This window comes from Narcine bancroftii, chromosome 13, assembly GCF_036971445.1.
Source record: "Narcine bancroftii isolate sNarBan1 chromosome 13, sNarBan1.hap1, whole genome shotgun sequence".
Lineage (NCBI taxonomy): Eukaryota > Metazoa > Chordata > Chondrichthyes > Torpediniformes > Narcinidae > Narcine > Narcine bancroftii.
The window spans coordinates 55,821,856-55,893,944 of record NC_091481.1 but is presented as its reverse complement, the minus strand read 5'-3'; positions in this window follow the sequence as shown (position 1 = coordinate 55,893,944).

The window sequence follows — 72,089 nt, the reverse complement described above, 5'->3', positions numbered from 1 at the left end:
CACTGCTCCACTCACCTACTCAGCCACTCCTTCACTGCTCTATTCACTCACTCACAGAGCTACTCCTTCACTGCTCCACTCACTCACTGAGGCAATCCTTCATTGCTCCACTCACTCACTGAGCCACTCCTTCACAGCTCCACTCACTCACTCACTGAGCCATTCCTTCACTGCTCCACTCACTCACTGACCCACTCCTTCACAGCTCCACTCACTCACTCACTGAGCCATTCCTTCACTGCTCCAGTCACTAACTGAGCAACTCCTTCACTGCTCACTCACTCACTCACGAGCCATACCTTCACTGCTCCACTCACTCACTGAGCCACTCCTTCACTTCTCCACTCACTAACTGATCCACACCTTCACTGCTCCACTCACTCACTCAGCCACTCCTTCATTGCTCCACTCACTCACTGAGCCACTCCTTCACAGCTCCACTCACTCACTCACTGAGCCACTCCTTCACTGCTCCTGTCACTAACTGAGCAACTCCTTCACTGCTCACTCACTCACTCACTAGCCACTCCTTCACAGCTCCACTCACTCACTAACTGAGCCATTCCTTCATGGCTCCACTCACTCAGTAAGCAACTCCTTCACTGCTCCACTGACTCACTGAGCCACTCTTCACTGCTCCAGTCACTAATTGAGCAACTCCTTCAATGCTCCACTCACTCACTCACTGAGCAACTCCTTCACTGCTCCACTCACTCATTAAGCCACTCCTTCACTGCTCCACTGACTCACTGAGCCACTACTTCACTGCTCCACTCACTCACTGATGAGCCACTCCTTCACTACTCTACTCACTGTCTCACTGAGCCACACCTTCACTGCTCCACTCACCTACTCAGCCACTCCTTCACTGCTCTATTCACTCACTCACTGAGCCATTCCTTCACTGCTCCACTCACTCACTGATCCACTCCTTCACTGCTCCACTCACTCACTAACTGAGCCACTCCTTCAGTGCTCCACTCACTCACTAACTGAGCCTCTTCTTCACTGCTCCACTCACTCACTGAGCCACTCCTTCACTCCTCCACTCACTCTGTCATGAGCCACTCCTTCACTGCTCCTCTCACTAACTAAGCCACTCCTTCACTGCTCAACTCACTGACTGACTGAGCCACTCCTACACTGCTCTACTCACTCACTCACTGAGCCACTCCTTCACTGCTCCACTCATGAACTAAGCCACTCTTTCACTGCTCCACTCACACACTCACTGAGGGACTCCTTCACTGCTCCACTCACTAACTAAGCCACTCCTTCACTGCTCCACTCACTCACTAAACACTCCTTACCTGCTCCACTCACTCACTAACTGAGCCACTCCTTCACTGCTCCACTCACTCACTGAGCCACTCCTTCACTGCAGTGCTCCACTCACTCACTAACTGAGCTCTCCTTAACTGCTCCACTCACTCACAGAGCCACTCCTTCACTGCTCCACTCAGTCACTCAATGAACACTCCTTCACTGCTCCACTCACTCACTAACTGAGCCACACCTTCACTGCTCCACTCACTCACTGAGCCACTCCTTCACTGCTCCACTCACTCACTAACTGAGCCACTCCTTCACTGCTGTACTCACTCACTGAGCCACTCCTTCACTGCTCCACTCACTAACTGAGCCACTCCTTCACTGCTCCACTCACTCACTGATGAGCCACTCCTTCACTACTCTACTCACTGTCTCACTGAGCCACACCTTCACTGCTCCACTCACCTACTCAGCCACTCCTTCACTGCTCTATTCACTCACTCACTGAGCTACTCCTTCACTGCTCCACTCACTCACTGAGGCACTCCTTCATTGCTCCACTCACTCACTGAGCCACTCCTTCACAGCTCCACTCACTCACTCACTGAGCCATTCCTTCACGGTTCCAGTCACTAACAAAGCAACTCCTTCACTGCTCCACTCACTCACTCACTGAGCAACTCCTTCACTGCTCCACTCCCTCACTCACTGAGCCATTCCTTCACTGCTCCACTCACTCACTGATCCACTCCTTCACTGCTCCACTCACTCACTAACTGAGCCATTCCATCACGGCTCCACTCACTCACAAAGCCACTCCTTCACTGCTCCACTGACTCACTGAGCCACTCCTTCACTGCTCCACTCACTCAATGAGCCACTCCTTCACAGCTCCACTCACTCACTCACTGAGCCATTCCTTCACTGCTCCACTCACTCACTGACCCACTCCTTCACAGCTCCACTCACTCACTCACTGAGCCATTCCTTCACTGCTCCAGTCACTAACTGAGCAACTCCTTCACTGCTCACTCACTCACTCACTAGCCATTCCTTCACTGCTCCACTCACTCACTCAGCCACTCCTTCATTGCTCCACTCACTCACTGAGCCACTCCTTCACAGCTCCACTCACTCACTCACTGAGCCACTCCTTCACTGCTCCTGTCACTAACTGAGCAACTCCTTCACTGCTCACTCACTCACTCACTAGCCATTCCTTCACAGCTCCACCCACTCACTAACTGAGCCATTCCTTCATGGCTCCACTCACTCACTAAGCAACTCCTTCACTGCTCCACTGACTCACTGAGCCACTCCTTCACTGCTCCAGTCACTAATTGAGCAACTCCTTCACTGCTCCACTCCCTCACTCACTGAGCCATTCCTTCACTGCTCCACTCACTCACTGATCCACTCCTTCACTGCTCCACTCACTCACTAACTGAGCCATTCCATCACGGATCCACTCACTCACTGAGCCACTCCTTCACAGCTCCACTCACTCACTCACTGAGCCACTCCTTCACTGCTCCTGTCACTAACTGAGCAACTCCTTCACTGCTCACTCACTCACTCACTAGCCACTCCTTCACAGCTCCACCCACTCACTAACTGAGCCATTCCTTCATGGCTCCACTCACTCACTAAGCAACTCCTTCACTGCTCCACTGACTCACTGAGCCACTCCTTCACTGCTCCAGTCACTAATTGAGCAACTCCTTCAATGCTCCACTCACTCACTCACTGAGCAACTCCTTCACTGCTCCACTCACTCATTAAGCCACTCCTTCACTGCTCCACTGACTCACTGAGCCACTACTTCACTGCTCCACTCACTCACTGATGAGCCACTCCTTCACTACTCTACTCACTGTCTCACTGAGCCACACCTTCACTGCTCCACTCACCTACTCAGCCACTCCTTCACTGCTCTATTCACTCACTCACTGAGCCATTCCTTCACTGCTCCACTCACTCACTGATCCACTCCTTCACTGCTCCACTCACTCACTAACTGAGCCACTCCTTCAGTGCTCCACTCACTCACTAACTGAGCCTCTTCTTCACTGCTCCACTCACTCACTGAGCCACTCCTTCACTCCTCCACTCACTCAGTCATGAGCCACTCCTTCACTGCTCCTCTCACTAACTAAGCCACTCCTTCACTGCTCAACTCACTGACTAACTGAGCCACTCCTACACTGCTCTACTCACTCACTCACTGAGCCACTCATTCACTGCTCCACTCATGAACTAAGCCACTCTTTCACTGCTCCACTCACTCACTCACTGAGGGACTCCTTCACTGCTCCACTCACTAACTAAGCCACTCCTTCACTGCTCCACTCACTCACTAAGCCACTCCTTCAGTGCTCCACTCACTCACTAACTGAGCCTCTTCTTCACTGCTCCACTCACTCACTGAGCCACTCCTTCACTGCAGTGCTCCACTCACTCACTAACTGAGCTCTCCTTAACTGCTCCACTCACTCACAGAGCCACTCCTTCACTGCTCCACTCAGTCACTCAATGAACACTCCTTCACTGCTCCACTCACTCACTAACTGAGCCACACCTTCACTACTCCACTCACTCACTGAGCCACTCCTTCACTGCTCCACTCACTCACTAACTGAGCCACTCCTTCACTGCTGTACTCACTCACTGAGCCACTCCTTCACTGCTCCACTCACTAACTGAGCCACTCCTTCACTGCTCCACTCACTCACTGATGAGCCACTCCTTCACTACTCTACTCACTGTCTCACTGAGCCACACCTTCACTGCTCCACTCACCTACTCAGCCACTCCTTCACCTCTCTATTCACTCACTCACTGAGCTACTCCTTCACTGCTCCACTCACTCACTGAGGCACTCCTTCATTGCTCCACTCACTCACTGAGCCACTCCTTCACAGCTCCACTCACTCACTCACTGAGCCATTCCTTCACGGTTCCAGTCACTAACAAAGCAACTCCTTCACTGCTCCACTCACTCACTCACTGAGCAACTCCTTCACTGCTCCACTCCCTCACTCACTGAGCCATTCCTTCACTGCTCCACTCACTCACTGATCCACTCCTTCACTGCTCCACTCACTCACTAACTGAGCCATTCCATCACGGCTCCACTCACTCACAAAACCACTCCTTCACTGCTCCACTGACTCACTGAGCCACTCCTTCACTGCTCCACTCACTCACTGAGCCACTCCTTCACAGCTCCACTCACTCACTCACTGAGCCATTCCTTCACTGCTCCACTCACTCACTGACCCACTCCTTCACAGCTCCACTCACTCACTCACTGAGCCATTCCTTCACTGCTCCAGTCACTAACTGAGCAACTCCTTCACTGCTCACTCACTCACTCACTAGCCATTCCTTCACTGCTCCACTCACTCACTGAGCCACTCCTTCACTTCTCCACTCACTAACTGATCCACACCTTCACTGCTCCACTCACTCACTCAGCCACTCCTTCATTGCTCCACTCACTCACTGAGCCACTCCTTCACAGCTCCACTCACTCACTCACTGAGCCACTCGTTCACTGCTCCTGTCACTAACTGAGCAACTCCTTCACTGCTCACTCACTCACTCACTAGCCATTCCTTCACAGCTCCACCCACTCACTAACTGAGCCATTCCTTCATGGCTCCACTCACTCACTGAGCCACTCCTTCACTGCTCCAGTCACTAATTGAGCAACTCCTTCACTGCTCCACTCCCTCACTCACTGAGCCATTCCTTCACTGCTCCACTCACTCACTGATCCACTCCTTCACTGCTCCACTCACTCACTAACTGAGCCATTCCATCACGGCTCCACTCACTCACAAAGCCACTCCTTCACTGCTCCACTGACTCACTGAGCCACTCCTTCACTGCTCCACTCACTCACTGAGCCACTCCTTCACAGCTCCACTCACTCACTCACTGAGCCACTCCTTCACTGCTCCTGTCACTAACTGAGCAACTCCTTCACTGCTCACTCACTCACTCACTAGCCACTCCTTCACAGCTCCACCCACTCACTAACTGAGCCATTCCTTCATGGCTCCACTCACTCACTAAGCAACTCCTTCACTGCTCCACTGACTCACTGAGCCACTCCTTCATTGCTCCAGTCACTAATTGAGCAACTCCTTCAATGCTCCACTCACTCACTCACTGAGCAACTCCTTCACTGCTCCACTCACTCATTAAGCCACTCCTTCACTGCTCCACTGACTCACTGAGCCACTACTTCACTGCTCCACTCACTCACTGATGAGCCACTCCTTCACTACTCTACTCACTGTCTCACTGAGCCACACCTTCACTGCTCCACTCACCTACTCAGCCACTCCTTCACTGCTCTATTCACTCACTCACTGAGCCATTCCTTCACTGCTCCACTCACTCACTGATCCACTCCTTCACTGCTCCACTCACTCACTAACTGAGCCACTCCTTCAGTGCTCCACTCACTCACTAACTGAGCCTCTTCTTCACTGCTCCACTCACTCACTGAGCCACTCCTTCACTCCTCCACTCACTCAGTCAAGAGCCACTCCTTCACTGCTCCTCTCACTAACTAAGCCACTCCTTCACTGCTCAACTCACTGACTAACTGAGCCACTCCTACACTGCACTACTCACTCACTCACTGAGCCACTCCTTCACTGCTCCACACATGAACTAAGCCACTCTTTCACTGCTCCACTCACTCACTCACTGAGGGACTCCTTCACTGCTCCACTCACTAACTAAGCCACTCCTTCACTGCTCCACTCACTCACTAAGCCACTCCTTACCTGCTCCACTCACTCACTAACTGAGCCATTCCTTCACTGCTCCACACACTCAATCACTCATCGGGCCACTCCTTCACTGCTCCACTCACTCACTGAGCAACTCCTTCAGTGCTCCACTCCGTCACTAACTTAGCCTCTCCTTCACTGCTCCACTCACTAACTAAGCCACTCCTTCACTGCTCAACTCACTGACTAACTGAGCCACTCCTACACTGCTCTACTCACTCACTCACTGAGACAATCCTTCACTGCTCCACTCACTAACTAAGCCACTCTTTCACTGCTCCACTCACTCACTCATTGAGCCACTCCTTCACTGATCCACTCACTCACTCACTGAGGGACTCCTTCACTGCTTCACTCACTAACTAAGCCACTCCTTCACTGCTCCACTCACTCACTAAGCCACTCCTTACCTGCTCCACTCACTCACTAACTGAGCCATTCCTTCACTGCTCCACACACTCAATCACTCATCGAGCCACTCCTTCACTGCTCCACTCACTCACTGAGCCACTCCTTCACTGCAGTGCTCCACTCACTCACTAACTGAGTTCTCCTTCACTGCTCTACTCACTCACTGAGCCACTCCTTCACTGCTCCACTCAGTCACTCAATGAACACTCCATCACTGCTCTACTCACTCACTGAGCCGCTCCTTCAGTGCTCCACTCAGTCACTAACATAGCCTCTCCTTCACTGCTCCACTCACTCACTGAGCCACTCCTTCACAGATCCACTCACTCACTCACTGAGCCATTCCTTCACTGCTCCAGTCTTTAAATGAGCAACTCCTTCACTGCTCCACTCACTCACTCAATGAGCAACTCCTTCACTGCTCCACTCACTCACTAACTGAGCCACTTCTTCACTGCTCTACTCACTCACTGAGACACTCCTTCACTGCTCCGCTCAGGCACTCACTGAGCCACTCCTTCACTGCTCCACTCACTCACTGATGAGCCACTCCTTCACCACTCTACTCACTGTCTCACTGAGCCACACCTTCACTGCTCCACTCACCTACTCAGCCACTCCTTCACTGCTCTATTCACTCACTCACAGAGCTACTCCTTCACAGCTCCACTCACTCACTCACTGAGCCATTCCTTCACTGCTCCACTCACTCACTGAGCCACTCCTTCACAGCTCCACTCACTCACTCACTGAGCCATTCCTTCACTGCTCCAGTCACTAACTGAGCAACTCCTTCACTGCTCACTCACTCACTCACTCACTTGCCATTCCTTCACTGCTCCACTCACTCACTGAGCCACTCCTTCACTTCTCCACTCACTAACTGATCCACACCTTCACTGCTCCACTCACTCACTCAGCCACTCCTTCATTGCTCCACTCACTCACTGAGCCACTCCTTCACAGCTCCACTCACTCACTCACTGAGCCACTCCTTCACTGCTCCAGTCACTAACTGAGCAACTCCTTCACTGCTCACTCACTCACTCACTAGCCACTCCTTCACAGCTCCACTCACTCACTAACTGAGCCATTCCTTCATGGCTCCACTCACTCACTAAGCCACTCATTCACTGCTCCACTGACTCACTGAGCCACTCCTTCAGTGCTCCACTCACTCACTAACTGAGCCTCTCCTTCACTGCTCCACTCACTCACTGAGCCACTCCTTCACTCCTCCACTCACTCAGTCATGAGCCACTCCTTCACTGCTCCAGTCACTAACTAAGCCACTCCTTCACTGCTCAACTCACTGACTAACTGAGCCACTCCTACACTGCTCTACTCACTCACTCACTGAGACAATCCTTCACTGCTCCACTCACTAACTAAGCCACTCTTTCACTGCTCCACTCACTCACTCATTGAGCCACTCCTTCACTGATCCACTCACTCACTCACTGAGGGACTCCTTCACTGCTTCACTCACTAACTAAGCCACTCCTTCACTGCTCCACTCACTCACTGAGGTAATCCTTCATTGCTCCACTCACTCACTGAGCCACTCCTTCACAGCTCCACTCACTCACTCACTGAGCCATTCCTTCACTGCTCCACTCACTCACTGACCCACTCCTTCACAGCTCCACTCACTCACTCACTGAGCCATTCCTTCACTGCTCCAGTCACTAACTGAGCAACTCCTTCACTGCTCACTCACTCACTCACTAGCCATTCCTTCACTGCTCCACTCACTCACTGAGCCACTCCTTCACTTCTCCACTCACTAACTGATCCACACCTTCACTGCTCCACTCACTCACTCAGCCACTCCTTCATTGCTCCACTCACTCACTGAGCCACTCCTTCACAGCTCCACTCTCTCACTCACTGAGCCACTCCTTCACTGCTCCAGTCACTAACTGAGCAACTCCTTCACTGCTCACTCACTCACTCACTAGCCACTCCTTCACAGCTCCACTCACTCACTAACTGAGCCATTCCTTCATGGCTCCACTCACTCACTAAGCAACTCCTTCACTGCTCCACTGACTCACTGAGCCACTCCTTCACTGCTCCAGTCACTAACTGAGCAACTCCTTCACTGCTCCACTCACTCACTCACTGAGCAACTCCTTCACTGCTCCACTCACTCATTAAGCCACTCCTTCACTGCTCCACTGACTCACTGAGCCACTACTTCACTGCTCCACTCACTCAATGATGAGCCACTCCTTCACTACTCTACTCACTGTCTCACTGAGCCACACCTTCACTGCTCCACTCACCTATTCAGCCACTCCTTCACTGCTCTATTCACTCACTCACTGAGCCATTCCTTCACTGCTCCACTCACTCACTGATCCACTCCTTCACTGCTCCACTCACTCACTAACTGAGCCACTCCTTCAGTGCTCCACTCACTCACTAACTGAGCCTCTTCTTCACTGCTCCACTCACTCACTGAGCCACTCCTTCACTCCTCCACTCACTCAGTCATGAGCCACTCCTTCACTGCTCCTCTCACTAACTAAGCCACTCCTTCACTGCTCAACTCACTGACTAACTGAGCCACTCCTACACTGCTCTACTCACTCACTCACTGAGCCACTCCTTCACTGCTCCACTAATGAACTAAGCCACTCTTTCACTGCTCCACTCACTCACTCACTGAGGGACTCCTTCACTGCTCCACTCACTAACTAAGCCACTCCTTCACTGCTCCACTCACTCACTAAACACTCCTTACCTGCTCCACTCACTCACTAACTGAGCCACTCCTTCACTGCTCCACTCACTCACTGAGCCACTCCTTCACTGCAGTGCTCCACTCACTCACTAACTGAGCTCTCCTTAACTGCTCCACTCACTCACAGAGCCACTCCTTCACTGCTCCACTCAGTCACTCAACGAACACTCCCTCACTGCTCCACTCACTCACTAACTGAGCCACTCCTTCACTGCTCCACTCACTCACTGAGCCACTCCTTCACTGCTCCATTCACTCACTAACTGAGCCACTCCTTCACTGCTGTACTCACTCACTGAGCCACTCCTTCACTGCTCTATTCACTCACTCACTGAGCTACTCCTTCACTGCTCCACTCACTCACTGAGGCACTCCTTCATTGCTCCACTCACTCACTGAGCCACTCCTTCACAGCTCCACTCACTCACTCAATGAGCCATTCCTTCACTGTTCCAGTCACTAACTAAGCAACTCCTTCACTGCTCCACTCACTCACTCACTGAGCAACTCCTTCACTGCTCCACTCCCTCACTCACTGAGCCATTCCTTCACTGCTCCACTCACTCACTGATCCACTCCTTCACTGCTCCACTCACTCACTAACTGAGCCATTCCATCACGGCTCCACTCACTCACAAAGCCACTCCTTCACTGCTCCACTGACTCACTGAGCCACTCCTTCACTGCTCCACTCACTCACTGAGCCACTCCTTCACAGCTCCACTCACTCACTCACTGAGCCATTCCTTCACTGCTCCAGTTACTAACTGAGCAACTCCTTCACTGCTCCACTCACTCACTCAATGAGCAACTCCTTCACTGCTCCACTCACTCACTAACTGAGCCACTTCTTCACTGCTCTACTCACTCACTGAGACACTCCTTCACTGCTCCGCTCAGGCACTCACTGAGCCACTCCTTCACTGCTCCACTCACTCACTGATGAGCCACTCCTTCACCAGTCTACTCACTGTCTCACTGAGCCACACCTTCACTGCTCCACTCACCTACTCAGCCACTCCTTCACTGCTCTATTCAGTCACTCACAGAGCTACTCCTTCACTGCTCCACTCACTCACTGAGGCAATCCTTCATTGCTCCACTCACTCACTGAGCCACTCCTTCACAGCTCCACTCACTCACTCACTGAGCCATTCCTTCACTGCTCCACTCACTCACTGACCCACTCCTTCACATCTCCACTCACTCACTCACTGAGCCATTCCTTCACTGCTCCAGTCACTAACTGAGCAACTCCTTCACTGCTCCACTCACTCACTGATGAGCCACTCCTTCACTACTCTACTCACTGTCTCACTGAGCCACACCTTCACTGCTCCACTCACCTACTCAGCCACTCCTTCACTGCTCTATTCACTCACTCACTGAGCTACTCCTTCACTGCTCCACTCACTCACTGAGGCACTCCTTCATTGCTCCACTCACTCACTGAGCCACTCCTTCACAGCTCCACTCACTCACTCACTGAGCCATTCATTCACTGTTCCAGTCACTAACTAAGCAACTCCTTCACTGCTCCACTCACTCACTCACTGAGCAACTCCTTCACTGCTCCACTCCCTCACTCACTGAGCCATTCCTTCACTGCTCCACTCACTCACTGATCCACTCCTTCACTGCTCCACTCACTCACTAACTGAGCCATTCCATCACGGCTCCACTCACTCACAAAGCCACTCCTTCACTGCTCCACTGACTCACTGAGCCACTCCTTCACTGCTCCACTCACTCACTGAGCCACTCCTTCACAGCTCCACTCACTCACTCACTGAGCCATTCCTTCACTGCTCCAGTTACTAACTGAGCAAATCCTTCACTGCTCCACTCACTCACTCAATGAGCAACTCCTTCACTGCTCCACTCACTCACTAACTGAGCCACTTCTTCACTGCTCTACTCACTCACTGAGACACTCCTTCACTGCTCCGCTCAGGCACTCACTGAGCCACTCCTTCACTGCTCCAGTCACTAACTAAGCCACTCCTTCACTGCTCAACTCACTGACTAACTGAGCCACTCCTACACTGCTCTACTCACTCACTCACTGAGACAATCCTTCACTGCTCCACTCACTAACTAAGCCACTCTTTCACTGCTCCACTCACTCACTCATTGAGCCACTCCTTCACTGATCCACTCACTCACTCACTGAGGGACTCCTTCACTGCTTCACTCACTAACTAAGCCACTCCTTCACTGCTCCACTCACTCACTGAGGTAATCCTTCATTGCTCCACTCACTCACTGAGCCACTCCTTCACAGCTCCACTCACTCACTCACTGAGCCATTCCTTCACTGCTCCACTCACTCACTGACCCACTCCTTCACAGCTCCACTCACTCACTCACTGAGCCATTCCTTCACTGCTCCAGGCACTAACTGAGCAACTCCTTCACTGCTCACTCACTCACTCACTAGCCATTCCTTCACTGCTCCACTCACTCACTGAGCCACTCCTTCACTTCTCCACTCACTAACTGATCCACACCTTCACTGCTCCACTCACTCACTCAGCCACTCCTTCATTGCTCCACTCACTCACTGAGCCACTCCTTCACAGCTCCACTCTCTCACTCACTGAGCCACTCCTTCACTGCTCCAGTCACTAACTGAGCAACTCCTTCACTGCTCACTCACTAGCCACTCCTTCACAGCTCCACTCACTCACTAACTGAGCCATTCCTTCATGGCTCCACTCACTCACTAAGCAACTCCTTCACTGCTCCACTGACTCACTGAGCCACTCCTTCACTGCTCCAGTCACTAACTGAGCAACTCCTTCACTGCTCCACTCACTCACTCACTGAGCAACTCCTTCACTGCTCCACTCACTCATTAAGCCACTCCTTCACTGCTCCACTGACTCACTGAGCCACTACTTCACTGCTCCACTCACTCAATGATGAGCCACTCCTTCACTACTCTACTCACAGTCTCACTGAGCCACACCTTCACTGCTCCACTCACCTACTCAGCCACTCCTTCACTGCTCTATTCACTCACTCACTGAGCCATTCCTTCACTGCTCCACTCACTCACTGATCCACTCCTTCACTGCTCCACTCACTCACTAACTGAGCCACTCCTTCAGTGCTCCACTCACTCACTAACTGAGCCTCTTCTTCACTGCTCCACTCACTCACTGAGCCACTCCTTCACTCCTCCACTCACTCAGTCATGAGCCACTCCTTCACTGCTCCTCTCACTAACTAAGCCACTCCTTCACTGCTCAACTCACTGACTAACTGAGCCACTCCTACACTGCTCTACTCACTCACTCACTGAGCCACTCCTTCACTGCTCCACTAATGAACTAAGCCACTCTTTCACTGCTCCACTCACTCACTCACTGAGGGACTCCTTCACTGCTCCACTCACTAACTAAGCCACTCCTTCACTGCTCCACTCACTCACTAAACACTCCTTACCTGCTCCACTCACTCACTAACTGAGCCACTCCTTCACTGCTCCACTCACTCACTGAGCCACTCCTTCACTGCAGTGCTCCACTCACTCACTAACTGAGCTCTCCTTAACTGCTCCACTCACTCACAGAGCCACTCCTTCACTGCTCCACTCAGTCACTCAACGAACACTCCCTCACTGCTCCACTCACTCACTAACTGAGCCACTCCTTCACTGCTCCACTCACTCACTGAGCCACTCCTTCACTGCTCCATTCACTCACTAACTGAGCCACTCCTTCACTGCTGTACTCACTCACTGAGCCACTCCTTCACTGCTCTATTCACTCACACACTGAGCTACTCCTTCACTGCTCCACTCACTCACTGAGGCACTCCTTCATTGCTCCACTCACTCACTAAGCCACTCCTTCACAGCTCCACTCACTCACTCACTAAGCCATTCCTTCACTGTTCCAGTCACTAACTAAGCAACTCCTTCACTGCTCCACTCACTCACTCACTGAGCAACTCCTTCACTGCTCCACTCCCTCACTCACTGAGCCATTCCTTCACTGCTCCACTCACTCACTGATCCACTCCTTCACTGCTCCACTCACTCACTGAGCCACTCCTTCACAGCTCCACTCACTCACTCACTGAGCCATTCCTTCACTGCTCCAGTTACTAACTGAGCAACTCCTTCACTGCTCCACTCACTCACTCAATGAGCAACTCCTTCACTGCTCCACTCACTCACTAACTGAGCCACTTCTTCACTGCTCTACTCACTCACTGAGACACTCCTTCACTGCTCCGCTCAGGCACTCACTGAGCCACTCCTTCACTGCTCCACTCACTCACTGATGAGCCACTCCTTCACCAGTCTACTCACTGTCTCACTGAGCCACACCTTCACTGCTCCACTCACCTACTCAGCCACTCCTTCACTGCTCTATTCAGTCACTCACAGAGCTACTCCTTCACTGCTCCACTCACTCACTGAGGCAATCCTTCATTGCTCCACTCACTCACTGAGCCACTCCTTCACAGCTCCACTCACTCACTCACTGAGCCATTCCTTCACTGCTCCACTCACTCACTGACCCACTCCTTCACATCTCCACTCACTCACTCACTGAGCCATTCCTTCACTGCTCCAGTCACTAACTGAGCAACTCCTTCACTGCTCCACTCACTCACTGATGAGCCACTCCTTCACTACTCTACTCACTGTCTCACTGAGCCACACCTTCACTGCTCCACTCACCTACTCAGCCACTCCTTCACTGCTCTATTCACTCACTCACTGAGCTACTCCTTCACTGCTCCACTCACTCACTGAGGCACTCCTTCATTGCTCCACTCACTCACTGAGCCACTCCTTCACAGCTCCACTCACTCACTCACTGAGCCATTCCTTCACTGTTCCAGTCACTAACTAAGCAACTCCTTCACTGCTCCACTCACTCACTCACTGAGCAACTCCTTCACTGCTCCACTCCCTCACTCACTGAGCCATTCCTTCACTGCTCCACTCACTCACTGATCCACTCCTTCACTGCTCCACTCACTCACTAACTGAGCCATTCCATCACGGCTCCACTCACTCACAAAGCCACTCCTTCACTGCTCCACTGACTCACTGAGCCAATCCTTCACTGCTCCACTCACTCACTGAGCCACTCCTTCACAGCTCCACTCACTCACTCACTGAGCCATTCCTTCACTGCTCCAGTTACTAACTGAGCAAATCCTTCACTGCTCCACTCACTCACTCAATGAGCAACTCCTTCACTGCTCCACTCACTCACTAACTGAGCCACTTCTTCACTGCTCTACTCACTCACTGAGACACTCCTTCACTGCTCCGCTCAGGCACTCACTGAGCCACTCCTTCACTGCTCCACTCACTCACTGATGAGCCACTCCTTCACCACTCTACTCACTGTCTCACTGAGCCACACCTTCACTGCTCCACTCACCTACTCAGCCACTCCTTCACTGCTCTATTCAGTCACTCACAGAGCTACTCCTTCACTGCTCCACTCACTCACTGAGGCAATCCTTCATTGCTCCACTCACTCACTGAGCCACTCCTTCACAGCTCCACTCACTCACTCACTGAGCCATTCCTTCACTGCTCCACTCACTCACTCAGCCACTCCTTCATTGCTCCACTCACTCACTGAGCCGCTCCTTCACAGCTCCACTCACTCACTCACTGAGCCACTCCTTCACTGCTCCAGTCACTAACTGAGCAACTCCTTCACTGCTCACTCACTCACTCACTAGCCACTCCTTCAAAGCTCCACTCACTCACTAACTGAGCCATTCCTTCATGGCTCCACTCACTCACTAAGCCACTCATTCACTGCTCCACTGACTCACTCACTGAGCCACTCCTTCAGTGCTCCACTCACTCACTAACTGAGCCTCTCCTTCACTGCTCCACTCACTCACTGAGCCACTCCTTCACTCCTCCACTCACTCAGTCATGAGCCACTCCTTCACTGCTCCACTCACTTACTAAGCCACTCCTTCACTGCTCAATTCACTGACTAACTGAGCCACTCCTACACTGCTCTACTCACTCACTCACTGAGACAATCCTTCACTGCTCCACTCACTAACTAAGCCACTCTTTCACTGCTCCACTCACTCACTCATTGAGCCACTCCTTCACTGATCCACTCACTCACTCACTGAGGGACTCCTTCACTGCTTCACTCACTAACTAAGCCACTCCTTCACTGCTCCACTCACTCACTAAGCCACTCCTTACCTGCTCCACTCACTCACTAACTGAGCCATTCCTTCACTGCTCCACACACTCAATCACTCATCGAGCCACTCCTTCACTGCTCCACTCACTCACTGAGCCACTCCTTCACTGCAGTGCTCCACTCACTCACTAACTGAGCTCTCCTTCACTGCTCTACTCACTCACTGAGCCACTCCTTCACTGCTCCACTCAGTCACTCAATGAACACTCCATCACTGCTCTACTCACTCACTGAGCCACTCCTTCAGTGCTCCACTCAGTCACTAAATTAGCCTCTCCTTCACTGCTCCACTCACTCACTGAGCCACTCCTTCACAGCTCCACTCACTCACTCACTGAGCCATTCCTTCACTGTTCCAGTCACTAACTGAGCAACTCCTTCACTGCTCCACTCACTCACTCAATGAGCAACTCCTTCACTGCTCCACTCACTCACTCAATGAGCCACTCCTTCACTGCTCCACTCACTCACTGATGAGCCACTCCTTCACTGCTCTACTCACTCACTGAGACACTCCTTCACTGCTCCGCTCAGGCACTCACTGAGCCACTCCTTCACTGCTCCACTCACTCACTGATGAGCCACTCCTTCACCACTCTACTCACTGTCTCACTGAGCCACACCTTCACTGCTCCACTCACCTACTCAGCCACTCCTTCACTGCTCTATTCACTCACTCACAGAGCTACTCCTTCACTGCTCCACACACTCACTGAGGCAATCCTTCATTGCTCCACTCACTCACTGAGCCACTCCTTCACAGCTCCACTCACTCACTCACTGAGCCATTCCTTCACTGCTCCACTCACTCACTGACCCACTCCTTCACAGCTCCACTCACTCACTCACTGAGCCATTCCTTCACTGCTCCAGTCACTAACTGTGCAACTCCTTCACTGCTCACTCACTCACTCACTAGCCATTCCTTCACTGCTCCACTCACTCACTGAGCCACTCCTTCACTTCTCCACTCACTAACTGATCCACACCTTCACTGCTCCACTCACTCACTCAGCCACTCCTTCATTGCTCCACTCACTCACTGAGCCACTCCTTCAAAGCTCCACTCACTCACTCACTGAGCCACTCCTTCACTGCTCCAGTCACTAACTGAGCAACTCCTTCACTGCTCACTCACTCACTCACTAGCCACTCCTTAACAGCTCCACTCACTCTCTAACTGAGCCATTCCTTCATGGCTCCACTCACTCACTAAGCCACTCATTCACTGCTCCACTGACTCACTGAGCCACTCCTTCAGTGCTCCACTCACTCACTAACTGAGCCTCTCCTTCACTGCTCCACTCACTCATTGAGCCACTCCTTCACTGATCCACTCACTCACTCACTGAGGGACTCCTTCACTGCTTCACTCACTAACTAAGCCACTCCTTCACTGCTCCACTCACTCACTAAGCCACTCCTTACCTGCTCCACTCACTCACTAACTGAGCCATTCCTTCACTGCTCCACACACTCAATCACTCATCGAGCCACTCCTTCACTGCTCCACTCACTCACTGAGCCACTCCTTCACTGCAGTGCTCCACTCACTCACTAACTGAGCTCTCCTTCACTGCTCTACTCACTCACTGAGCCACTCCTTCACTGCTCCACTCAGTCACTCAATGAACACACCATCAGTGCTCTACTCACTCACTGAGCCACTCCTTCAGTGCTCCACTCAGTCACTAACTTAGCCTCTCCTTCACTGCTCCACTCACTCACTGAGCCACTCCTTCACAGCTCCACTCACTCACTCACTGAGCCATTCCTTCACTGTTCCAGTCACTAACTGAGCAACTCCTTCACTGCTCCACTCACTCACTCAATGAGCAACTCCTTCACTGGTCCACTCACTCACTAACTGAGCCACTTCTTCACTGCTCTACTCACTCACTGAGACACTCCTTCACTGCTCCGCTCAGGCACTCACTGAGCCACTCCTTCACTGCTCCACTCACTCACTGATGAGCCACTCCTTCACCACTCTACTCACTGTCTCACTGAGCCACACTTTCACTGCTCCACTCACCTACTCAGCCACTCCTTCACTGCTCTATTCACTCACTCACAGAGCTACTCCTTCACTGCTCCACACACTCACTGAGGCAATCCTTCATTGCTCCACTCACTCACTGAGCCACTCCTTCACAGCTCCACTCACTCACTCACTGAGCCATTCCTTCACTGCTCCACTCACTCACTGACCCACTCCTTCACAGCTCCACTCACTCACTCACTGAGCCATTCCTTCACTGCTCCAGTCACTAACTGAGCAACTCCTTCACTGCTCACTCACTCACTCACTAGCCATTCCTTCACTGCTCCACTCACTCACTGAGCCACTCCTTCACTTCTCCACTCACTAACTGATCCACACCTTCACTGCTCCACTCACTCACTCAGCCACTCCTTCATTGCTCCACTCACTCACTGAGCCACTCCTTCAAAGCTCCACTCACTCACTCACTGAGCCACTCCCTCACTGCTCCAGTCACTAACTGAGCAACTCCTTCACTGCTCACTCACTCACTCACTAGCCACTCCTTCACAGCTCCACTCACTCACTAACTGAGCCATTCCTTCATGGCTCCACTCACTCACTAAGCCACTCATTCACTGCTCCACTGACTCACTGAGCCACTCCTTCACTCCTCCACTCACTCAGTCATGAGCCACTCCTTCACTGCTCCACTCACTCACTCACTAGCCACTCCTTCACAGCTCCACTCACTCACTAACTGAGCCTCTCCTTCACTGCTCCACTCACTCACTGAGCCACTCCTTCACTCCTCCACTCACTCAGTCATGAGCCACTCCTTCACTGCTCCACTCACTAACTAAGCCACTCCTTCACTGCTCAACTCACTGACTAACTGAGCCACTCCTACACTGCTCTACTCACTCACTCACTGAGACAATCCTTCACTGCTCCACTCACTAACTAAGCCACTCTTTCACTGCTCCACTCACTCACTCATTGAGCCACTCCTTCACTGATCCACTCACTCACTCACTGAGGGACTCCTTCACTGCTTCACTCACTAACTAAGCCTCTCCTTCACTGCTCCACTCACTCACTAAGCCACTCCTTACCTGCTCCACTCACTCACTAACTGAGCCATTCCTTCACTGTTCCACACACTCAATCACTCATCGAGCCACTCCTTCACTGCTCCACTCACTCACTGAGCCACTCCTTCACTGCAGTGCTCCACTCACTCACTAACTGAGCTCTCCTTCACTGCTCTACTCACTCACTGAGCCACTCCTTCACTGCTCCACTCAGTCACTCAATGAACACTCCATCACTGCTCTACTCACTCACTGAGCCACTCCTTCAGTGCTCCACTCAGTCACTAACTTAGCCTCTCCTTCACTGCTCCACTCACTCACTGAGACACTCCTTCACTGCTCTATTCACTCACTCACTGAGCCATTCCTTCACTGCTCCAGTCACTAACTGAGCAACTCCTTCACTGCTCCACTCACTCACTCACTGAGCAACTCCTTCACTGCTCCACTCACTCATTAAGCCACTCCTTCACTGCTCCACTGACTCACTGAGCCACTACTTCACTGCTCCACTCACTCACTGATGAGCCACTCCTTCACTACTCTACTCACTGTCTCACTGAGCCACACCTTCACTGCTCCACTCACCTACTCAGCCACTCCTTCACTGCTCGATTCACTCACTCACTGAGCCATTCCTTCACTGCTCCAGTCACTAACTGAGCAACTCCTTCACTGCTCCACACACTCACTCACTGAGCCATTCCTTCACTGCTCCACTCACTCACTGATCCACTCCTTCACTGCTCCACTCACTCACTAACTGAGCCACTCCTTCAGTGCTTCACTCACTCACTAACTGAGCCTCTTCTTCACTGCTCCACTCACTCACTGAGCCACTCCTTCACTCCTCCACTCACTCAGTCATGAGCCACTCCTTCACTGCTCCTCTCACTAACTAAGCCACTCCTTCACTGCTCAACTCACTGACTAACTGAGCCACTCCTACACTGCTCTACTCACTCACTCACTGAGCCACTCCTTCACTGCTCCACTCACTCACTCATTGAGCCTCTCCTTCACTGCTCCACTCACTCACTCACTGAGGGACTCCTTCACTGCTCCACTCACTAACTAAGCCACTCCTTCACTGCTCCACTCACTCACTAAGCCACTCCTTACCTGCTCCACTCACTCACTAACTGAGCCATTCCTTCACTGCTCCACACACTCAATCACTCATCGGGCCACTCCTTCACTGCTCCACTCACTCACTGAGCCACTCCTTCAGTGCTCCACTCAGTCACTAACTTAGCCTCTCCTTCACTGCTCCACTCACTCACAGAGCCACTCCTTCACTGCTCCACTTAGTCACTCAATGAACACTCCTTCACTGCTCCACTCACTCACTAACTGAGCCACTCCTTCACTGCTCCACTCACTCACTGAGCCACTCCTTCACTGCTCCACTCACTAACTGAGCCACTCCTTCACTGCTCCACTCACTCACTGATGAGCCACTCCTTCACTACTCTACTCACTGTCTCACTGAGCCACACCTTCACTGCTACACTCACCTACTCAGCCAATCCTTCACTGCTCTATTCACTCACTCACTGAGCTACTCCTTCACTGCTCCACTCACTCACTGAGGCACTCCTTCATTGCTCCACTCACTCACTGAGCCACTACTTCACTGCTCCACTCACTTACTCACTGAGCAACTCCTTCACTGCTCCACTCACTCACTGATCCACTCCTTCACTGCTCCACTCACTCACTAACTGAGCCATTCCATCACGGCTCCACTCACTCACAAAGCCACTCCTTCACTGCTCCACTGACTCACTGAGCCACTCCTTCACTGCTCCACTCACTCACTGAGCCACTCCTTCACAGCTCCACTCACTCACTCACTGAGCCATTCCTTCACTGCTCCAGTCACTAACTGAGCAACTCCTTCACTGCTCCACTCACTCACTCAATGAGCAACTACTTCACTGCTCCACTCACTCACTAACTGAGCCACTCCTTCACTGCTCTACTCACTCACTGAGACACTCCTTCACTGCTCCGCTCAGGCACGCACTGAGCCACTCCTTCACTGCTCCACTCACTCAATGATGAGCCACTACTTCACCACTCTACTCACTGTCTCACTGAGCCACACCTTCACTGCTCCACTCACCTACTCAGCCACTCCTTTACTGCTCTATTCACTCACTCACAGAGCTACTCCTTCACTGCTCCACTCACTCACTGAGGCAATCCTTCATTGCTCCACTCACTCACTGAGCCACTCCTTCACAGCTCCACTCACTCACTCACTGAGCCATTCCTTCACTGCTCCACTCACTCACTGACCCACTCCTTCACAGCTCCACTCACTCACTCACTGAGCCATTCCTTCACTGCTCCAGTCACTAACTGAGCAACTCCTTCACTGCTCACTCACTCACTCACTAGCCATTCCTTCACTGCTCCACTCACTCACTGAGCCACTCCTTCACCTCTCCACTCACTAACTGATCCATACCTTCACTGCTCCACTCACTCACTCAGCCACTCCTTCATTGCTCCACTCACTCACTGAGCCACTCCTTCACTGCTCACTCACTCACTCACTAGCCACTCCTTCACAGCTCCACTCACTCACTGAGCCACTCCTTCACAGTTCCACTCACTCACTCACTGAGCCACTCCTTCACTGCTCCTGTCACTAACTGAGCAACTCCTTCACTGCTCACTCACTCACTCACTAGCCACTCCTTCACAGCTCCACTCACTTACTAACTGAGCCATTCCTTCATGGCTCCACTCACTCACTAAGCAACTCCTTCACTGCTCCACTGACTCACTGAGCCACTCCTTCACTGCTCCAGTCACTAATTGAGCAACTCCTTCAATGCTCCACTCACTCACTCACTGAGCAACTCCTTCACTGCTCCACTCACTCATTAAGCCACTCCTTCACTGCTCCACTGACTCACTGAGCCACTACTTCACTGCTCCACTCACTCACTGATGAGCCACTCCTTCACTACTCTACTCACTGTCTCACTGAGCCACACCTTCACTGCTCCACTCACCTACTCAGCCACTCCTTCACTGCTCTATTCACTCACTCACTGAGCCATTCCTTCACTGCTCCACTCACTCACTGATCCACTCCTTCACTGCTCCACTCACTCACTAACTGAGCCACTCCTTCAGTGCTCCACTCACTCACTAACTGAGCCTCTTCTTCACTGCTCCACTCACTCACTGAGCCACTCCTTCACTCCTCCACTCACTCAGTCATGAGCCACTCCTTCACTGCTCCTCTCACTAACTAAGCCATTCCTTCACTGCTCAACTCACTGACTAACTGAGCCACTCCTAAACTGCTCTACTCACTCACTCACTGAGCCACTCCTTCACTGCTCCACTCATGAACTAAGCCACTCTTTCACTGCTCCACTCACTCACTCACTGAGGGACTCCTTCACTGCTCCACTCACTAACTAAGCCACTCCTTCACTGCTCCACTCACTCACTAAACACTCCTTACCTGCTCCACTCACTCACTAACTGAGCCACTCCTTCACTGCTCCACTCACTCACTGAGCCACTCCTTCACTGCAGTGCTCCACTCACTCACTAACTGAGCTCTCCTTAACTGCTCCACTCACTCACAGAGCTACTCATTCACTGCTCCACTCAGTCACTCAATGAACACTCCTTCACTGCTCCACTCACTCACTAACTGAGCCACCCCTTCACTGCTCCACTCACTCATTGAGCCTCTCCTTCACTGCTCCACTCACTCACTCACTGAGGGACTCCTTCACTGCTCCACTCACTAACTAAGCCACTCCTTCACTGCTCCACTCACTCACTAAGCCACTCCTTACCTGCTCCACTCACTCACTAACTGAGCCATTCCTTCACTGCTCCACACACTCAATCACTCATCGGGCCACTCCTTCACTGCTCCACTCACTCACTGAGCCACTCCTTCAGTGCTCCACTCAGTCACTAACTTAGCCTCTCCTTCACTGCTCCACTCAGTCACTCAATGAACAATCCATCAATGCTCTACTCACTCACTGAGCCACTCCTTCAGTGCTCCACTCAGTCACTAACTTAGCCTCTCCTTCACTGCTCCACTCACTCACAGAGCCACTCCTTCACTGCTCCACTTAGTCACTCAATGAACACTCCTTCACTGCTCCACTCACTCACTAACTGAGCCACTCCTTCACTGCTCCACTCACTCACTGAGCCACTCCTTCACTGCTCCACTCACTAACTGAGCCACTCCTTCACTGCTCCACTCACTCACTGATGAGCCACTCCTTCACTACTCTACTCACTGTCTCACTGAGCCACACCTTCACTGCTACACTCACCTACTCAGCCACTCCTTCACTGCTCTATTCACTCACTCACTGAGCTACTCCTTCACTGCTCCACTCACTCACTGAGGCACTCCTTCATTGCTCCACTCACTCACTGAGCCACTACTTCACTGCTCCACTCACTTACTCACTGAGCAACTCCTTCACTGCTCCACTCACTCACTGATCCACTCCTTCACTGCTCCACTCACTCACTAACTGAGCCATTCCATCACGGCTCCACTCACTCACAAAGCCACTCCTTCACTGCTCCACTGACTCACTGAGCCACTCCTTCACTGCTCCACTCACTCACTGAGCCACTCCTTCACAGCTCCACTCACTCACTCACTGAGCCATTCCTTCACTGCTCCAGTCACTAACTGAGCAACTCCTTCACTGCTCCACTCACTCACTCAATGAGCAACTCCTTCACTGCTCCACTCACTCACTAACTGAGCCACTCCTTCACTGCTCTACTCACTCACTGAGACACTCCTTCACTGCTCCGCTCAGGCACGCACTGAGCCACTCCTTCACTGCTCCACTCACTCAATGATGAGCCACTACTTCACCACTCTACTCACTGTCTCACTGAGCCACACCTTCACTGCTCCACTCACCTACTCAGCCACTCCTTTACTGCTCTATTCACTCACTCACAGAGCTACTCCTTCACTGCTCCACTCACTCACTGAGGCAATCCTTCATTGCTCCACTCACTCACTGAGCCACTCCTTCACAGCTCCACTCACTCACTCACTGAGCCATTCCTTCACTGCTCCACTCACTCACTGACCCACTCCTTCACAGCTCCACTCACTCACTCACTGAGCCATTCCTTCACTGCTCCAGTCACTAACTGAGCAACTCCTTCACTGCTCACTCACTCACTCACTAGCCATTCCTTCACTGCTCCACTCACTCACTGAGCCACTCCTTCACCTCTCCACTCACTAACTGATCCATACCTTCACTGCTCCACTCACTCACTCAGCCACTCCTTCATTGCTCCACTCACTCACTGAGCCACTCCTTCACTGCTCACTCACTCACTCACTAGCCACTCCTTCACAGCTCCACTCACTCACTGAGCCACTCCTTCATTTCTCCACTCACTAACTGATCCACACCTTCACTGCTCCACTCACTCACTCAGCCACTCCTTCATTGCTCCACTCACTCACTGAGCCACTCCTTCACAGTTCCACTCACTCACTCACTGAGCCACTCCTTCACTGCTCCTGTCACTAACTGAGCAACTCCTTCACTGCTCACTCACTCACTCACTAGCCACTCCTTCACAGCTCCACTCACTTACTAACTGAGCCATTCCGTCATGGCTCCACTCACTCACTAAGCAACTCCTTCACTGCTCCACTGACTCACTGAGCCACTCCTTCACTGCTCCAGTCACTAATTGAGCAACTCCTTCAATGCTCCACTCACTCACTCACTGAGCAACTCCTTCACTGCTCCACTCACTCATTAAGCCACTCCTTCACTGCTCCACTGACTCACTGAGCCACTACTTCACTGCTCCACTCACTCACTGATGAGCCACTCCTTCACTACTCTACTCACTGTCTCACTGAGCCACACCTTCACTGCTCCACTCACCTACTCAGCCACTCCTTCACTGCTCTATTCACTCACTCACTGAGCCATTCCTTCACTGCTCCACTCACTCACTGATCCACTCCTTCACTGCTCCACTCACTCACTAACTAAGCCATTCCTTCACTGCTCAACTCACAGACTAACTGAGCCACTCCTAAACTGCTCTACTCACTCACTCACTGAGCCACTCCTTCACTGCTCCACTCATGAACTAAGCCACTCTTTCACTGCTCCACTCACTCACTCACTGAGGGACTCCTTCACTGCTCCACTCACTAACTAAGCCACTCCTTCACTGCTCCACTCACTCACTAAACACTCCTTACCTGCTCCACTCACTCACTAACTGAGCCACTCCTTCACTGCTCCACTCACTCACTGAGCCACTCCTTCACTGCAGTGCTCCACTCACTCACTAACTGAGCTCTCCTTAACTGCTCCACTCACTCACAGAGCTACTCATTCACTGCTCCACTCAGTCACTCAATGAACACTCCTTCACTGCTCCACTCACTCACTAACTGAGCCACCCCTTCACTGCTCCACTCACTCACTGAGCCACTCCTTCACTGCTCCACTCACTCACTAACTGAGCCACTCCTTCACTGCTGTACTCACTCACTGAGCCACTCCTTCACTGCTCCACTCACTAACTGAGCCACTCCTTCACTGCTCCACTCACTCACTGATGAGCCACTCCTTCACTACTCTACTCACTGTCTCACTGAGCCACACCTTCACTGCTCCACTCACCTACTCAGCCACTCCTTCACTGCTCTATTCACTCACTCACTGAGCTACTCCTTCACTGCTCCACACACTCACTGAGGCACTCCTTCATTGCTCCACTCACTCACTGAGCCACTCCTTCACAGCTCCACTCACTCACTCACTGAGCCATTCCTTCACGGTTCCAGTCACTAACTAAGCAACTCCTTCACTGCTCCACTCACTCACTCACTGAGCAACTCCTTCACTGCTCCACTCCCTCACTCACTGAGCCATTCCTTCACTGCTCCACTCACTCACTGATCCAATCCTTCACTGCTCCACTCACTCACTAACTGAGCCATTCCATCACGGCTCCACTCACTCACAAAGCCACTCCTTCACTGCTCCACTGACTCACTGAGCCACTCCTTCACTGCTCCACTCACTCACTGAGCCACTCCTTCACAGCTCCACTCACTCACTCACTGAGCCATTCCTTCACTGCTCCACTCACTCACTGACCCACTCCTTCACAGCTCCACTCACTCACTCACTGAGCCATTCCTTCACTGCTCCAGTCACTAACTGAGCAACTCCTTCACTGCTCACTCACTCACTCACTAGCCATTCCTTCACTGCTCCACTCACTCACTGAGCCACTCCTTCACTTCTCCACTCACTAACTGATCCACACCTTCACTGCTCCACTCACTCACTCAGCCACTCCTTCATTGCTCCACTCACTCACTGAGCCACTCCTTCAAAGCTCCACTCACTCACTCACTGAGCCACTCCTTCACTGCTCCAGTCACTAACTGAGCAACTCCTTCACTGCTCACTCACTCACTCACTAGCCACTCCTTCACAGCTCCACTCACTCACTAACTGAGCCATTCCTTCATGGCTCCACTCACTCACTAAGCCACTCATTCACTGCTCCACTGACTCACTGAGCCACTCCTTCAGTGCTCCACTCACTCACTAACTGAGCCTCTCCTTCACTGCTCCACTCACTCACTGAGCCACTCCTTCACTCCTCCACTCACTCAGTCATGAGCCACTCCTTCACTGCTCCACTCACTAACTAAGCCACTCCTTCACTGCTCAACTCACTGACTAACTGAGCCACTCCTACACTGCTCTACTCACTCACTCACTGAGACAATCCTTCACTGCTCCACTCACTAACTAAGCCACTCTTTCACTGCTCCACTCACTCACTCATTGAGCCACTCCTTCACTGATCCACTCACTCACTCACTGAGGGACTCCTTCACTGCTTCACTCACTAACTAAGCCTCTCCTTCACTGCTCCACTCACTCACTAAGCCACTCCTTACCTGCTCCACTCACTCACTAACTGAGCCATTCCTTCACTGTTCCACACACTCAATCACTCATCGAGCCACTCCTTCACTGCTCCACTCACTCACTGAGCCACTCCTTCACTGCAGTGCTCCACTCACTCACTAACTGAGCTCTCCTTCACTGCTCTACTCACTCACTGAGCAACTCCTTCACAGCTCCACTCACTCACTCACTGAGCCATTCCTTCACTGCTCTAGTCACTAACTGAGCAACTCCTTCACTGCTCCACTCACTCACTCAATGAGCAACTCCTTCACTGCTCCACTCACTCACTAGCTGAGCCACTCCTTCACTGCTCCACTCAGTCACTCAATGAACACTCCTTCACTGGTCTACTCACTCACTGAGCCACTCCTTCAGTGCTCCACTCAGTCACTAACTGAGCCACTCCTTCACTGCTCCACTCACTCACTGAGCCACTCCTTCTCTGCTCCACTCACTCACTAACTGAGCCACTCCTTCACTGCTCCACTCACTCACTGAGCCACTCCTTCACTGCAGTGCTCCACTCACTCACTAACTGAGCTCTCCTTAACTGCTCCACTCACTCACAGATCCACTCCTTCACTGCTCCACTCAGTCACTCAATGAACACTCCATCACTGCTCTACTCACTCACTGAGCCACTCCTTCAGTGCTCCACTCAGTCACTAACTTAGCCTCTCCTTCACTGCTCCACTCACTCACTGAGACACTCCTTCACTGCTCTATTCACTCACTCACTGAGCCATTCCTTCACTGCTCCAGTCACTAACTGAGCAACTCCTTCACTGCTCCACTCACTCACTCACTGAGCAACTCCTTCACTGCTCCACTCACTCATTAAGCCACTCCTTCACTGCTCCACTGACTCACTGAGCCACTACTTCACTGCTCCACTCACTCACTGATGAGCCACTCCTTCACTACTCTACTCACTGTCTCACTGAGCCACACCTTCACTGCTCCACTCACCTACTCAGCCACTCCTTCACTGCTCGATTCACTCACTCACTGAGCCATTCCTTCACTGCTCCAGTCACTAACTGAGCAACTCCTTCACTGCTCCACGCACTCACTCACTGAGCCATTCCTTCACTGCTCCACTCACTCACTGATCCACTCCTTCACTGCTCCACTCACTCACTAACTGAGCCACTCCTTCACTGCTCCACTCACTCACTAACTGAGCCTCTTCTTCACTGCTCCACTCACTCACTGAGCCACTCCTTCACTCCTCCACTCACTCAGTCATGAGCCACTCCTTCACTGCTCCTCTCACTAACTAAGCCACTCCTTCACTGCTCAACTCACTGACTGACTGAGCCACTCCTACACTGCTCTACTCACTCACTCACTGAGCCACTCCTTCACTGCTCCACTCATGAACTAAGCCACTCTTTCACTGCTCCACTCACTCACTCACTGAGGGACTCCTTCACTGCTCCACTCACTAACTAAGCCACTCCTTCACTGCTCCACTCACTCACTAAACACTCCTTACCTGCTCCACTCACTCACTAACTGAGCCACTCCTTCACTGCTCCACTCACTCACTGAGCCACTCCTTCACTGCTGTGCTCCACTCACTCACTAACTGAGCTCTCCTTAACTGCTCCACTCACTCACAGAGCCACTCCTTCACTGCTCCACTCAGTCACTCAATGAACACTCCTTCACTGCTCCACTCACTCACTAACTGAGCCACTCCTTCACTGCTCCACTCACTCACTGAGCCACTCCTTCACTGCTCCACTCACTCACTAACTGAGCCACTCCTTCACTGCTGTACTCACTCACTGAGCCACTCCTTCACTGCTCCACTCACTAACTGAGCCACTCCTTCACTGCTCCACTCACTCACTGATGAGCCACTCCTTCACTACTCTACTCACTGTCTCACTGAGCCACACCTTCACTGCTCCACTCACCTACTCAGCCACTCCTTCACTGCTCTATTCACTCACTCACTGAGCTACTCCTTCACTGCTCCACTCACTCACTGAGGCACTCCTTCATTGCTCCACTCACTCACTGAGCCACTCCTTCACAGCTCCACTCACTCACTCACTGAGCCATTCCTTCACGGTTCCAGTCACTAACTAAGCAACTCCTTCACTGCTCCACTCACTCACTCACTGAGCAACTCCTTCACTGCTCCACTCCCTCACTCACTGAGCCATTCCTTCACTGCTCCACTCACTCACTGATCCACTCCTTCACTGCTCCACTCACTCACTAACTGAGCCATTCCATCACGGCTCCACTCACTCACAAAGCCACTCCTTCACTGCTCCACTGACTCACTGAGCCACTCCTTCACTGCTCCACTCACTCACTGAGCCACTCCTTCACAGCTCCACTCACTCACTCACTGAGCCATTCCTTCACTGCTCCACTCACTCACTGATCCACTCCTTCACTGCTCCACTCACTCACTAACTGAGCCATTCCATCACGGATCCACTCACTCACTGAGCCACTCCTTCACAGCTCCACTCACTCACTCACTGAGCCACTCCTTCACTGCTCCAGTCACTAACTGAGCAACTCCTTCACTGCTCACTCACTCACTCACTAGCCATTCCTTCACTGCTCCACTCACTCACTGAGCCACTCCTTCACTTCTCCACTCACTAACTGATCCACACCTTCACTGCTCCACTCACTCACTCAGCCACTCCTTCATTGCTCCACTCACTCACTGAGCCACTCCTTCACAGCTCCACTCACTCACTCACTGAGCCATTCCTTCATGGCTCCACTCACTCATTAAGCCACTCCTTCACTGCTCCACTGACTCACTGAGCCACTACTTCACTGCTCCACTCACTCACTGATGAGCCACTCCTTCACTACTCTACTCACTGTCTCACTGAGCCACACCTTCACTGCTCCACTCACCTACTCAGCCACTCCTTCACTGCTCTATTCACTCACTCACTGAGCCATTCCTTCACTGCTCCACTCACTCACTTATCCACTCCTTCACTGCTCCACTCACTCACTAACTGAGCCACTCCTTCAGTGCTCCACTCACTCACTAACTGAGCCTCTTCTTCACTGCTCCACTCACTCACTGAGCCACTCCTTCACTCCTCCACTCACTCAGTCATGAGCCACTCCTTCACTGCTCCTCTCACTAACTAAGCCACTCCTTCACTGCTCAACTCACTGACTAACTGAGCCACTCCTACACTGCTCTACTCACTCACTCACTGAGCCACTCCTTCACTGCTCCACTCATGAACTAAGCCACTCTTTCACTGCTCCACTCACTCACTCACTGAGGGACTCCTTCACTGCTCCACTCACTAACTAAGCCACTCCTTCACTGCTCCACTCACTCACTAAACACTCCTTACCTGCTCCACTCACTCACTAACTGAGCCACTCCTTTACTGCTCCACTCACTCACTGAGCCACTCCTTCACTGCAGTGCTCCACTCACTCACTAACTGAGCTCTCCTTAACTGCTCCACTCACTCACAGAGCCACTCCTTCACTGCTCCACTCAGTCACTCAATGAACACTCCTTCACTGCTCCACTCACTCACTAACTGAGCCACTCCTTCACTGCTCCACTCACTCACTGAGCCACTCCTTCACTGCTCCACTCACTCACTAACTGAGCCACTCCTTCACTGCTGTACTCACTCACTGAGCCACTCCTTCACTGCTCCACTCACTAACTGAGCCACTCCTTCACTGCTCCACTCACTCACTGATGAGCCACTCCTTCACTACTCTACTCACTGTCTCACTGAGCCACACCTTCACTGCTCCACTCACCTACTCAGCCACTCCTTCACTGCTCTATTCACTCACTCACTGAGCTACTCCTTCACTGCTCCACTCACTCACTGAGGCACTCCTTCATTGCTCCACTCACTCACTGAGCCACTCCTTCACAGCTCCACTCACTCACTCACTGAGCCATTCCTTCACGGTTCCAGTCACTAACTAAGCAACTCCTTCACTGCTCCACTCACTCACTCACTGAGCAACTCCTTCACTGCTCCACTCCCTCACTCACTGAGCCATTCCTTCACTGCTCCACTCACTCACTGATCCACTCCTTCACTGCTCCACTCACTCACTAACTGAGCCATTCCATCACGGCTCCACTCACTCACAAAGCCACTCCTTCACTGCTCCACTGACTCACTGAGCCACTCCTTCACTGCTCCACTCACTCACTGAGCCACTCCTTCACAGCTCCACTCACTCACTCACTGAGCCATTCCTTCACTGCTCCACTCACTCACTGACCCACTCCTTCACAGCTCCACTCACTCACTCACTGAGCCATTCCTTCACTGCTCCAGTCACTAACTGAGCAACTCCTTCACTGCTCACTCACTCACTCACTAACCATTCCTTCACTGCTCCACTCACTCACTGAGCCACTCCTTCACTTCTCCACTCACTAACTGATCCACACCTTCACTGCTCCACTCACTCACTCAGCCACTCCTTCATTGCTCCACTCACTCACTGAGCCACTCCTTCAAAGCTCCACTCACTCACTCACTGAGCCACTCCTTCACTGCTCCAGTCACTAACTGAGCAACTCCTTCACTGCTCACTCACTCACTCACTAGCCACTCCTTCACAGCTCCACTCACTCACTCACTGAGCCACTCCTTCACTCCTCCACTCACTCAGTCATGAGCCACTCCTTCACTGCTCCTCTCACTAACTAAGCCACTCCTTCACTGCTCAACTCACTGACTGACTGAGCCACTCCTACACTGCTCTACTCACTCACTCACTGAGCCACTCCTTCACTGCTCCACTCATGAACTAAGCCACTCTTTCACTGCTCCACTCACTCACTCACTGAGGGACTCCTTCACTGCTCCACTCACTAACTAAGCCACTCCTTCACTGCTCCACTCACTCACTAAACACTCCTTACCTGCTCCACTCACTCACTAACTGAGCCACTCCTTCACTGCTCCACTCACTCACTGAGCCACTCCTTCACTGCTGTGCTCCACTCACTCACTAACTGAGCTCTCCTTAACTGCTCCACTCACTCACAGAGCCACTCCTTCACTGCTCCACTCAGTCACTCAATGAACACTCCTTCACTGCTCCACTCACTCACTAACTGAGCCACTCCTTCACTGCTCCACTCACTCACTGAGCCACTCCTTCACTGCTCCACTCACTCACTAACTGAGCCACTCCTTCACTGCTGTACTCACTCACTGAGCCACTCCTTCACTGCTCCACTCACTAACTGAGCCACTCCTTCACTGCTCCACTCACTCACTGATGAGCCACTCCTTCACTACTCTACTCACTGTCTCACTGAGCCACACCTTCACTGCTCCACTCACCTACTCAGCCACTCCTTCACTGCTCTATTCACTCACTCACTGAGCTACCCCTTCACTGCTCCACTCACTCACTGAGGCACTCCTTCATTGCTCCACTCACTCACTGAGCCACTCCTTCACAGCTCCACTCACTCACTCACTGAGCCATTCCTTCACGGTTCCAGTCACTAACTAAGCAACTCCTTCACTGCTCCACTCACTCACTCACTGAGCAACTCCTTCACTGTTCCACTCCCTCACTCACTGAGCCATTCCTTCACTGCTCCACTCACTCACTGATCCACTCCTTCACTGCTCCACTCACTCACTAACTGAGCCATTCCATCACGGCTCCACTCACTCACAAAGCCACTCCTTCACTGCTCCACTGACTCACTGAGCCACTCCTTCACTGCTCCACTCACTCACTGAGCCACTCCTTCACAGCTCCACTCACTCACTCACTGAGCCATTCCTTCACTGCTCCACTCACTCACTGACCCACTCCTTCACAGCTCCACTCACTCACTCACTGAGCCATTCCTTCACTGCTCCAGTCACTAACTGAGCAACTCCTTCACTGCTCACTCACTCACTCACTAGCCATTCCTTCACTGCTCCACTCACTCACTGAGCCACTCCTTCACTTCTCCACTCACTAACTGATCCACACCTTCACTGCTCCACTCACTCACTCAGCCACTCCTTCATTGCTCCACTCACTCACTGAGCCACTCCTTCACAGCTCCACTCACTCACTCACTGAGCCACTCCTTCACTGCTCCTGTCACTAACTGAGCAACTCCTTCACTGCTCACTCACTCACTCACTAGCCACTCCTTCACAGCTCCACTCACTCACTAACTGAGCCATTCCTTCATGGCTCCACTCACTCACTAAGCAACTCCTTCACTGCTCCACTGACTCACTGAGCCACTCCTTCACTGCTCCAGTCACTAATTGAGCAACTCCTTCAATGCTCCACTCACTCACTCACTGAGCAACTCCTTCACTGCTCCACTCACTCATTAAGCCACTCCTTCACTGCTCCACTGACTCACTGAGCCACTACTTCACTGCTCCACTCACTCACTGATGAGCCACTCCTTCACTACTCTACTCACTGTCTCACTGAGCCACACCTTCACTGCTCCACTCACCTACTCAGCCACTCCTTCACTGCTCTATTCACTCACTCACTGAGCCATTCCTTCACTGCTCCACTCACTCACTTATCCACTCCTTCACTGCTCCACTCACTCACTAACTGAGCCACTCCTTCAGTGCTCCACTCACTCACTAACTGAGCCTCTTCTTCACTGCTCCACTCACTCACTGAGCCACTCCTTCACTCCTCCACTCACTCAGTCATGAGCCACTCCTTCACTGCTCCTCTCACTAACTAAGCCACTCCTTCACTGCTCAACTCACTGACTAACTGAGCCACTCCTACACTGCTCTACTCACTCACTCACTGAGCCACTCCTTCACTGCTCCACTCATGAACTAAGCCACTCTTTCACTGCTCCACTCACTCACTCACTGAGGGACTCCTTCACTGCTCCACTCACTAACTAAGCCACTCCTTCACTGCTCCACTCACTCACTAAACACTCCTTACCTGCTCCACTCACTCACTAACTGAGCCACTCCTTCACTGCTCCACTCACTCACTGAGCCACTCCTTCACTGCAGTGCTCCACTCACTCACTAACTGAGCTCTCCTTAACTGCTCCACTCACTCACAGAGCCACTCCTTCACTGCTCCACTCAGTCACTCAATGAACACTCCTTCACTGCTCCACTCACTCACTAACTGAGCCACTCCTTCACTGCTCCACTCACTCACTGAGCCACTCCTTCACTGCTCCACTCACTAACTGAGCCACTCCTTCACTGCTCCACTCACTCACTGATGAGCCACTCCTTCACTACTCTACTCACTGTCTCACTGAGCCACACCTTCACTGCTCCACTCACCTACTCAGCCACTCCTTCACTGCTCTATTCACTCACTCACTGAGCTACTCCTTCACTGCTCCACTCACTCACTGAGGCACTCCTTCATTGCTCCACTCACTCACTGAGCCACTCCTTCACAGCTCCACTCACTCACTCACTGAGCCATTCCTTCACGGTTCCAGTCACTAACTAAGCAACTCCTTCACTGCTCCACTCACTCACTCACTGAGCAACTCCTTCACTGCTCCACTCCCTCACTCACTGAGCCATTCCTTCACTGCTCCACTCACTCACTGATCCACTCCTTCACTGCTCCACTCACTCACTAACTGAGCCATTCCATCACGGCTCCATTCACTCACAAAGCCACTCCTTCACTGCTCCACTGACTCACTGAGCCACTCCTTCACTGCTCCACTCACTCATTGAGCCACTCCTTCACAGCTCCACTCACTCACTCACTGAGCCATTCCTTCACTGCTCCAGTCACTAACTGAGCAACTCCTTCACTGCTCATTCACTCACTCACTAACCATTCCTTCACTGCTCCACTCACTCACTGAGCCACTCCTTCACTTCTCCACTCACTAACTGATCCACACCTTCACTGCTCCACTCACTCACTCAGCCACTCCTTCATTGCTCCACTCACTCACTGAGCCACTCCTTCAAAGCTCCACTCACTCACTCACTGAGCCACTCCTTCACAGCTCCAGTCACTAACTGAGCAACTCCTTCACTGCTCACTCACTCACTCACTAGCCACTCCTTCACAGCTCCACTCACTCACTAACTGAGCCATTCCTTCATGGCTCCACTCACTCACTAAGCCACTCATTCACTGCTCCACTGACTCACTGAGCCACTCCTTCAGTGCTCCACTCACTCACTAACTGAGCCTCTCCTTCACTGCTCCACTCACTCACTGAGCCACTCCTTCACTCCTCCACTCACTCAGTCATGAGCCACTCCTTCACTGCTCCACTCACTAACTAAGCCACTCCTTCACTGCTCAACTCACTGACTAACTGAGCCACTCCTACACTGCTCTACTCACTCACTCACTGAGACAATCCTTCACTGCTCCACTCACTAACTAAGCCACTCTTTCACTGCTCCACTCACTCACTCATTGAGCCACTCATTCACTGATCCACTCACTCACTCACTGAGGGACTCCTTCACTGCTTCACTCACTAACTAAGCCTCTCCTTCACTGCTCCACTCACTCACTAAGCCACTCCTTACCTGCTCCACTCACTCACTAACTGAGCCATTCCTTCACTGTTCCACACACTCAATCACTCATCGAGCCACTCCTTCACTGCTCCACTCACTCACTGAGCCACTCCTTCACTGCAGTGCTCCACTCACTCACTAACTGAGCTCTCCTTCACTGCTCTACTCACTCACTGAGCAACTCCTTCACAGCTCCACTCACTCACTCACTGAGCCATTCCTTCACTGCTCTAGTCACTAACTGAGCAACTCCTTCACTGCTCCACTCACTCACTCAATGAGCAACTCCTTCACTGCTCCACTCACTCACTAGCTGAGCCACTCCTTCACTGCTCCACTCAGTCACTAACTGAGCCACTCCTTCACTGCTCCACTCACTCACTGAGCCACTCCTTCTCTGCTCCACTCACTCACTAACTGAGCCACTCCTTCACTGCTCCACTCACTCACTGAGCCACTCCTTCACTGCAGTGCTCCACTCACTCACTAACTGAGCTCTCCTTAACTGCTCCACTCACTCACAGAGCCACTCCTTCACTGCTCCACTCAGTCACTCAATGAACACTCCATCACTGCTCTACTCACTCACTGAGCCACTCCTTCAGTGCTCCACTCAGTCACTAACTTAGACTCTCCTTCACTGCTCCACTCACTCACTGAGACACTCCTTCACTGCTCTATTCACTCACTCACTGAGCCATTCCTTCACTGCTCCAGTCACTAACTGAGCAACTCCTTCACTGCTCCACTCACTCACTCACTGAGCAACTCCTTCACTGCTCCACTCACTCATTAAGCCACTCCTTCACTGCTCCACTGACTCACTGAGCCACTACTTCACTGCTCCACTCACTCACTGATGAGCCACTCCTTCACTACTCTACTCACTGTCTCACTGAGCCACACCTTCACTGCTCCACTCACCTACTCAGCCACTCCTTCACTGCTCGATTCACTCACTCACTGAGCCATTCCTTCACTGCTCCAGTCACTAACTGAGCAACTCCTTCACTGCTCCACGCACTCACTCACTGAGCCATTCCTTCACTGCTCCACTCACTCACTAACTGAGCCACTCCTTCAGTGCTCCACTCACTCACTAACTGAGCCTCTTTTTCACTGCTCCACTCACTCACTGAGCCACTCCTTCACTCCTCCACTCACTCAGTCATGAGCCACTCCTTCACTGCTCCTCTCACTAACTAAGCCACTCCTTCACTGCTCAACTCACTGACTAACTGAGCCACTCCTACACTGCTCTACTCACTCACTCACTGAGCCACTCCTTCACTCCTCCACTCACTCAGTCATGAGCCACTCCTTCACTGCTCCTCTCACTAACTGAGCCACTCCTTCACTGCTCTACTCACTCACTGAGACACTCCTTCACTGTTCCGCTCAGGCACTCACTGAGCCACTCCTTCACTGCTCCACTCACTCAATGATGAGCCACTCCTTCACCACTCTACTCACTGTCTCACTGAGCCACACCTTCACTGCTCCACTCACCTACTCAGCCACTCCTTCACTGCTCTATTCACTCACTCACAGAGCTACTCCTTCACTGCTCCACTCACTCACTGAGGCAATCCTTCATTGCTCCACTCACTCACTGAGCCACTCCTTCACAGCTCCATTCACTCACTCACTGAGCCATTCCTTCACTGCTCCACTCACTCACTGACCCACTCCTTCACAGCTCCACTCACTCACTCACTGAGCCATTCCTTCACTGCTCCAGTCACTAACTGAGCAACTCCTTCACTGCTCACTCACTCACTCACTAGTCATTCCTTCACTGCTCCACTCACTCACTGAGCCACTCCTTCACTTCTCCACTCACTAACTGATCCACACCTTCACAGCTCCACTCACTCACTCAGCCACTCCTTCATTGCTCCACTCACTCACTGAGCCACTCCTTCACAGCTCCACTCACTCACTCACTGAGCCACTCCTTCACTGCTCCTGTCACTAACTGAGCAACTCCTTCACTGCTCACTCACTCACTCACTATCCACTCCTTCACAGCTCCACTCACTCACTAACTGAGCCATTCCTTCATGGCTCCACTCACTCAGTAAGCAACTCCTTCACTGCTCCACTGACTCACTGAGCCACTCCTTCACTGCTCCAGTCACTAATTGAGCAACTCCTTCAATGCTCCACTCAGTCACTCACTGAGCAACTCCTTCACTCCTCCACTCACTCATTAAGCCACTCCTTCACTGCTCCACTGACTCACTGAGCCACTACTTCACTGCTCCACTCACTCACTGATGAGCCACTCCTTCACTACTCTACTCACTGTCTCACTGAGCCACACCTTCACTGCTCCACTCACCTACTCAGCCACTCCTTCACTGCTCTATTCACTCACTCACTGAGCCATTCCTTCACTGCTCCACTCACTCACTGATCCACTCCTTCACTGCTCCACTCACTCACTAACTGAGCCACTCCTTCAGTGCTCCACTCACTCACTAACTGAGCCTCTTCTTCACTGCTCCACTCACTCACTGAGCCACTCCTTCACTCCTCCACTCACTCAGTCATGAGCCACTCCTTCACTGCTCCTCTCACTAACTAAGCCACTCCTTCACTGCTCAACTCACTGACTAACTGAGCCACTCCTACACTGCTCTACTCACTCACTCACTGAGCCACTCCTTCACTCCTCCACTTACTCAGTCATGAGCCACTCCTTCACTGCTCCTCTCACTAACTGAGCCACTCCTTCACTGCTCTACTCACTCACTGAGACACTCCTTCACTGTTCCGCTCAGGCACTCACTGAGCCACTCCTTCACTGCTCCACTCACTCAATGATGAGCCACTCCTTCACCACTCTACTCACTGTCTCACTGAGCCACACCTTCACTGCTCCACTCACCTACTCAGCCACTCCTTCACTGCTCTATTCACTCACTCACAGAGCTACTCCTTCACTGCTCCACTCACTCACTGAGGCAATCCTTCATTGCTCCACTCACTCACTGAGCCACTCCTTCACAGCTCCATTCACTCACTCACTGAGCCATTCCTTCACTGCTCCACTCACTCACTGACCCACTCCTTCACAGCTCCACTCACTCACTCACTGAGCCATTCCTTCACTGCTCCAGTCACTAACTGAGCAACTCCTTCACTGCTCACTCACTCACTCACTAGCCATTCCTTCACTGCTCCACTCACTCACTGAGCCACTCCTTCACTTCTCCACTCACTAACTGATCCACACCTTCACAGCTCCACTCACTCACTCAGCCACTCCTTCATTGCTCCACTCACTCACTGAGCCACTCCTTCACAGCTCCACTCACTCACTCACTGAGCCACTCCTTCACTGCTCCTGTCACTAACTGAGCAACTCCTTCACTGCTCACTCACTCACTCACTATCCACTCCTTCACAGCTCCACTCACTCACTAACTGAGCCATTCCTTCATGGCTCCACTCACTCAGTAAGCAACTCCTTCACTGCTCCACTGACTCACTGAGCCACTCCTTCACTGCTCCAGTCACTAATTGAGCAACTCCTTCAATGCTCCACTCAGTCACTCACTGAGCAACTCCTTCACTCCTCCACTCACTCATTAAGCCACTCCTTCACTGCTCCACTGACTCACTGAGCCACTACTTCACTGCTCCACTCACTCACTGATGAGCCACTCCTTCACTACTCTACTCACTGTCTCACTGAGCCACACCTTCACTGCTCCACTCACCTACTCAGCCACTCCTTCACTGCTCTATTCACACACTCACTGAGCCATTCCTTCACTGCTCCACTCACTCACTGATCCACTCCTTCACTGCTCCACTCACTCACTAACTGAGCCACTCCTTCAGTGCTCCACTCACTCACTAACTGAGCCTCTTCTTCACTGCTCCACTCACTCACTGAGCCACTCCTTCACTCCTCCACTCACTCAGTCATGAGCCACTCCTTCACTGCTCCTCTAACTAACTAAGCCACTCCTTCACTGCTCAACTCACTGACTGACTGAGCCACTCCTACACTGCTCTACTCACTCACTCACTGAGCCACTCCTTCACTGCTCCACTCATGAACTAAGCCACTCTTTCACTGCTCCACTCACTCACTCACTGAGGGACTCCTTCACTGCTCCACTCACTAACTAAGCCACTCCTTCACTGCTCCACTCACTCACTAAACACTCCTTACCTGCTCCACTCACTCACTAACTGAGCCACTCCTTCACTGCTCCACTCACTCACTGAGCCACTCCTTCACTGCAGTGCTCCACTCACTCACTAACTGAGCTCTCCTTAACTGCTCCACTCACTCACAGAGCCACTCCTTCACTGCTCCACTCAGTCACTCAATGAACACTCCTTCACTGCTCCACTCACTCACTAACTGAGCCACTCCTTCACTGCTCCACTCACTCACTGAGCCACTCCTTCACTGCTCCACTCACTCACTAACTGAGCCACTCCTTCACTGCTGTACTCACTCACTGAGCCACTCCTTCACTGCTCCACTCACTAACTGAGCCACTCCTTCACTGCTCCACTCACTCACTGATGAGCCACTCCTTCACTACTCTACTCACTGTCTCACTGAGCCACACCTTCACTGCTCCACTCACCTACTCAGCCACTCCTTCACTGCTCTATTCACTCACTCACTGAGCTACTCCTTCACTGCTCCACTCACTCACTGAGGCACTCCTTCATTGCTCCACTCACTCACTGAGCCACTCCTTCACAGCTCCACTCACTCACTCACTGAGCCATTCCTTCACGGTTCCAGTCACTAACTAAGCAACTCCTTCACTGCTCCACTCACTCACTCACTGAGCAACTCCTTCACTGCTCCACTCCCTCACTCACTGAGCCATTCCTTCACTGCTCCACTCACTCACTGATCCACTCCTTCACTGCTCCACTCACTCACTAACTGAGCCATTCCATCACGGCTCCACTCACTCACAAAGCCACTCCTTCACTGCTCCACTGACTCACTGAGCCACTCCTTCACTGCTCCACTCACTCACTGAGCCACTCCTTCACAGCTCCACTCACTCACTCACTGAGCCATTCCTTCACTGCTCCACTCACTCACTGACCCACTCCTTCACAGCTCCACTCACTCACTCACTGAGCCATTCCTTCACTGCTCCAGTCACTAACTGAGCAACTCCTTCACTGCTCACTCACTCACTCACTAGCCATTCCTTCACTGCTCCACTCACTCACTGAGCCACTCCTTCACTTCTCCACTCACTAACTGATCCACACCTTCACTGCTCCACTCACTCACTCAGCCACTCCTTCATTGCTCCACTCACTCACTGAGCCACTCCTTCACAGCTCCACTCACTCACTCACTGAGCCACTCCTTCACTGCTCCTGTCACTAACTGAGCAACTCCTTCACTGCTCACTCACTCACTCACTAGCCACTCCTTCACAGCTCCACTCACTCACTAACTGAGCCATTCCTTCATGGCTCCACTCACTCACTAAGCAACTCCTTCACTGCTCCACTGACTCACTGAGCCACTCCTTCACTGCTCCAGTCACTAATTGAGCAACTCCTTCAATGCTCCACTCACTCACTCACTGAGCAACTCCTTCACTGCTCCACTCACTCATTAAGCCACTCCTTCACTGCTCCACTGACTCACTGAGCCACTACTTCACTGCTCCACTCACTCACTGATGAGCCACTCCTTCACTACTCTACTCACTGTCTCACTGAGCCACACCTTCACTGCTCCACTCACCTACTCAGCCACTCCTTCACTGCTCTATTCACTCACTCACTGAGCCATTCCTTCACTGCTCCACTCACTCACTGATCCACTCCTTCACTGCTCCACTCACTCACTAACTGAGCCACTCCTTCAGTGCTCCACTCACTCACTAACTGAGCCTCTTCTTCACTGCTCCACTCACTCACTGAGCCACTCCTTCACTCCTCCACTCACTCAGTCATGAGCCACTCCTTCACTGCTCCTCTCACTAACTAAGCCACTCCTTCACTGCTCAACTCACTGACTGACTGAGCCACTCCTATACTGCTCTACTCACTCACTCACTGAGCCACTCCTTCACTGCTCCACTGATGAACTAAGCCACTCTTTCACTGCTCCACTCACTCACTCACTGAGGGACTCCTTCACTGCTCCACTCACTAACTAAGCCACTCCTTCACTGCTCCACTCACTCACTAAACACTCCTTACCTGCTCCACTCACTCACTAACTGAGCCACTCCTTCACTGCTCCACTCACTCACTGAGCCACTCCTTCACTGCAGTGCTCCACTCACTCACTAACTGAGCTCTCCTTAACTGCTCCACTCACTCACAGAGCCACTCCTTCACTGCTCCACTCAGTCACTCAATGAACACTCCTTCACTGCTCCACTCACTCACTAACTGAGCCACTCCTTCACTGCTCCACTCACTCACTGAGCCACTCCTTCACTGCTCCACTCACTCACTAACTGAGCCACTCCTTCACTGCTGTACTCACTCACTGAGCCACTCCTTCACTGCTCCACTCACTAACTGAGCCACTCCTTCACTGCTCCACTCACTCACTGATGAGCCACTCCTTCACTACTCTACTCACTGTCTCACTGAGCCACACCTTCACTGCTCCACTCACCTACTCAGCCACTCCTTCACTGCTCTATTCACTCACTCACTGAGCTACTCCTTCACTGCTCCACTCACTCACTGAGGCACTCCTTCATTGCTCCACTCACTCACTGAGCCACTCCTTCACAGCTCCACTCACTCACTCACTGAGCCATTCCTTCACGGTTCCAGTCACTAACTAAGCAACTCCTTCACTGCTCCACTCACTCACTCACTGAGCAACTCCTTCACTGCTCCACTCCCTCACTCACTGAGCCATTCCTTCACTGCTCCACTCACTCACTGATCCACTCCTTCACTGCTCCACTCACTCACTAACTGAGCCATTCCATCACGGCTCCACTCACTCACAAAGCCACTCCTTCACTGCTCCACTGACTCACTGAGCCACTCCTTCACTGCTCCACTCACTCACTGAGCCACTCCTTCACAGCTCCACTCACTCACTCACTGAGCCATTCCTTCACTGCTCCACTCACTCACTGACCCACTCCTTCACAGCTCCACTCACTCACTCACTGAGCCATTCCTTCACTGCTCCAGTCACTAACTGAGCAACTCTTTCACTGCTCACTCACTCACTCACTAGCCATTCCTTCACTGCTCCACTCACTCACTGAGCCACTCCTTCACTTCTCCACTCACTAACTGATCCACACCTTCACTGCTCCACTCACTCACTCAGCCACTCCTTCATTGCTCCACTCACTCACTGAGCCACTCCTTCACAGCTCCACTCACTCACTCACTGAGCCACTCCTTCACTGCTCCTGTCACTAACTGAGCAACTCCTTCACTGCTCACTCACTCACTCACTAGCCACTCCTTCACAGCTCCACTCACTCACTAACTGAGACATTCCTTCATGGCTCCACTCACTCACTAAGCAACTCCTTCACTGCTCCACTGACTCACTGAGCCACTCCTTCACTGCTCCAGTCACTAATTGAGCAACTCCTTCAATGCTCCACTCACTCACTCACTGAGCAACTCCTTCACTGCTCCACTCACTCATTAAGCCACTCCTTCACTGCTCCACTGACTCACTGAGCCACTACTTCACTGCTCCACTCACTCACTGATGAGCCACTCCTTCACTACTCTACTCACTGTCTCACTGAGCCACACCTTCACTGCTCCACTCACCTACTCAGCCACTCCTTCACTGCTCTATTCACTCACTCACTGAGCCATTCCTTCACTGCTCCACTCACTCACTGATCCACTCCTTCACTGCTCCACTCACTCACTAACTGAGCCACTCCTTCAGTGCTCCACTCACTCACTAACTGAGCCACTCCTTCACTCCTCCACTCACTCAGTCATGAGCCACTCCTTCACTGCTCCTCTCACTAACTAAGCCACTCCTTCACTGCTCAACTCACTCACAGAGCCACTCCTTCACTGCTCCACTCAGTCACTCAATGAACACTCCTTCACTGCTCCACTCACTCACTAACTGAGCCACTCCTTCACTGCTCCACTCACTCACTGAGCCACTCCTTCACTGCTCCACTCACTCACTAACTGAGCCACTCCTTCACTGCTGTACTAACTCACTGAGCCACTCCTTCACTGCTCCACTCACTAACTGAGCCACTCCTTCACTGCTCCACTCACTCACTGATGAGCCACTCCTTCACTACTCTACTCACTGTCTCACTGAGCCACACCTTCACTGCTCCACTCACCTACTCAGCCACTCCTTCACTGCTCTATTCACTCACTCACTGAGCTACTCCTTCATTGCTCCACTCACTCACTGAGGCACTCCTTCATTGCTCCACTCACTCACTGAGCCACTCCTTCACAGCTCCACTCACTCACTCACTGAGCCATTCCTTCACGGTTCCAGTCACTAACTAAGCAACTCCTTCACTGCTCCACTCACTCACTCACTGAGCAACTCCTTCAATGCTCCACTCCCTCACTCACTGAGCCATTCCTTCACTGCTCCACTCACTCACTGATCCACTCCTTCACTGCTCCACTCACTCACTAACTGAGCCATTCCATCACGGCTCCACTCACTCACAAAGCCACTCCTTCACTGCTCCACTGACTCACTGAGCCACTCCTTCACTGCTCCACTCACTCACTGAGCCACTCCTTCACAGCTCCACTCACTCACTCACTGAGCCATTCCTTCACTGCTCCACTCACTCACTGACACACTCCTTCACAGCTCCACTCACTCACTCACTGAGCCATTCCTTCACTGCTCCAGTCACTAACTGAGCAACTCCTTCACTGCTCACTCACTCACTCACTAGCCATTCCTTCACTGCTCCACTCACTCACTGAGCCACTCCTTCACTTCTCCACTCACTAACTGATCCACACCTTCACTGCTCCACTCACTCACTCAGCCACTCCTTCATTGCTCCACTCACTCACTGAGCCACTCCTTCAAAGCTCCACTCTCTCACTCACTGAGCCACTCCTTCACAGCTCCAGTCACTAACTGAGCAACTCCTTCACTGCTCACTCACTCACTCACTAGCCACTCCTTCACAGCTCCACTCACTCACTAACTGAGCCATTCCTTCATGGCTCCACTCACTCACTAAGCCACTCATTCACTGCTCCACTGACTCACTGTGCCACTCCTTCAGTGCTCCACTCACTCACTAACTGAGCCTCTCCTTCATTGCTCCACTCACTCACTGAGCCACTCCTTCACTCCTCCACTCACTCAGTCATGAGCCACTCCTTCACTGCTCCACTCACTAACTAAGCCACTCCTTCACTGCTCAACTCACTGACTAACTGAGCCACTCCTACACTGCTCTACTCACTCACTCACTGAGACAATCCTTCACTGCTCCACTCACTAACTAAGCCACTCTTTCACTGCTCCACTCACTCACTCATTGAGCCACTCCTTCACTGATCCACTCACTCACTCACTGAGGGACTCCTTCACTGCTTCACTCACTAACTAAGCCTCTCCTTCACTGCTCCACTCACTCACTAAGCCACTCCTTACCTGCTCCACTCACTCACTAACTGAGCCATTCCTTCACTGTTCCACACACTCAATCACTCATCGAGCCACTCCTTCACTGCTCCACTCACTCACTGAGCCACTCCTTCACTGCAGTGCTCCACTCACTCACTAACTGAGCTCTCCTTCACTGCTCTACTCACTCACTGAGCCACTCCTTCACTGCTCCACTCAGTCACTCAATGAACACTCCATCACTGCTCTACTCACTCACTGAGCCACTCCTTCAGTGCTCCACTCAGTCACTAACTTAGCCTCTCCTTCACTGCTCCACTCACTCACTGAGACACTCCTTCACTGCTCTATTCACTCACTCACTGAGCCATTCCTTCACTGCTCCAGTCACTAACTGAGCAACTCCTTCACTGCTCCACTCACTCACTCACTGAGCAACTCCTTCACTGCTCCACTCACTCACTGATGAGCCACTCCTTCACTACTCTACTCACTGTCTCACTGAGCCACACCTTCACTGCTCCACTCACCTACTCAGCCACTCCTTCACTGCTCGATTCACTCACTCACTGAGCCATTCCTTCACTGCTCAAGTCACTAACTGAGCAACTCCTTCACTGCTCCACGCACTCACTCACTGAGCCATTCCTTCACTGCTCCACTCACTCACTGATCCACTCCTTCACTGCTCCACTCACTCACTAACTGAGCCACTCATTCAGTGCTCCACTCAATCACTAACTGAGCCTCTTTTTCACTGCTCCACTCACTCACTGATCCACTCCTTCACTGCAGTGCTCCACTCACTCACTAACTGAGCTCTCCTTAACTGCTCCACTCACTCACAGAGCCACTCCTTCACTGCTCCACTCAGTCACTCAATGAACACTCCTTCACTGCTCCACTCACTCACTAACTGAGCCACTCCTTCACTGCTCCACTCACTCACTGAGCCACTCCTTCACTGCTCCACTCACTCACTAACTGAGCCACTCCTTCACTGCTGTACTCACTCACTGAGCCACTCCTTCACTGCTCCACTCACTAACTGAGCCACTCCTTCACTGCTCCACTCACTCACTGATGAGCCACTCCTTCACTACTCTACTCACTGTCTCACTGAGCCACACCTTCACTGCTCCACTCACCTACTCAGCCACTCCTTCACTGCTCTATTCACTCACTCACTGAGCTACTCCTTCACTGCTCCACTCACTCACTGAGGCACTCCTTCATTGCTCCACTCACTCACTGAGCCACTCCTTCACAGCTCCACTCACTCACTCACTGAGCCATTCCTTCACGGTTCCAGTCACTAACTAAGCAACTCCTTCACTGCTCCACTCACTCACTCACTGAGCAACTCCTTCACTGCTCCACTCCCTCACTCACTGAGCCATTCCTTCACTGCTCCACTCACTCACTGATCCACTCCTTCACTGCTCCACTCACTCACTAACTGAGCCATTCCATCACGGCTCCACTCACTCACAAAGCCACTCCTTCACTGCTCCACTGACTCACTGAGCCACTCCTTCACTGCTCCACTCACTCACTGAGCCACTCCTTCACAGCTCCACTCACTCACTCACTGAGCCATTCCTTCACTGCTCCACTCACTCACTGACCCACTCCTTCACAGCTCCACTCACTCACTCACTGAGCCATTCCTTCACTGCTCCAGTCACTAACTGAGCAACTCCTTCACTGCTCACTCACTCACTCACTAGCCATTCCTTCACTGCTCCACTCACTCACTGAGCCACTCCTTCACTTCTCCACTCACTAACTGATCCACACCTTCACTGCTCCACTCACTCACTCAGCCACTCCTTCATTGCTCCACTCACTCACTGAGCCACTCCTTCAAAGCTCCACTCACTCACTCACTGAGCCACTCCTTCACTGCTCCAGTCACTAACTGAGCAACTCCTTCACTGCTCACTCACTCACTCACTAGCCACTCATTCACTGCTCCACTGACTCACTGAGCCACTCCTTCAGTGCTCCACTCACTCACTAACTGAGCCTCTCCTTCACTGCTCCACTCACTCACTGAGCCACTCCTTCACTCCTCCACTCACTCAGTCATGAGCCACTCCTTCACTGCTCCACTCACTAACTAAGCCACTCCTTCACTGCTCAACTCACTGACTAACTGAGCCACTCCTACACTGCTCTACTCACTCACTCACTGAGACAATCCTTCACTGCTCCACTCACTAACTAAGCCACTCTTTCACTGCTCCACTCACTCACTCATTGAGCCACTCCTTCACTGATCCACTCACTAATTAAGCCTCTCCTTCACTGCTCCACTCACTCACTAAGCCACTCCTTACCTGCTCCACTCACTCACTAACTGAGCCATTCCTTCACTGTTCCACACACTCAATCACTCATCGAGCCACTCCTTCACTGCTCCACTCACTCACTGAGCCACTCCTTCACTGCAGTGCTCCACTCACTCACTAACTGAGCTCTCCTTCACTGCTCTACTCACTCACTGAGCAACTCCTTCACAGCTCCACTCACTCACTCACTGAGCCATTCCTTCACTCCTCTAGTCACTAACTGAGCAACTCCTTCACTGCTCCACTCACTCACTCAATGAGCAACTCCTTCACTGCTCCACTCACTCACTAGCTGAGCCACTCCTTCAGTGCTCCACTCACTCACTAACTGAGCCTCTCCTTCACTGCTCCACTCACTCACTGAGCCACTGCTTCACTCCTCCACTCACTCAGTCATGAGCCACTCCTTCACTGCTCCACTCACTAACTAAGCCACTCGTTCACTGCTCCACTGACTCACTGAGCCACTACTTCACTGCTCCACTCACTCACTGATGAGCCACTCCTTCACTACTCTACTCACTGTCTCACTGAGCCACACCTTCACTGCTCCACTCACCTACTCAGCCACTCCTTCACTGCTCTATTCACTCACTCACTGAGCCATTCCTTCACTGCTCCACTCACTCACTGATCCACTCCTTCACTGCTCCACTCACTCACTAACTGAGCCACTCCTTCAGTGCTCCACTCACTCACTAACTGAGCCTCTTCTTCACTGCTCCACTCACTCACTGAGCCACTCCTTCACTTCTCCACTCACTCAGTCATGAGCCACTCCTTCACTGCTCCTCTCACTAACTAAGCCACTCCTTCACTGCACAACTCACTGACTAACTGAGCCACTCCTACACTGCTCTACTCACTCACTCACTGAGCCACTCCTTCACTGCTCCACTCATGAACTAAGCCACTCTTTCACTGCTCCACTCACTCACTCACTTAGGGACTCCTTCACTGCTCCACTCACTAACTAAGCCACTCCTTCACTGCTCCACTCACTCACTAAACACTCCTTACCTGCTCCACTCACTCACTAACTGAGCCACTCCTTCACTGCTCCACTCACTCACTGAGCCACTCCTTCACTGCAGTGCTCCACTCACTCACTAACTGAGCTCTCCTTAACTGCTCCACTCACTCACAGAGCCACTCCTTCACTGCTCCACTCAGTCACTCAATGAACACTCCTTCACTGCTCCACTCACTCACTAACTGAGCCACTCCTTCACTGCTCCACTCACTCACTGAGCCACTCCTTCACTGCTCCACTCACTCACTAACTGAGCCACTCCTTCACTGCTGTACTCACTCACTGAGCCACTCCTTCACTGCTCCACTCACTAACTGAGCCACTCCTTCACTGCTCCACTCACTCACTGATGAGCCACTCCTTCACTACTCTACTCACTGTCTCACTGAGCCACACCTTCACTGCTCCACTCACCTACTCAGCCACTCCTTCACTGCTCTATTCATTCACTTACTGAGCTACTCCTTCATTGCTCCACTCACTCACTGAGGCACTCCTTCATTGCTCCACTCACTCACTGAGCCACTCCTTCACAGCTCCACTCAATCACTCACTGAGCCATTCCTTCACGGTTCCAGTCACTAACTAAGCAACTCCTTCACTGCTCCACTCACTCACTCACTGAGCAACTCCTTCACTGCTCCACTCCCTCACTCACTGAGCCATTCCTTCACTGCTCCACTCACTCACTGATCCACTCCTTCACTGCTCCACTCACTCACTAACTGAGCCATTCCATCACGGCTCCACTCACTCACAAAGCCACTCCTTCACTGCTCCACTGACTCACTGAGCCACTCCTTCACTGCTCCACTCACTCACTGAGCCACTCCTTCACAGCTCCACTCACTCACTCACTGAGCCATTCCTTCACTGCTCCACTCACTCACTGACCCACTCCTTCACAGCTCCACTCACTCACTCACTGAGCCATTCCTTCACTGCTCCAGTCACTAACTGAGCAACTCCTTCACTGCTCACTCACTCACTCACTAGCCATTCCTTCACTGCTCCACTCACTCACTGAGCCACTCCTTCACTTCTCCACTCACTAACTGATCCACACCTTCACTGCTCCACTCACTCACTCAGCCACTCCTTCATTGCTCCACTCACTCACTGAGCCACTCCTTCACTGCTTCAGTCACTAACTGAGCAACTCCTTCACTGCTCACTCACTCACTCACTAGCCACTCCTTCACAGCTCCACTCACTCACTAACTGAGCCATTCCTTCATGGCTCCACTCACTCACTAAGCCACTCATTCACTGCTCCACTGACTCACTGAGCCACTCCTTCAGTGCTCCACTCACTCACTAACTGAGCCTCTCCTTCACTGCTCCACTCACTCACTGAGCCACTCCTTCACTCCTCCACTCACTCAGTCATGAGCCACTCCTTCACTGCTCCACTCACTAACTAAGCCACTCCTTCACTGCTCAACTCACTGACTAACTGAGCCACTCCTACACTGCTCTACTCACTCACTAACTGAGACAATCCTTCACTGCTCCACTCACTAACTAAGCCACTCTTTCACTGCTCCACTCACTCACTCATTGAGCCACTCCTTCACTGATCCACTCACTCACTCACTGAGGGACTCCTTCACTGCTTCACTCACTAACTAAGCCTCTCCTTCACTGCTCCACTCACTCACTAAGCCACTCCTTACCTGCTCCACTCACTCACTAACTGAGCCATTCCTTCACTGTTCCACACACTCAATCACTCATCGAGCCACTCCTTCACTGCTCCACTCACTCACTGAGCCACTCCTTCACTGCAGTGCTCCACTCACTCACTAACTGAGCTCTCCTTCACTGCTCTACTCACTCACTGAGCCACTCCTTCACTGCTCCACTCAGTCACTCAATGAACACTCCATCACTGCTCTACTCACTCACTGAGCCACTCCTTCAGTGCTCCACTCAGTCACTAACTTAGCCTCTCCTTTACTGCTCCACTCACTCACTGAGACACTCCTTCACTGCTCTATTCACTCACTCACTGAGCCATTCCTTCACTGCTCCAGTCACTAACTGAGCAACTCCTTCACTGCTCCACTCACTCACTCACTGAGCAACTCCTTCACTGCTCCACTCACTCATTAAACCACTCCTTCACTGCTCCACTGACTCACTGAGCCACTACTTCACTGCTCCACTCACTCACTGATGAGCCACTCCTTCACTACTCTACTCACTGTCTCACTGAGCCACACCTTCACTGCTCCACTCACCTACTCAGCCACTCCTTCACTGCTCTATTCACTCACTCACAGAGCTACTCCTTCACTGCTCCACTCACTCACTGAGGCAATCCTTCATTGCTCCACTCACTCACTGAGCCACTCCTTCACAGCTCCACTCACTCACTCACTGAGCCATTCCTTCACTGCTCCACTCACTCACTGACCCACTCCTTCACAGCTCCACTCACTCACTCACTGAGCCATTCCTTCACTGCTCCATTCACTAACTGAGCAACTCCTTCACTGCTCACTCACTCACTCACTAGCCATTCCTTCACTGCTCCACTCACTCACTGAGCCACTCCTTCACTTCTCCACTCACTAACTGATCCACACCTTCACAGCTCCACTCACTCACTCAGCCACTCCTTCATTGCTCCACTCACTCACTGAGCCACTCCTTCACAGCTCCACTCACTCACTCACTGAGCCACTCCTTCACTGCTCCTGTCACTAACTGAGCAACTCCTTCACTGCTCACTCACTCACTCACTATCCACTCCTTCACAGCTCCACTCACTCACTAACTGAGCCATTCCTTCATGGCTCCACTCACTCAGTAAGCAACTCCTTCACTGCTCCACTGACTCACTGAGCCACTCCTTCACTGCTCCAGTCACTAATTGAGCAACTCCTTCAATGCTCCACACAGTCACTCACTGAGCAACTCCTTCACTCCTCCACTCACTCATTAAGCCACTCCTTCACTGCTCCACTGACTCACTGAGCCACTACTTCACTGCTCCACTCACTCACTGATGAGCCACTCCTTCACTACTCTACTCACTGTCTCACTGAGCCACACCTTCACTGCTCCACTCACCTACTCAGCCACTCCTTCACTGCTCTATTCACTCACTCACTGAGCCATTCCTTCACTGCTCCACTCACTCACTGATCCACTCCTTCACTGCTCCACTCACTCACTAACTGAGCCACTCCTTCAGTGCTCCACTCACTCACTAACTGAGCCTCTCCTTCACTGCTCCACTCACTCACTGAGCCACTCCTTCACTCCTCCACTCACTCAGTCATGAGCCACTCCTTCACTGCTCCACTCACTAACTAAGCCACTCCTTCACTGCTCAACTCACTGACTAACTGAGCCACTCCTACACTGCTCTACTCACTCACTAACTGAGACAATCCTTCACTGCTCCACTCACTAACTAAGCCACTCTTTCACTGCTCCACTCACTCACTCATTGAGCCACTCCTTCACTGATCCACTCACTCACTCACTGAGGGACTCCTTCACTGCTTCACTCACTAACTAAGCCTCTCCTTCACTGCTCCACTCACTCACTAAGCCACTCCTTACCTGCTCCACTCACTCACTAACTGAGCCATTCCTTCACTGTTCCACACACTCAATCACTCATCGAGCCACTCCTTCACTGCTCCACTCACTCACTGAGCCAGTCCTTCACTGCAGTGCTCCACTCACTCACTAACTGAGCTCTCCTTCACTGCTCTACTCACTCACTGAGCCACTCCTTCACTGCTCCACTCAGTCACTCAATGAACACTCCATCACTGCTCTACTCACTCACTGAGCCACTCCTTCAGTGCTCCACTCAGTCACTAACTTAGCCTCTCCTTTACTGCTCCACTCACTCACTGAGACACTCCTTCACTGCTCTATTCACTCACTCACTGAGCCATTCCTTCACTGCTCCAGTCACTAACTGAGCAACTCCTTCACTGCTCCACTCACTCACTCACTGAGCAACTCCTTCACTGCTCCACTCACTCATTAAACCACTCCTTCACTGCTCCACTGACTCACTGAGCCACTACTTCACTGCTCCACTCACTCACTGATGAGCCACTCCTTCACTACTCTACTCACTGTCTCACTGAGCCACACCTTCACTGCTCCACTCACCTACTCAGCCACTCCTTCACTGCTCTATTCACTCACTCACAGAGCTACTCCTTCACTGCTCCACTCACTCACTGAGGCAATCCTTCATTGCTCCACTCACTCACTGAGCCACTCCTTCACAGCTCCACTCACTCACTCACTGAGCCATTCCTTCACTGCTCCACTCACTCACTGACCCACTCCTTCACAGCTCCACTCACTCACTCACTGAGCCATTCCTTCACTGCTCCATTCACTAACTGAGCAACTCCTTCACTGCTCACTCACTCACTCACTAGCCATTCCTTCACTGCTCCACTCACTCACTGAGCCACTCCTTCACTTCTCCACTCACTAACTGATCCACACCTTCACAGCTCCACTCACTCACTCAGCCACTCCTTCATTGCTCCACTCACTCACTGAGCCACTCCTTCACAGCTCCACTCACTCACTCACTGAGCCACTCCTTCACTGCTCCTGTCACTAACTGAGCAACTCCTTCACTGCTCACTCACTCACTCACTATCCACTCCTTCACAGCTCCACTCACTCACTAACTGAGCCATTCCTTCATGGCTCCACTCACTCAGTAAGCAACTCCTTCACTGCTCCACTGACTCACTGAGCCACTCCTTCACTGCTCCAGTCACTAATTGAGCAACTCCTTCAATGCTCCACACAGTCACTCACTGAGCAACTCCTTCACTCCTCCACTCACTCATTAAGCCACTCCTTCACTGCTCCACTGACTCACTGAGCCACTACTTCACTGCTCCACTCACTCACTGATGAGCCACTCCTTCACTACTCTACTCACTGTCTCACTGAGCCACACCTTCACTGCTCCACTCACCTACTCAGCCACTCCTTCACTGCTCTATTCACTCACTCACTGAGCCATTCCTTCACTGCTCCACTCACTCACTGATCCACTCCTTCACTGCTCCACTCACTCACTAACTGAGCCACTCCTTCAGTGCTCCACTCACTCACTAACTGAGCCTCTTCTTCACTGCTCCACTCACTCAGTCATGAGCCACTCCTTCACTGCTCCTCTAACTAACTAAGCCACTCCTTGACTGCTCAACTCACTGACTGACTGAGCCACTCCTACACTGCTCTACTCACTCACTCACTGAGCCACTCCTTCACTGCTCCACTCATGAACTAAGCCACTCTTTCACTGCTCCACTCACTCACTCACTGAGGGACTCCTTCACTGCTCCACTCACTAACTAAGCCACTCCTTCACTGCTCCACTCACTCACTAAACACTCCTTACCTGCTCCACTCACTCACTAACTGAGCCACTCCTTCTCTGCTCCACTCACTCACTGAGCCACTCCTTCACTGCAGTGCTCCACTCACTCACTAACTGAGCTCTCCTTAACTGCTCCACTCACTCACAGAGCCACTCCTTCACTGCTCCACTCAGTCACTCAATGAACACTCCTTCACTGCTCCACTCACTCACTAACTGAGCCACTCCTTCACTGCTCCACTCACTCACTGAGCCACTCCTTCACTGCTCCACTCACTCACTAACTGAGCCACTCCTTCACTGCTGTACTCACTCACTGAGCCACTCCTTCACTGCTCCACTCACTAACTGAGCCACTCCTTCACTGCTCCACTCACTCACTGATGAGCCACTCCTTCACTACTCTACTCACTGTCTCACTGAGCCACACCTTCACTGCTCCACTCACCTACTCAGCCACTCCTTCACTGCTCTATTCACTCACTCACTGAGCTACTCCTTCACTGCTCCACTCACTCACTGAGGCACTCCTTCATTGCTCCACTCACTCACTGAGCCACTCCTTCACAGCTCCACTCACTCACTCACTGAGCCATTCCTTCACGGTTCCAGTCACTAACTAAGCAACTCCTTCACTGCTCCACTCACTCCTCACTGAGCAACTCCTTCACTGCTCCACTCCCTCACTCACTGAGCCATTCCTTCACTGCTCCACTCACTCACTGATCCACTCCTTCACTGCTCCACTCACTCACTAACTGAGCCATTCCATCACGGCTCCACTCACTCACAAAGCCACTCCTTCACTGCTCCACTGACTCACTGAGCCACTCCTTCACTGCTCCACTCACTCACTGAGCCACTCCTTCACAGCTCCACTCACTCACTCACTGAGCCAATCCTTCACTGCTCCACTCACTCACTGACCCACTCCTTCACAGCTCCACTCACTCACTCACTGAGCCATTCCTTCACTGCTCCAGTCACTAACTGAGCAACTCCTTCACTGCTCACTCACTCACTCACTAGCCATTCCTTCACTGCTCCACTCACTCACTGAGCCACTCCTTCACTTCTCCACTCACTAACTGATCCACACCTTCACTGCTCCACTCACTCACTCAGCCACTCCTTCATTGCTCCACTCACTCACTGAGCCACTCCTTCACAGCTCCACTCACTCACTCACTGAGCCACTCCTTCACTGCTCCTGTCACTAACTGAGCAACTCCTTCACTGCTCACTCACTCACTCACTAGCCACTCCTTCACAGCTCCACTCACTCACTAACTGAGCCATTCCTTCATGGCTCCACTCACTCACTAAGCAACTCCTTCACTGCTCCACTGACTCACTGAGCCACTCCTTCACTGCTCCAGTCACTAATTGAGCAACTCCTTCAATGCTCCACTCACTCACTCACTGAGCAACTCCTTCACTGCTCCACTCACTCATTAAGCCACTCCTTCACTGCTCCACTGACTCACTGAGCCACTACTTCACTGCTCCACTCACTCACTGATGAGCCACTCCTTCACTACTCTACTCACTGTCTCACTGAGCCACACCTTCACTGCTCCACTCACCTACTCAGCCACTCCTTCACTGCTCTATTCACTCACTCACTGAGCCATTCCTTCACTGCTCCACTCACTCACTGATCCACTCCTTCACTGCTCCACTCACTCACTAACTGAGCCACTCCTTCAGTGCTCCACTCACTCACTAACTGAGCCTCTTCTTCACTGCTCCACTCACTCACTGAGCCACTCCTTCACTCCTCCACTCACTGACTAACTGAGCCACTCCTACACTGCTCTACTCACTCACTCACTGAGCCACTCCTTCACTGCTCCACTCATGAACTAAGCCCCTCTTTCACTGCTCCACTCACTCACTCACTTAGGGACTCCTTCACTGCTCCACTCACTAACTAAGCCACTCCTTCACTGCTCCACTCACTCACTAAACACTCCTTACCTGCTCCACTCACTCACTAACTGAGCCACTCCTTCACTGCTCCACTCACTCACTGAGCCACTCCTTCACTGCAGTGCTCCACTCACTCACTAACTGAGCTCTCCTTAACTGCTCCACTCACTCACAGAGCCACTCCTTCACTGCTCCACTCAGTCACTCAATGAACACTCCTTCACTGCTCCACTCACTCACTAACTGAGCCACTCCTTCACTGCTCCACTCACTCACTGAGCCACTCCTTCACTGCTCCACTCACTCACTAACTGAGCCACTCCTTCACTGCTGTACTCACTCACTGAGCCACTCCTTCACTGCTCCACTCACTAACTGAGCCACTCCTTCACTGCTCCACTCACTCACTGATGAGCCACTCCTTCACTACTCTACTCACTGTCTCACTGAGCCACACCTTCACTGCTCCACTCACCTACTCAGCCACTCCTTCACTGCTCTATTCACTCACTCACTGAGCTACTCCTTCATTGCTCCACTCACTCACTGAGGCACTCCTTCATTGCTCCACTCACTCACTGAGCCACTCCTTCACAGCTCCACTCACTCACTCACTGAGCCATTCCTTCACGGTTCCAGTCACTAACTAAGCAACTCCTTCACTGCTCCACTCACTCACTCACTGAGCAACTCCTTCAATGCTCCACTCCCTCACTCACTGAGCCATTCCTTCACTGCTCCACTCACTCACTGATCCACTCCTTCACTGCTCCACTCACTCACTAACTGAGCCATTCCATCACGGCTCCACTCACTCACAAAGCCACTCCTTCACTGCTCCACTGACTCACTGAGCCACTCCTTCACTGCTCCACTCACTCACTGAGCCACTCCTTCACAGCTCCACTCACTCACTCACTGAGCCATTCCTTCACTGCTCCACTCACTCACTGACACACTCCTTCACAGCTCCACTCACTCACTCACTGAGCCATTCCTTCACTGCTCCAGTCACTAACTGAGCAACTCCTTCACTGCTCACTCACTCACTCACTAGCCATTCCTTCACTGCTCCACTCACTCACTGAGCCACTCCTTCACTTCTCCACTCACTAACTGATCCACACCTTCACTGCTCCACTCACTCACTCAGCCACTCCTTCATTGCTCCACTCACTCACTGAGCCACTCCTTCAAAGCTCCACTCTCTCACTCACTGAGCCACTCCTTCACTGCTCCAGTCACTAACTGAGCAACTCCTTCACTGCTCACTCACTCACTCACTAGCCACTCCTTCACAGCTCCACTCACTCACTAACTGAGCCATTCCTTCATGGCTCCACTCACTCACTAAGCCACTCATTCACTGCTCCACTGACTCACTGAGCCACTCCTTCAGTGCTCCACTCACTCACTAACTGAGCCTCTCCTTCACTGCTCCACTCACTCACTGAGCCACTCCTTCACTCCTCCACTCACTCAGTCATGAGCCACTCCTTCACTGCTCCACTCACTAACTAAGCCACTCCTTCACTGCTCAACTCACTGACTAACTGAGCCACTCCTACACTGCTCTACTCACTCACTCACTGAGACAATCCTTCACTGCTCCACTCACTAACTAAGCCACTCTTTCACTGCTCCACTCACTCACTCATTGAGCCACTCCTTCACTGATCCACTCACTCACTCACTGAGGGACTCCTTCACTGCTTCACTCACTAACTAAGCCTCTCCTTCACTGCTCCACTCACTCACTAAGCCACTCCTTACCTGCTCCACTCACTCACTAACTGAGCCATTCCTTCACTGTTCCACACACTCAATCACTCAGCGAGCCACTCCTTCACTGCTCCACTCACTCACTGAGCCACTCCTTCACTGCAGTGCTCCACTCACTCACTAACTGAGCTCTCCTTCACTGCTCTACTCACTCACTGAGCCACTCCTTCACTGCTCCACTCAGTCACTCAATGAACACTCCATCACTGCTCTACTCACTCACTGAGCCACTCCTTCAGTGCTCCACTCAGTCACTAACTTAGCCTCTCCTTCACTGCTCCACTCACTCACTGAGACACTCCTTCACTGCTCTATTCACTCACTCACTGAGCCATTCCTTCACTGCTCCAGTCACTAACTGAGCAACTCCTTCACTGCTCCACTCACTCACTCACTGAGCAACTCCTTCACTGCTCCACTCACTCACTGATGAGCCACTCCTTCACTACTCTACTCACTGTCTCACTGAGCCACACCTTCACTGCTCCACTCACCTACTCAGCCACTCATTCACTGCTCGATTCACTCACTCACTGAGCCATTCCTTCACTGCTCAAGTCACTAACTGAGCAACTCCTTCACTGCTCCACGCACTCACTCACTGAGCCATTCCTTCACTGCTCCACTCACTCACTGATCCACTCCTTCACTGCAGTGCTCCACTCACTCACTAACTGAGCTCTCCTTAACTGCTCCACTCACTCACAGAGCCACTCCTTCACTGCTCCACTCAGTCACTCAATGAACACTCCTTCACTGCTCCACTCACTCACTAACTGAGCCACTCCTTCACTGCTCCACTCACTCACTGAGCCACTCCTTCACTGCTCCACTCACTCACTAACTGAGCCACTCCTTCACTGCTGTACTCACTCACTGAGCCACTCCTTCACTGCTCCACTCACTAACTGAGCCACTCCTTCACTGCTCCACTCACTCACTGATGAGCCACTCCTTCACTACTCTACTCACTGTCTCACTGAGCCACACCTTCACTGCTCCACTCACCTACTCAGCCACTCCTTCACTGCTCTATTCACTCACTCACTGAGCTACTCCTTCACTGCTCCACTCACTCACTGAGGCACTCCTTCATTGCTCCACTCACTCACTGAGCCACTCCTTCACAGCTCCACTCACTCACTCACTGAGCCATTCCTTCACGGTTCCAGTCACTAACTAAGCAACTCCTTCACTGCTCCACTCACTCACTCACTGAGCAACTCCTTCACTGCTCCACTCCCTCACTCACTGAGCCATTCCTTCACTGCTCCACTCACTCACTGATCCACTCCTTCACTGCTCCACTCACTCACTAACTGAGCCATTCCATCACGGCTCCACTCACTCACAAAGCCACTCCTTCACTGCTCCACTGACTCACTGAGCCACTCCTTCACTGCTCCACTCACTCACTGAGCCACTCCTTCACAGCTCCACTCACTCACTCACTGAGCCATTCCTTCACTGCTCCACTCACTCACTGACCCACTCCTTCACAGCTCCACTCACTCACTCACTGAGCCATTCCTTCACTGCTCCAGTCACTAACTGAGCAACTCCTTCACTGCTCACTCACTCACTCACTAGCCATTCCTTCACTGCTCCACTCACTCACTGAGCCACACCTTCACTGCTCCACTCACTCACTCAGCCACTCCTTCATTGCTCCACTCACTCACTGAGCCACTCCTTCAAAGCTCCACTCACTCACTCACTGAGCCACTCCTTCACTGCTCCAGTCACTAACTGAGCAACTCCTTCACTGCTCACTCACTCACTCACTAGCCACTCCTTCACAGCTCCACTCACTCACTAACTGAGCCATTCCTTCATGGCTCCACTCACTAACTGAGCCTCTCCTTCACTGCTCCACTCACTCACTGAGCCACTCCTTCACTCCTCCACTCACTCAGTCATGAGCCACTCCTTCACTGCTCCACTCACTAACTAAGCCACTCCTTCACTGCTCAACTCACTGACTAACTGAGCCACTCCTACACTGCTCTACTCACTCACTCACTGAGACAATCCTTCACTGCTCCACTCACTAACTAAGCCACTCTTTCACTGCTCCACTCACTCACTCATTGAGCCACTCCTTCACTGATCCACTCACTCACTCACTGAGGGACTCCTTCACTGCTTCACTCACTAACTAAGCCTCTCCTTCACTGCTCCACTCACTCACTAAGCCACTCCTTACCTGCTTCACTCACTCACTAACTGAGCCATTCCTTCACTGTTCCACACACTCAATCACTCATCGAGCCACTCCTTCACTGCTCCACTCACTCACTGAGCCACACCATCACTGCAGTGCTCCACTCAGTCACTAACTTAGCCTCTCCTTCACTGCTCCACTCACTCACTGAGACACTCCTTCACTGCTCTATTCACTCACTCACTGAGCCATTCCTTCACTGCTCCAGTCACTAAGTGAGCAACTCCTTCACTGCTCCACTCACTCACTCACTGAGCAACTCCTTCACTGCTCCACTCACTCATTAAGCCACTCCTTCACTGCTCCACTGACTCACTGAGCCACTACTTCACTGCTCCACTCACTCACTGATGAGCCACTCCTTCACTACTCTACTCACTGTCTCACTGAGCCACACCTTCACTGCACCACTCACCTACTCAGCCACTCCTTCACTGCTCGATTCACTCACTCACTGAGCCATTCCTTCACTGCTCCAGTCACTAACTGAGCAACTCCTTCACTGCTCCACGCACTCACTCACTGAGCCATTCCTTCACTGCTCCACTCACTCACTGATCCACTCCTTCACTGCTCCACTCACTCACTAACTGAGCCACTCCTTCAGTGCTCCACTCACTCACTAACTGAGCCTCTTTTTCACTGCTCCACTCACTCACTGAGCCACTCCTTCACTCCTCCACTCACTCATTCATGAGCCACTCCTTCACTGCTCCTCTCACTAACTAAGCCACTCCTTCACTGCTCAACTCACTGACTAACTGAGCCACTCCTACACTGCTCTACTCACTCACTCACTGAGCCACTCATTCACTCCTCCACTCACTCAGTCATGAGCCACTCCTTCACTGCTCCTCTCACTAACTGAGCCACTCCTTCACTGCTCTACTCACTCACTGAGACACTCCTTCACTGCTCCGCTCAGGCACTCACTGAGCCACTCCTTCACTGCTCCTCTCACTAACTGAGCCACTCCTTCACTGCTCTACTCACTCACTGAGACACTCCTTCACTGCTCCGCTCAGGCACTCACTGAGCCACTCCTTCACTGCTCCACTCACTCAATGATGAGCCACTCCTTCACCACTCTACTCACTGTCTCACTGAGCCACACCTTCACTGCTCCACTCACCTACTCAGCCACTCCTTCACTGCTCTATTCACTCACTCACAGAGCTACTCCTTCACTGCTCCACTCACTCACTGAGGCAATCCTTCATTGCTCCACTCACTCACTGAGCCACTCCTTCACAGCTCCACTCACTCACTCACTGAGCCATTCCTTCACTGCTCCACTCACTCACTGACCCACTCCTTCACAGCTCCACTCACTCACTCACTGAGCCATTCCTTCACTGCTCCAGTCACTAACTGAGCAACTCCTTCACTGCTCACTCACTCACTCACTAGCCATACCTTCACTGCTCCACTCACTCACTGAGCCACTCCTTCACTTCTCCACTCACTAACTGATCCACACCTTCACTGCTCCACTCACTCACTCAGCCACTCCTTCATTGCTCCACTCACTCACTGAGCCACTCCTTCACAGCTCCACTCACTCACTCACTGAGCCACTCCTTCACTGCTCCTGTCACTAACTGAGCAACTCCTTCACTGCTCACTCACTCACTCACTAGCCACTCCTTCACAGCTCCACTCACTCACTAACTGAGCCATTCCTTCATGGTTCCACTCACTCAGTAAGCAACTCCTTCACTGCTCCACTGACTCACTGAGCCACTCCTTCACTGCTCCAGTCACTAATTGAGCAACTCCTTCAATGCTCCACTCACTCACTCACTGAGCAACTCCTTCACTGCTCCACTCACTCGTTAAGCCACTCCTTCACTGCTCCACTGACTCACTGAGCCACTACTTCACTGCTCCACTCACTCACTGATGAGCCACTCCTTCACTACTCTACTCACTGTCTCACTGAGCCACACCTTCACTGCTCCACTCACCTACTCAGCCACTCCTTCACTGCTCTATTCACTCACTCACTGAGCCATTCCTTCACTGCTCCACTCACTCACTGATCCACTCCTTCACTGCTCCACTCACTCACTAACTGAGCCACTCCTTCAGTGCTCCACTCACTCACTAACTGAGCCTCTTCTTCACTGCTCCACTCACTCACTGAGCCACTCCTTCACTCCTCCACTCACTCAGTCATGAGCCACTCCTTCACTGCTCCTCTCACTAACTAAGCCACTCCTTCACTGCTCAACTCACTGACTGACTGAGCCACTCCTACACTGCTCTACTCACTCACTCACTGAGCCACTCCTTCACTGCTCCACTCATGAACTAAGCCACTCTTTCACTGCTCCACTCACTCACTCACTGAGGGACTCCTTCACTGCTCCACTCACTAACTAAGCCACTCCTTCACTGCTCCACTCACTCACTAAACACTCCTTACCTGCTCCACTCACTCACTAACTGAGCCACTCCTTCACTGCTCCACTCACTCACTGAGCCACTCCTTCACTGCAGTGCTCCACTCACTCACTAACTGAGCTCTCCTTAACTGCTCCACTCACTCACAGAGCCACTCCTTCACTGCTCCACTCAGTCACTCAATGAACACTCCTTCACTGCTCCACTCACTCACTAACTGAGCCACTCCTTCACTGCTCCACTCACTCACTGAGCCACTCCTTCACTGCTCCACTCACTCACTAACTGAGCCACTCCTTCACTGCTGTACTCACTCACTGAGCCACTCCTTCACTGCTCCACTCACTAACTGAGCCACTCCTTCACTGCTCCACTCACTCACTGATGAGCCACTCCTTCACTACTCTACTCACTGTCTCACTGAGCCACACCTTCACTGCTCCACTCACCTACTCAGCCACTCCTTCACTGCTCTATTCACTCACTCACTGAGCTACTCCTTCACTGCTCCACTCACTCACTGAGGCACTCCTTCATTGCTCCACTCACTCACTGAGCCACTCCTTCACAGCTCCACTCACTCACTCACTGAGCCATTCCTTCACGGTTCCAGTCACTAACTAAGCAACTCCTTCACTGCTCCACTCACTCACTCACTGAGCAACTCCTTCACTGCTCCACTCCCTCACTCACTGAGCCATTCCTTCACTGCTCCACTCACTCACTGATCCACTCCTTCACTGCTCCACTCACTCACTAACTGAGCCATTCCATCACGGCTCCACTCACTCACAAAGCCACTCCTTCACTGCTCCACTGACTCACTGAGCCACTCCTTCACTGCTCCACTCACTCACTGAGCCACTCCTTCACAGCTCCACTCACTCACTCACTGAGCCATTCCTTCACTGCTCCACTCACTCACTGACCCACTCCTTCACAGCTCCACTCACTCACTCACTGAGCCATTCCTTCACTGCTCCAGTCACTAACTGAGCAACTCCTTCACTGCTCACTCACTCACTCACTAGCCATTCCTTCACTGCTCCACTCACTCACTGAGCCACTCCTTCACTTCTCCACTCACTAACTGATCCACACCTTCACTGCTCCACTCACTCACTCAGCCACTCCTTCATTGCTCCACTCACTCACTGAGCCACTCCTTCACAGCTCCACTCACTCACTCACTGAGCCACTCCTTCACTGCTCCTGTCACTAACTGAGCAACTCCTTCACTGCTCACTCACTCACTCACTAGCCACTCCTTCACAGCTCCACTCACTCACTAACTGAGCCATTCCTTCATGGCTCCACTCACTCACTAAGCAACTCCTTCACTGCTCCACTGACTCACTGAGCCACTCCTTCACTGCTCCAGTCACTAATTGAGCAACTCCTTCAATGCTCCACTCACTCACTCACTGAGCAACTCCTTCATTGCTCCACTCACTCATTAAGCCACTCCTTCACTGCTCCACTGACTCACTGAGCCACTACTTCACTGCTCCACTCACTCACTGATGAGCCACTCCTTCACTACTCTACTCACTGTCTCACTGAGCCACACCTTCACTGCTCCACTCACCTACTCAGCCACTCCTTCACTGCTCTATTCACTCACTCACTGAGCCATTCCTTCACTGCTCCACTCACTCACTGATCCACTCCTTCACTGCTCCACTCACTCACTAACTGAGCCACTCCTTCAGTGCTCCACTCACTCACTAACTGAGCCTCTTCTTCACTGCTCCACTCACTCACTGAGCCACTCCTTCACTCCTCCACTCACTCAGTCATGAGCCACTCCTTCACTGCTCCTCTCACTAACTAAGCCACTCCTTCACTGCTCAACTCACTGACTAACTGAGCCACTCCTCCACTGCTCTACTCACTCACTCACTTAGCCACTCCTTCACTGCTCCACTCATGAACTAAGCCACTCTTTCACTGCTCCACTCACTCATTCACTGAGGGACTCCTTCACTGCTCCACTCACTAACTAAGCCACTCCTTCACTGCTCCACTCACTCACTAAACACTCCTTACCTGCTCCACTCACTCACTAACTGAGCCACTCCTTCACTGCTCAACTCACTCACTGAGCCACTCCTTCACTGCAGTGCTCCACTCACTCACTAACTGAGCTCTCCTTAACTGCTCCACTCACTCACAGAGCCACTCCTTCACTGCTCCACTCAGTCACTCAATGAACACTCCTTCACTGCTCCACTCACTCACTAACTGAGCCACTCCTTCACTGCTCCACTCACTCACTGAGCCACTCCTTCACTGCTCCACTCACTCACTAACTGAGCCACTCCTTCACTGCTGTACTCACTCACTGAGCCACTCCTTCACTGCTCCACTCACTAACTGAGCCACTCCTTCACTGCTCCACTCACTCACTGATGAGCCACTCCTTCACTACTCTACTCACTCTCTCACTGAGCCACACCTTCACTGCTCCACTCACCTACTCAGCCACTCCTTCACTGCTCTATTCACTCACTCACTGAGCTACTCCTTCACTGCTCCACTCACTCACTGAGGCACTCCTTCATTGCTCCACTCACTCACTGAGCCACTCCTTCACAGCTCCACTCACTCACTCACTGAGCCATTGCTTCACGGTTCCAGTCACTAACTAAGCAACTCCTTCACTGCTCCACTCACTCACTCACTGAGCAACTCCTTCACTGCTCCACTCCCTCACTCACTGAGCCATTCCTTCACTGCTCCACTCACTCACTGATCCACTCCTTCACTGCTCCACTCACTCACTAACTGAGCCATTCCATCACGGCTCCACTCACTCACAAAGCCACTCCTTCACTGCTCCACTGACTCACTGAGCCACTCCTTCACTGCTCCACTCACTCACTGAGCCACTCCTTCACACCTCCACTCACTCACTCACTGAGCCATTCCTTCACTGCTCCACTCACTCACTGACCCACTCCTTCACAGCTCCACTCACTCACTCACTGAGCCATTCCTTCACTGCTCCAGTCACTAACTGAGCAACTCCTTCACTGCTCACTCACTCACTCACTAACCATTCCTTCACTGCTCCACTCACTCACTGAGCCACTCCTTCACTTCTCCACTCACTAACTGATCCACACCTTCACTGCTCCACTCACTCACTCAGCCACTCCTTCATTGCTCCACTCACTCACTGAGCCACTCCTTCAAAGCTCCACTCACTCACTCACTGAGCCACTCCTTCACTGCTCCAGTCACTAACTGAGCAACTCCTTCACTGCTCACTCACTCACTCACTAGCCACTCCTTCACAGCTCCACTCACTCACTAACTGAGCCATTCCTTCATGGCTCCACTCACTCACTAAGCCACTCATTCACTGCTCCACTGACTCACTGAGCCACTCCTTCAGTGCTCCACTCACTCACTAACTGAGCCTCTCCTTCACTGCTCCACTCACTCACTGAGCCACTCCTTCACTCCTCCACTCACTCAGTCATGAGCCACTCCTTCACTGCTCCACTCACTAACTAAGCCACTCCTTCACTGCTCAACTCACTGACTAACTGAGCCACTCCTACACTGCTCTACTCACTCACTCACTGAGACAATCCTTCACTGCTCCACTCACTAACTAAGCCACTCTTTCACTGCTCCACTCACTCACTCATTGAGCCACTCCTTCACTGATCCACTCACTCACTCACTGAGGGACTCCTTCACTGCTTCACTCACTAACTAAGCCTCTCCTTCACTGCTCCACTCACTCACTAAGCCACTCCTTACCTGCTCCACTCACTCACTAACTGAGCCATTCCTTCACTGTTCCACACACTCAATCACTCATCGAGCCACACCTTCACTGCTCCACTCACTCACTGAGCCACTCCTTCACTGCAGTGCTCCACTCACTCACTAACTGAGCTCTCCTTCACTGCTCTACTCACTCACTGAGCAACTCCTTCACAGCTCCACTCACTCACTCACTGAGCCATTCCTTCACTCCTCTAGTCACTAACTGAGCAACTCCTTCACTGCTCCACTCACTCACTCAATGAGCAACTCCTTCACTGCTCCACTCACTCACTAGCTGAGCCACTCCTTCAGTGCTCCACTCACTCACTAACTGAGCCTCTCCTTCACTGCTCCACTCACTCACTGAGCCACTCCTTCACTCCTCCACTCACTCAGTCATGAGCCACTCCTTCACTGCTCCACTCACTAACTAAGCCACTCGTTCACTGCTCCACTGACTCACTGAGCCACTACTTCACTGCTCCACTCACTCACTGATGAGCCACTCCTTCACTACTCTACTCACTGTCTCACTGAGCCACACCTTCACTGCTCCACTCACCTACTCAGCCACTCCTTCACTGCTCTATTCACTCACTCACTGAGCCATTCCTTCACTGCTCCACTCACTCACTGATCCACTCCTTCACTGCTCCACTCACTCACTAACTGAGCCACTCCTTCAGTGCTCCACTCACTCACTAACTGAGCCTCTTCTTCACTGCTCCACTCACTCACTGAGCCACTCCTTCACTCCTCCACTCACTCAGTCATGAGCCACTCCTTCACTGCTCCTCTCACTAACTAAGCCACTCCTTCACTGCACAACTCACTGACTAACTGAGCCACTCCTACACTGCTCTACTCACTCACTCACTGAGCCACTCCTTCACTGCTCCACTCATGAACTAAGCCACTCTTTCACTGCTCCACTCACTCACTCACTTAGGGACTCCTTCACTGCTCCACTCACTAACTAAGCCACTCCTTCACTGCTCCACTCACTCACTAAACACTCCTTACCTGCTCCACTCACTCACTAACTGAGCCACTCCTTCACTGCTCCACTCACTCACTGAGCCACTCCTTCACTGCAGTGCTCCACTCACTCACTAACTGAGCTCTCCTTAACTGCTCCACTCACTCACAGAGCCACTCCTTCACTGCTCCACTCAGTCACTCAATGAACACTCCTTCACTGCTCCACTCACTCACTAACTGAGCCACTCCTTCACTGCTCCACTCACTCACTGAGCCACTCCTTCACTGCTCCACTCACTCACTAACTGAGCCACTCCTTCACTGCTGTACTCACTCACTGAGCCACTCCTTCACTGCTCCACTCACTAACTGAGCCACTCCTTCACTGCTCCACTCACTCACTGATGAGCCACTCCTTCACTACTCTACTCACTGTCTCACTGAGCCACACCTTCACTGCTCCACTCACCTACTCAGCCACTCCTTCACTGCTCTATTCATTCACTTACTGAGCTACTCCTTCATTGCTCCACTCACTCACTGAGGCACTCCTTCATTGCTCCACTCACTCACTGAGCCACTCCTTCACAGCTCCACTCAATCACTCACTGAGCCATTCCTTCACGGTTCCAGTCACTAACTAAGCAACTCCTTCACTGCTCCACTCACTCACTCACTGAGCAACTCCTTCACTGCTCCACTCCCTCACTCACTGAGCCATTCCTTCACTGCTCCACTCACTCACTGATCCACTCCATCACTGCTCCACTCACTCACTAACTGAGCCATTCCATCACGGCTCCACTCACTCACAAAGCCACTCCTTCACTGCTCCACTGACTCACTGAGCCACTCCTTCACTGCTCCACTCACTCACTGAGCCACTCCTTCACAGCTCCACTCACTCACTCACTGAGCCATTCCTTCACTGCTCCACTCACTCACTGACCCACTCCTTCACAGCTCCACTCACTCACTCACTGAGCCATTCCTTCACTGCTCCAGTCACTAACTGAGCAACTCCTTCACTGCTCACTCACTCACTCACTAGCCATTCCTTCACTGCTCCACTCACTCACTGAGCCACTCCTTCACTTCTCCACTCACTAACTGATCCACACCTTCACTGCTCCACTCACTCACTCAGCCACTCCTTCATTGCTCCACTCACTCACTGAGCCACTCCTTCACTGCTCCAGTCACTAACTGAGCAACTCCTTCACTGCTCACTCACTCACTCACTAGCCACTCCTTCACAGCTCCACTCACTCACTAACTGAGCCATTCCTTCATGGCTCCACTCACTCACTAAGCCACTCATTCACTGCTCCACTGACTCACTGAGCCACTCCTTCAGTGCTCCACTCACTCACTAACTGAGCCTCTCCTTCACTGCTCCACTCACTCACTGAGCCACTCCTTCACTCCTCCACTCACTCAGTCATGAGCCACTCCTTCACTGCTCCACTCACTAACTAAGCCACTCCTTCACTGCTCAACTCACTGACTAACTGAGCCACTCCTACACTGCTCTACTCACTCACTCACTGAGACAATCCTTCACTGCTCCACTCACTAACTAAGCCACTCTTTCACTGCTCCACTCACTCACTCATTGAGCCACTCCTTCACTGATCCACTCACTCACTCACTGAGGGACTCCTTCACTGCTTCACTCACTAACTAAGCCTCTCCTTCACTGCTCCACTCACTCACTAAGCCACTCCTTACCTGCTCCACTCACTCACTAACTGAGCCATTCCTTCACTGTTCCACACACTCAATCACTCATCGAGCCACTCCTTCACTGCTCAACTCACTGACTGACTGAGCCACTCCTACACTGCTCTACTCACTCACTCACTGAGCCACTCCTTCACTGCTCCACTCATGAACTAAGCCACTCTTTCGCTGCTCCACTCACTCACTCACTGAGGGACTCCTTCACTGCTCCACTCACTAACTAAGCCACTCCTTCACTGCTCCACTCACTCACTAAACACTCCTTACCTGCTCCACTCACTCACTAACTGAGCCACTCCTTCACTGCTCCACTCACTCACTGAGCCACTCCTTCACTGCAGTGCTCCACTCACTCACTAACTGAGCTCTCCTTAACTGCTCCACTCACTCACAGAGCCACTCCTTCACTGCTCCACTCAGTCACTCAATGAACACTCCTTCACTGCTCCACTCACTCACTAACTGAGCCACTCCTTCACTGCTCCACTCACTCACTGAGCCACTCCTTCACTGCTCCACTCACTCACTAACTGAGCCACTCCTTCACTGCTGTACTCACTCACTGAGCCACTCCTTCACTGCTCCACTCACTAACTGAGCCACTCCTTCACTGCTCCACTCACTCACTGATGAGCCACTCCTTCACTACTCTACTCACTGTCTCACTGAGCCACACCTTCACTGCTCCACTCACCTACTCAGCCACTCCTTCACTGCTCTATTCACTCACTCACTGAGCTACTCCTTCACTGCTCCACTCACTCACTGAGGCACTCCTTCATTGCTCCACTCACTCACTGAGCCACTCCTTCACAGCTCCACTCACTCACTCACTGAGCCATTCCTTCACGGTTCCAGTCACTAACTAAGCAACTCCTTCACTGCTCCACTCACTCACTCACTGAGCAACTCCTTCACTGCTCCACTCCCTCACTCACTGAGCCATTCCTTCACTGCTCCACTCACTCACTGATCCACTCCTTCACTGCTCCACTCACTCACTAACTGAGCCATTCCATCACGGCTCCACTCACTCACAAAGCCACTCCTTCACTGCTCCACTGACTCACTGAGCCACTCCTTCACTGCTCCACTCACTCACTCAGCCACTCCTTCACAGCTCCACTCACTCACTGAGCCACTCCTTCACAGCTCCACTCACTCACTCACTGAGCCACTCCTTCACTGCTCCTGTCACTAACTGAGCAACTCCTTCACTGCTCACTCACTCACTCACTAGCCACTCCTTCACAGCTCCACTCACTCACTAACTGAGCCATTCCTTCATGGCTCCACTCACTCACTAAGCAACTCCTTCACTGCTCCACTGACTCACTGAGCCACTCCTTCACTGCTCCAGTCACTAATTGAGCAACTCCTTCAATGCTCCACTCACTCACTCACTGAGCAACTCCTTCACTGCTCCACTCACTCATTAAGCCACTCCTTCACTGCTCCACTGACTCACTGAGCCACTACTTCACTGCTCCACTCACTCACTGATGAGCCACTCCTTCACTACTCTACTCACTGTCTCACTGAGCCACACCTTCACTGCTCCACTCACCTACTCAGCCACTCCTTCACTGCTCCTCTCACTAACTAAGCCACTCCTTCACTGCTCAACTCACTGACTAACTGAGCCACTCCTACACTGCTCTACTCACTCACTCACTGAGCCACTCCTTCACTCCTCCACTCACTCAGTCATGAGCCACTCCTTCACTGCTCCTCTCACTAACTGAGCCACTCCTTCACTGCTCTACTCACTCACTGAGACACTCCTTCACTGCTCCGCTCAGGCACTCACTGAGCCACTCCTTCACTGCTCCACTCAGTCACTCAATGAACACTCCATCACTGCTCTACTCACTCACTGAGCCACTCCTTCAGTGCTCCACTCAGTCACTAACTTAGCCTCTCCTTCACTGCTCCACTCACTCACTGAGACACTCCTTCACTGCTCTATTCACTCACTCACTGAGCCATTCCTTCACTGCTCCAGTCACTAACTGAGCAACTCCTTCACTGCTCCACTCACTCACTCACTGAGCAACTCCTTCACTGCTCCACTCACTCACTGATGAGCCACTCCTTCACTACTCTACTCACTGTCTCACTGAGCCACACCTTCACTGCTCCACTCACCTACTCAGCCACTCATTCACTGCTCGATTCACTCACTCACTGAGCCATTCCTTCACTGCTCAAGTCACTAACTGAGCAACTCCTTCACTGCTCCACGCACTCACTCACTGAGCCATTCCTTCACTGCTCCACTCACTCACTGATCCACTCCTTCACTGCTCCACTCACTCACTAACTGAGCCACTCATTCAGTGCTCCACTCAATCACTAACTGAGCCTCTTTTTCACTGCTCCACTCACTCACTGAGCCAATCCTTCACTGCAGTACTCCACTCACTCACTAACTGAGCTCTCCTTAACTGCTCCACTCACTCACAGAGCCACTCCTTCACTGCTCCACTCAGTCACTCAATGAACACTCCTTCACTGCTCCACTCACTCACTAACTGAGCCACTCCTTCACTGCTCCACTCACTCACTGAGCCACTCCTTCACTGCTCCACTCACTCACTAACTGAGCCACTCCTTCACTGCTGTACTCACTCACTGAGCCACTCCTTCACTGCTCCACTCACTAACTGAGCCACTCCTTCACTGCTCCACTCACTCACTGATGAGCCACTCCTTCACTACTCTACTCACTGTCTCACTGAGCCACACCTTCACTGCTCCACTCACCTACTCAGCCACTCCTTCACTGCTCTATTCACTCACTCACTGAGCTACTCCTTCACTGCTCCACTCACTCACTGAGGCACTCCTTCATTGCTCCACTCACTCACTGAGCCACTCCTTCACAGCTCCACTCACTCACTCACTGAGCCATTCCTTCACGGTTCCAGTCACTAACTAAGCAACTCCTTCACTGCTCCACTCACTCACTCACTGAGCAACTCCTTCACTGCTCCACTCCCTCACTCACTGAGCCATTCCTTCACTGCTCCACTCACTCACTGATCCACTCCTTCACTGCTCCACTCACTCACTAACTGAGCCATTCCATCACGGCTCCACTCACTCACAAAGCCACTCCTTCACTGCTCCACTGACTCACTGAGCCACTCCTTCACTGCTCCACTCACTCACTGAGCCACTCCTTCACAGCTCCACTCACTCACTCACTGAGCCACTCCTTCACAGCTCCACTCACTCACTCACTGAGCCACTCCTTCACTGCTCCACTGACTCACTGAGCCACTCGTTCACTGCTCCACTCACTCACTGAGCCACTCCTTCACAGCTCCACTCACTCACTCACTGAGCCATTCCTTCACAGCTCCACTCACTCACTCACTGAGCCATTCCTTCACTGCTCCAGTCACTAACTGAGCAACTCCTTCACTGCTCACTCACTCACTCACTAGCCATTCCTTCACTGCTCCACTCACTCACTGAGCCACTCCTTCACTTCTCCACTCACTAACTGATCCACACCTTCACTGCTCCACTCACTCACTCAGCCACTCCTTCATTGCTCCACTCACTCACTGAGCCACTCCTTCAAAGCTCCACTCACTCACTCACTGAGCCACTCCTTCACTGCTCCAGTCACTAACTGAGCAACTCCTTCACTGCTCACTCACTCACTCACTAGCCACTCCTTCACAGCTCCACTCACTCACTAACTGAGCCATTCCTTCATGGCTCCACTCACTCACTAAGCCACTCATTCACTGCTCCACTGACTCACTGAGCCACTCCTTCAGTGCTCCACTCACTCACTA